The sequence below is a fragment of the Sciurus carolinensis genome, chromosome 2 (genome assembly GCF_902686445.1).
Source record: "Sciurus carolinensis chromosome 2, mSciCar1.2, whole genome shotgun sequence".
NCBI classification, from domain to species: Eukaryota; Metazoa; Chordata; class Mammalia; order Rodentia; family Sciuridae; genus Sciurus; species Sciurus carolinensis.
The window spans coordinates 108,033,081-108,105,169 of NC_062214.1; the positions used below are offsets into that span (position 1 = coordinate 108,033,081).

Here is a 72,089-nt window from a genome sequence, read left to right on the forward strand (position 1 = left end):
TCATTTTATGAGTGAGGCTAGCTTGGTTAGATGATTCACTGGTGATACATAGCTAGTGGCTCCCAGGAACAGAACACCATCTCCCAACTCCAGGGTCACTACTCTGTTTACCACATCTTACCTCCTTGGAGATTCATGTGGGTAGTGGACTCTCTTGAGCCTGGGGCAGGACTATTCTCCTGAGCATTCCCTTTCTACTCTCAGATCCCCTGGCTGGCATTTGCCCTCCTCCAGCTCCCACTCAGGGATTACTTTAATGATGCTAAAACTCACGAGGCTCAGGCAAAGTCTCTGCTATTGTGAAAGCCAGAGTAAGCCACCCAGTACAGGCCCTGGCTGACCAGGTGGCCTCTTGGTAACAAAGTTTCTTCCTGTTTATCAAATGAGCTACTCACCTCCAGTGAGACATGGCAGCTAAGGAAGCAAGCTGTCTCCACATTATCACAGGGATGTTGGCTCAAGCTGATCAAACTATAGTTCAACTACAAGAAGTTCTTACTTCTAGAAGTAAGGACTATCAACTGGCATTGTGGGGCATGTCTGTAATCCCAGCAACTCGGGAGGCTGAAACAGTAGGATAGAAAGTTGGAGACCAAGTGGATGATACATGGGGTGTGGCAGGTGGATTGTTAAGAGAATAATGGAGAAACTGGATTGTGTAGAGGGAAATGAGGCAGGAGCGGGTGGGGGAAGGAAAGATAGTGGACTGAAACAGACATCATTACCCTATGTACATGTATGATTACACAAATGGTGTGAATCTACAGCATGTACAACCATAGAAATAAAAAGTTGTACCCCATTTGTGTACAATGAATCAAAATGCAGTCTGTAAAAATAAAAATTTTTAAAAATGAGATAAAAGAGGGTAGAATGGAAAATGTACATGAGCAACACACTTAGGGTAAATATTATCTTATAAAATTTTTGTTTTAATTATTAAAAAAAAAAAAAATTTGAGACCAGCCTCAGCAACTTAACTAGGCCCTAAGCAACTTAGGAAGACTTTGTCTAAAAAAAGGGCTGGAGGTGTGAATCAATGGCTAAGTGTCCTTTGGTTAAGTCTCCAGTACCAAAAAAAAAAAAAAAGTAAGGACTATCAATGATAGGTAGGAGAAAGATGTGAGTGAGTGGTGGGAACATGAGGTTAAGGGAATAATTCTATAAACTGGGCCTACTGTGCAACCCCAACATGTTTTCTTTTGAAAAGCAATTTATCTGAGTCCTGCCTGGCTTAAATCAATATCATATGCTACATTCCTCAGCAAACAATCTGTTATCTGTTGGAGAAACGCAGACCTGAAAGGGTCCTCCCTGCCAAGTTACCCTGAAGTAGGGGGATTTTGTGACCCTTACACAGACCAGATTCCAGAACTCAGGTGGCTACAGATAATTCCCCTTAACCAAAAAATCTGTAAGAACAAGTTCCAGTTAGAACTGGTCAGTGTGGGTCAAAGTGACCCAGAGTTGCCTTAGATCTTTACCATGTGCAGTGGGTAGTTGGAAGTCTGATGCAATACTGCTGTCAGTCAAAAGTCAAGAGGTCCTGGAAAGGACCCTGAAAATTTCTCTGGGACCCCAATAAAACTGGAGGGAAGGAGGAGTCCACAATCCTTTCCCTCTCTGAGAGGACAGTCTCTCTTCCTCAAGAGCATCCCCCTATTTCTTTTTTCCTATCCTTATAATAAATTCATGCCTTCTACTCTGAGCAACATGTCTGAAATCTTTCCAGCTTAATTGCAAGAATGGGTAATGGAGAACCTTTGCAGCTGCCTTGGCTCCATGGTGGACCCTTGCTTTATACATCACCACTTTCACTGAGGACACAGGTATGTGGAGTAGAATATCATGTTAGGGAGGAAACAGGTCAGTTTCAAGTTCCTGGTGGTGAAAGTGGACTGTGAGATTGTTTGACCAAATGGTTGTTTCTCTCCATAAAATACAGAATTTGTTTCTTGTCCTCTGTAGTCATACTATGAAGAGAATAGCAAATTACCTCTTCTAAAGCTTTCCTCCCATCTCTAATCCTTTTGATCACAGAATGCTAAGAAGATCCCCCATGACCAAGCAGTCCATTTCAAAGAACTATGTTTTACTAAAGCTGCGATAAATCCAACAAAGACATGATGTCACTAAGGTAACATACATAACTTTAAGGTCATAAACTGATCAATACTTTACAGATGTAAATAACTGGAATCTTCCACACAATTTATTCTCTCCAATTAAACAACATCAATAGCCTGCTTTTATACCTCTATAATGATTAGTTTGGCAGTAATTGACACAAAATATAATCACATCAAATTCTAAAGGCAGGTAACTCAGAGCTGGGATGGCAGATTTCTCCAGAATGTCCTTGGGACCTCAGACTCCTTTTCAGTCACTGCTTTACCAAACCTACAGAATAGTTGTTCTTATGGTTCAAAGTTGTAACTATTGTAACCTCATTACAGGCAATAGGCTGCAAGAAGACAGAAAGAGTGGGAGTGGAAAGAAAGGGGTACAAAATGTAGGTGCCAACTATTCTTAAGTTCCCAAATGTCATTTCTACTGCATATCCATTGGCCAAAATATTTTGCTACAGCCATACTTAATTTCAAGTAAGATCAAGAATATGTTCTTTATTCTAGGTACTATGTGATCAGGTAGAAGTGAGGGGTTCTAGCATCATGGGAAAAAGGAAAACACATTCAGAAATAACTCGCAGACTAGGCCAATCACTCATACCTAACTGCATAAAACCCTTCCGAAAGATAGAAACTCTGATCACAAAGGATCAAAGAAATAAGATGAAATGAGAACTACATGGTAAGTTAAAACAGTATAAGAAATGACCATGAATAACACTTGAAAGCATAGAGGAGACACATATGTACGACTGGCAAAATAACCCTAAGTTCTGAAAAAGAAGTGGAAGGTCATTTTTTATAAGATAGGAGTCAGAGACAATATCCATCAGATATACTGGGACAAATAAAGAGTTTACATGAGCAACAACTAAAATCATACTGCTTTTTCACTTCTCATTAAGACAAAAAACTTTTAACAAAGAAAATAGTTTATCTTCACCTGTCTTATTTCTTCATGTGCTTCCAATTCCTGAAAGGCATATCAACTAATTTTATTCCTTCTGTCAGTATTTCAAGAATATATATTGGGGGGCTGGGGAGATAGCTCAGTCGGTAGAGTGCTTGCCTTGTAAGCACAAGGCCCTGGGTTCAAACCCCAGCACCCAAAAAAAAAAAAAAAAAAAAAAAAAAAAAAGAATATATATTGTATTTGACTTTTCTATGTACCTCTAAAAATATAATCACTTTTATTTGGGAAACACTTCTGTTTTGTTATAGGTTTTTTTTTTTTTTATTTTTTTAGTTGTAGATGGATAAAATAACTTTATTTTTATGTGGTGCTGAGAATCCAGTGCCTCACCTGGCAGGTGAGTGCTCTACCACTGAGCCACAACCCCAGCCCCAGCCCCAGGTTTTTATTTACGATGTTAACACATGCATATGTTAAGAAAATGCTTAGTACTCTCTTCTAAGAAATCCCAATGCACACAACTTGGGGTAAATTTATGTAATCCTCTCAATAATTAATTTAAAATCTAGACACAAGCTTAGATTCTTGTGTCTAAGCTTGTTAGACAGAATGTGACTAAGATTGTTCAGGAGAGATAATGTTTAGTATGTTTCAGGAAAAGATAAAGATAGGATTTAGTGTTGTTTTAAATTTACAAGTTCAGAAGGACTTAACCATAGATATGAATACAAATGAGGAAAAGTTATCAAATGGAAAAAAAATAGAATTCTCAAATTTGATGCCAACAGTAGTGTTAGAATTTTGTATTATGAAACTTGAGACATGGTTGAAAGCCAGGGCTAGGGCCCACATATATCCAAGTTGAAGGGTTATGGAAAATAATATTCCTACAAGACAGCTCCCCAAAAAATATGGAGGGACAGTGTGGCCTGGGGAGGAGGGAGGGAAATTAGCCAAACATTAAACCTCTCCCAATACAGCCTTTCCCAATAACAATGGGCCTTAAGGGGGAAAAGCAAACTTTCATTCCTTGCTGGGTTCAATTCCCAGGAAGCGAACATTTACCCCATCCCAACCCCAGTGAATCTTGAAGGAAAGGGGCGGATACTGAATGCTGTACTCTGGATTTTGACCTTTCCCCATTGCAAATTAGTCCTAATTGGAGGCTCAGTAAATATGCAAACTCTGAGAAACAATGGATCCCAGAGAAAGAAAAGCAATGGACAAGATTTGAGTACTCATCCCTTGGTATCTGGACTCCTATATCTCTCCAGATAACAATGTTTCAACCTTTTTACAGCTACCTTCCTAAATTAAAGTTTTAACCTGCACAACTAGCCCCTGACTGTCCAAACTGCACATCCACAGTCTACAATGAAACTATAAAACCCAGACTCCTTCTGTAACCCAGGGCCATCTCCATACCCAGAAAATGGGCCCTCCTGTGAGTGATGGATGGGTCTCGCTGCAGAATAAAGGAAAGCTTGCTGACCCAAGGTTTGCTTCCCGTCTCCTGCCTCCATCATTTGTGGGCCATGAGCTTACACAAATGATCCAAGTACTTTAAAAAGGGTGCATTTTCTTTAGATAACATGCATCTCCAGGACGAACAGTGCTAACAAAATGAAAAGTTTTCAAAAATAATGTCCTTTATGTTTCCAAAATGTAATAATCCCACCAGATTCTATTTAGCATGATCCTGTGAGTAAAGAGAAGTTGCCTTCTTGAAATTATTACATTTCAATACTTATTAAAAAAACAAAGAGAAGCTAGACGTGGTAGCACACCCCTATAATCTCAGTTACTTGGAAGACTGAGTCAGAAGGATTGCTTGAGCCCAGAATTTCCAGGCTATCCTGGGAAATACAGTGAAACTGTGTCTCAAAAAAGACACAAATAACTGATGCAGAGGTTACAGCATGTGCCATGTGGAAGATTGGGAAGCACTAGCCTGGAAAATCAAGAAAGTCATGTTCCATTTTGGGTGAGGCCCCCCCATTTAGTCACCCTGGCAAGATATCCTTTCAAGGTCTTCATTTTCTCGTAAAAAAAATAGTAAAGGAGTTGGATTTGATGTTTTCTAATGTCCTTTCCATAACAGTGGTTTTAAGTTACCGTGAAGGCTCATCTCATGGCCTATATTAATAAATTCTGATGTATTTATTATCAGAAGATATTCACACATAAGAATGCATTAAAATGTTTTATTCCATATGTTTCAAGTGAAAAACAAATTCAGAACTCAACTATAGCAGTCTGATTTTTTTAATCAATGTATCAAAAAAATCAGTATAATCTGATACCACTGTTTATCGATGATGAATTCTGCTTCCTCAGATGTTGAAGTATAACATCAGAGAAGCACGCCAAGGCAAGCATATATAAAGCAGATTTTATTTGAAAGTAGTAAATACAGACTTCTTCCAAGAGGGAGAAGGGGGCCGGCCATGACTGATGTTCTAGAATCCCAAGAAGTGAGTGCGTCCTGCATCTTTTGTAGATTAGGGTCTCTTTTGTTCTCTCCCCGCATGTCATTCCTTCCTGCCCAAGTGACTAGGCCCAGGAGATGCCTGGACATGCCAGGAGATGCAAAAAAGGTGAGAAGCAGATGGCAGGGGGAAGGGTCACAGGGAGGATTCAGGCACGTAAGGGCCCAAGGGACATTAATTAGCAATTTCTTGTCTGCAGCTTTTTTGGGAAGGGGTAGTTAGGCAGGTAACCTTGGTGATCAAAACTGGAGACACTGACATTCCAGTCTCCCAGGGGTGGTCACCAACTTCCCAGGCCTTCATTCCTCAATTCGACCAGATTTCTTAATCTATATTAACTGCCTGTCCTCAATTCTGGCTTCATAATCAGAATCAGAATCATAAAACTTAGCATTCACAGTATTGAACCTAGAAAAAAATATTAAAATGTGAAAATCAAAAGGACATTTGAGAGAGAGAAGCTTCTTATGAAGAAGTTTGTTTTAATGACAATCACTCCATAACAACCTGTGAACTTAATGTGTGAACATATATAAGGGGGAAAAATTCAACCCAAATGTCAAAACACAGCATCAAAAGGATTCTGGATTTCCTAAAGACACATGTCGTGGAAGAGATGAACTATTCCCATTTCCCTATCCCTCAGACCCAAAGGGGAGTATTTAAATTATGCACATCTTTGGTAATATTTTATAGAAAATAAATACCTAGTTTACAAGGGAAATTTTAACTCAAATTTTCCTTTTCAATTTGTTTTTTATAGCAGACATGTTAATTTCATTTTGAACATGATATGCCAAATATCCTGAGCTTCCAGGAATGAAGTCATGTAACTCCCCAAGGAACTTCTTCATGGCATCAATTGATATATAACCTACAAAATAAGAAAATACATATATACATGTATTTGAAATCTTATATTATCTGCTTTTCACTGTCTTTATTAAAATTAAAATTTTTAAAAAGTGACTTGAGGAAAGAACTAAAAGGAAGAAATAGAGAAGATTCTCCACAAAATCTTATCATTATCAGAAATATTACCCCCACCTCAACCTCCTACCATCTTGGAGGGGTAGTACCAGGAATTGAACGCAGGAGCACTCGACCACTGAGTCACATACCCAGCCCCAATTTATATTTTATTCAGAGACAGGGTCTCAATGAATTGCTTTGTACTTCACTTTTGCTGAGGCTGGCTTTGAACTCCTGTCTCACTTACTGAGCCACTGGGATTATAGATTTACACCACGGCGCCCAGCTCTCCTACCATCTTTTAAAACATAGATACTTGATAAGTCACTTTGACTACTCACAGTGTCATGTACAGATTGGAACTGGAACATAAAAGCACCTACACCAAAATAACTGGGAATAACTGAGTTAGAGGATAATCACTTTCTAAGTGATTATTAACCAACAGCACAAGCAGCACATCTTCCCTGTTAGAGCAGGCAACTTTTCCTGCACTGCTAATATTGGGACAACATTCTTCAATGAAAATTTAATGGGAAAATTGATATTATTGCTCAGTCAACAAAAGTTACAGGTGTGAACAATTTGATGTCATAATCTGAAAAACATATGAGTATCAAAATCAACAAATAAATCCTGCCCAAACAAAGAGAGCTTAAGGACTCAATGATTTTAAACAAAAACTTGATAGCAATTGCTATTTGAATGATTATATGTTATGTATGATGCAAATTTTGTAATTTATACTAAAATCAAAATCTAACTTAAAAGTAAACACTTCAAAAAGTGAAAAAAATTCTGGTATGATTGAATTTAGAAAACCACTACAATTCAGATCAACAGGATATTTATATATTTTTTCGATTGTTTTTAATAACAACCATATGAAATTGTTGCTTTAAAATAATTTTTTAAAAATTTTCTATTTTTTAAAATTATTAAAAACCTCATTGAATTCTACCCAGATAAAAGCATACAAATATCTACTTCTAATGCACCAATTAAAAATGTAGAAGAAAATATCCACCTCACTCAAAACCATCCACATACCAGTGGCCACTTTTCAACTGGTTTCCTTAGTTCTATCCTCTCATCCACCTTCTCAAGTTCAACGTATGAGCTGTCTTTTCTTCATGTGTAACACTCAGGAAGGAGACCCATGAATATAATTCTGGGCATCTGTGAGTCTCTTTAAATTTTGTGTAAAGTTTGTGGTGTGTGTGTGTGTGTGTGTATGCGCTTATGTGTGCATGCTAAAGATAGGAGCCTATGTTTCATCAGACCCTGAAAGAAAATTATTATAGGGGTTGTCTACATAATTCCAAATTGGAACACTGGAGAGTGCAAACTGATACCAGGCATGCACAGATCACCAGACTGCAAATAAAACAAAACAAAAACCAAACCAAACAAACAAAAAACCCCCGATTCCTGAAAACAGGCATAAGTTGGGACTGTATTCGCCCTGCCTACAGACCACTGTTTTAGCACAGAAAATATTAGGCCTAGCCATGTAGGTTAATTTATTTAGTATGTAAACGATGTCTCTTCCATTACCACATACAATATGGAGCTCTACTTATTAGGCATTTGAAGTACAACAGCAGTTTTATTCTAAACACTATTTCCTTGTTTCTTTCCTAGCTTGGTTTACTCTAAGTTTTAAGTCACCTGTTACCATGTTGTTCACTGGATAATTCTGAAGAGGGAAGTACATTTGCTTTTCTACAACTGGAGTCCTTATAAAAATTTTTTCTGTGCTGTAAAATGAAACACACAGAAAGTCATATATATGACTTTTTAAAATATCCCTGAAAGCACAATCATTCAACAATTCTCTATAATTAAATAAAATACATGTATAGCTATGCAATCTTAAATATACCAAAAGAAAACATGGTAGACTCTATTTTAAATTATTACAGCACTTTTGTTATTTAGCATTCAAGTAATCTAGACTCTATTCACTAGTACTTTCATACTTCATAATACCAAATTTTAAAAAAAATGTCTGGGAAGATCATGAGGTACAATAAAATGCTTCAAATGATATTTCAGTTTAAAAAAATTAAATCTGGCTCAGGAGCCTGACGCAGGAGATTTCAGTTGTTCAAAGCCAGCCTCAGCAAATTAGCAAAACCTAAGCAACTAGCAAGACTCTGCCTCTAAATAAAAATACAAAAAAAAAGGGAAGAGGGCTGGGGATGTGGCTCAGTGATTAAATGCCCCTGGGTTCAATTTCCAGTACCAAAAAAAAAAATAAATAAAAATAAATAAATAAATAAATAAATAAATAAATAAATAAACCATGTTTAGAGTGGTTGTGTTGTATAATTAATTTTAATTTTTTAAAAGCTAAAATGTTTTCAACTAAAATATCTTTTTTTTTCTTTTTTTTTTTTTGAGGCTAGTCTAACCTCAAACTTTTAGGATCAAGTGATCCTCCTGCCTCAGTCTTCTAAGCCTCTAGGACTACTGGTACACACCAGCATATATGCTATTTCCTAACTGTACAAATAACAGCATTTATCATACTTAGACTCTATATATCCAATAGATAACAAATGAAATGAAATTGAGGTTTTGTTTTAATGAAAATTAAAACCTCAATAATTAAGAATAATTAATAAATGGAGCTAGCCCTAAATTTACTAATTAAATTTATTTCCACAAAATCTAAAATTATATTAAGTAATAGTAAAGGCATTATTTTCACTTTTTTTAAATTTAGAATTCACTTAAATTCTTCCAATAGAAACTATGCATCACTTAGATGAGATCCTGCCAATAAAGCAAAATTGTGTTCTCAGAAAAGTCCGAGACTAAATCTCCGTGTATACAAAAGTAGAAATGTAAATTGGGTTTAACCTCTATTGAAGGCAATTTGGTAAGAACTATCAAAAACACAAATGTACATGCCTTTTGACCTAGTAATTTCCCTTCTAAGAAATTATCCTATAGATACTTGCACACATGCATAATGACTTTACAAGATAATTTGCCAAAGCACTGTTTTTAATAGCAGATTAGAACTTACCTAGAAGTCTATTAAAATAGAAGACTAGTTGAAGTATAGTGAAATCATATAATGAATTATTACACTGTACAAAGTGAAAAAAATTTTTATGCTGTAATATGGAATCATCTCCAACATATATTATTGAATGAAAAAAATGTAGGTGCAAAACAGTGTTTACAGAGAAAAAAAGAGAAAAAAGAAAAATTTAGATGAATTTGTGTGTGTGTACATGTGTGTGTGTGTGTGTGTGTGTGTGTGTGTATCTAACATTGATTGCTTCTCTAGAAGTCAGTATACTTCCCTAGTATCCCTTTTTACATGATCTTGGATTTCAAACCATGTAAATATATTACCCACTAAAAAAGAAAAAGAATATTAATAAGTAGATATACATAGCTAAGGAAATTATTTTTAAAAGGAATAATGAGTCTTAGTTTTGCTTCATCAAGTATCAAAATACAAAAATGAAGTTATCTAATTTAGCACATATTTTATTAATGGAATGAAACACAGTCTAAATATACATCTTCATGCCTCTCGGTATAGCTCAATGGTAGAGCACTTGCCTAACTTATGTAAGTCCGTGGGTTTAATTCCCAATACCACAAAAAATAAAATAAATAAATAAATTAGATCTTTATATTAAAAAAAAAAAAAAGACAAAAGGAAATCATACTTAAGTAGGAAATAGATTAAAAAAAAAAAAAACTGGAGGAGGCCAGACCTGGTAGCTCATGCCTATAATCCCAGCTACTCAGGCGATAGCTGAGACAGGAAGATCACAATTGGAGAAAAATTTATTTGCAAAACAAACATAAAATTTGATCTTCATCTTATACCATAAACCAAAATAAATATCTGCAGACTTTAAAACCTATTCAATCTCTGAATTGAAAAGGTTTTTCTGAATGTAGTAGCAACAGAAGATAGGAAAAGTAATTAATGATATAAAAACTAAAAATGAGCATTTTCCAAAAAAGTACAAGTCAGACAACAAACCGAAGATACAATTTGTCCAGTTGGCAAAAGAATAATATAGCTATTATAAAAGATGTAAGCTGGGAGCGGTGGCACATGCCTATAATCCCAGCAGCTCAGAAGGCTGAGGCAGGAGGATTGAGAGTTCAAAGCCAGCCTCAGCAAAAGTGAGGCACTATGCAACTCATTGAAAACCTGTCTATAAATAAAATACAAAATGGGACTGGGTATGTGGCTCAGTGGTTGAGTGCCCCTGAGTTCAATCCTCAGTACCAAAGAAAGAAAGAAAGAAAGAAAGAAAGAAAGAAAGAAAGAAAGAAAGAAAGACAAGTTGATAAGAAAAACAGTAATATCCTCAATAGAAAAATGGAGAAAGGATAAAAATAAGCCACACAAAAGGAAATACAAAATGCTAAAAAACAAATTACAAAGAGATTCAAACTAATTAGTAATCAAAGAAAGATGTGAATTAAAACAAGATGTCATTTTTCATTTGTTAAATTAGCTCAAGGCTTCTTATTGACACTCAATACTGATAAAGATGTGGTTAGACCAACAATGGTGATAGTTTAAATTGTACTTTTGTGGAAGCAACTGGCAATATTCATCATGGTCTTTAAAAATAATTATATCTCAGGCAGGCATAGTGGTGCATGCTTGTATTCCGAGCAACTTGGGAGGCTGAGGCAGGAAGATCACAAGTTTAAGGCCAGCCTCAGACCCTGTCTCAAAATAAAAAATAAAAAGGGATGGGGATGTAGCTCAGTGGTATAGCACTCCTGGGTTAAATCCCCAGTACCAAAAAACCATAAAAATTAAAAATAAAAATATTCATATCTCTATATCATAAATTTCATATGTAAGAATTTACAAGAAGAAATTTATCTAAAAAGTAAAGCAAAACTTATTACAGCCTTATTTAAATTAAAAATAATTATATATATTTGTGGTATACAAATTGACAAAGCAAGATTTACTTTTCAAAAGATGTTTGTGAAGTCATAAAAGACATATTGTGAATAATTAAAGTAAATAACAAAGAGATGGTTAAACAATATGAAATACCATATGCAGCCACAACAAAATCATAATATCAAATAAGGATATTCAACATGGGAACTTCCTATAGAATATTAAATGTAAAGTCAAGAGACAAGCTACATATGCATCCAGAATGACTTCAATTCTGTTAACTGTGTATATTTGTCTAAAATTGGCAAGAAAGGTACTAATAAATGGTGGCATTGTTTGTAATTCAACTTTTCTCTATTCTTTTCCATATTTCCTATTTTGACAAATTATATGCATTACATTTATAATAACAAAACAACTAAAAAAAACAGTAAATAAAAGCTCATGCAATTTTCAGATTTGGGAAACATTTTGGGAAGGGAAAACAGCATTGTGGTTTAGATTATGGACTCTGGATCAGCTAGGCTTGGTCTCCCTTTCAGTTGCACTCCTTGAATAAAATAGGAACAATTAGCTCAATGCATTTCCTCAATTGTAAAATGGGGCTAATAGTGTTTATGTCACTCATAAAGTTGTGAGAATCAAAATTCTGTGATCTGCATAGCTCACCAGTACCTTGTACTTAGCAAATGTTAAATAAGAGTTTACCATTTAGTATAGTAAGTGTTCAATATTACTAATAGTATTCCAATAAAATAAATGCTTCACAGTAGGCGCAGGGTATATTTTATTTATGTTCATACTGCACCCTCTGGTGGTTCCACAAAGAAAAGGCTCTAGGCAGACACCTAAGATACATTCATGTCCTTTGTTCATTTTTGTTATTGAATTGGACATATTTTTCCCAGATTTATAAGCCCTCTCTGCATATTAAGGAAATTAACCCTAATGGAAAAAAGCTTAAAATTGAAAAAATATATAAATTAAGCCATTAAGTTGCACGTAAAGAAACTACTATTTGATCGTTTTTATTTCAGAAGATATCAGATTTTTGAATAAATAATATTCCCCATGAATATTTGAAAAAACACAGAATTGGAAAACATTGAATTAGGACTAGATCATGAATAAGTCTGCATTGATGGGGTCTCTCAGATTTGTCCTAGATTGATTGTCTTAATGTGTGTTTGATTGTCTAATTTTTTTTTTTCTAGTACTGGGGATTGAACCAGGGCCTTGTGCTTGCAAGCACTCTACCAACTGAGCTATATTCCCAGTCCCTTAAATTTGATTTCTTAAGCCAAAGTCACCACTTTATAAACAATTTGGAAAGGGGTGGGGAATCACTCACAACTTTCAAAGTGCTGCTAATGTTTAGTGTATTTTCATTTAAATAATAATGTAACTGCAGGACATGGTGGTGTATACATAATCCCAGCTAAAATAGGAAGGCTGAGGAAGCTGAGGTAGGAGAATTGTGAGTTCAAGGCCAACCTGAGCAATTTAGGAAGACCCTATCTCAATATAAAATATAAAAATTGCTGGGGAAGTAGCTTACATCAACTGCATAGCATACATGATGCCCAGGGTTCCAGTCCTAGTACCTCAAAGATAATATTAATGTAAATTATAATAACTTCCATAAAATCTTTGTTTCCTTTCTGCAAGAATAGTATAGCAGAGTAGTTAAATTCAGGGGTTGTGGAATCAGACTGACCCAGTGCAAATCCTACTTCTACCCTACTAAATAAAAGTTTGTATACTTTGGGGCAAATTACCTAATCTTTTTAATCCTAAATCTCCTTTTTGTAAATGGGAATGGTGGTAATAATATCAAACTCATAGGAAGACTGTAAAAATTAAATAAAATAGGTATACAATTAGTGCTTAAAGACTGAACGGAGTTGAAGTACATAAATTCAATACCTTTTGGATAATTCTTTTTTGTGCTCTATTGCTAGTTCACTGCTTTTTATTTTATTTGATGCTATATCATCAGGCTGTGGATAGCAAAGAAATCATATTTTTAAAATTCAGCACACCAATGATCCAACCAATTCTTTTTTTAAAAAAAAAAAGGGGAAAAAATCAATTATATATATATTTATGTACATATATATATACACACATACATCTATATGTACTCTTGAATACACACACACACACAGATATATTTCAAGAGTCATAAAATATTTATACTTTTAGGTCCATTCAATCTAATTTGGCAGGGAAATTTAACAAAATTTTGTACACACAAGTAACTATATATTTAGAGATACAAGAAAACCAGAATTTTTAAAATGCTAGCTATAGTTTATTAAATGAGTAAAACTTTTTATTTTCTTTTTAAATTTTGAAATTTTCTCTAATATGGTCTTATTAGTTTTTAGTCATAAAAATAAGGAAATAGGGGCTGCGGTTGTGGCTCAGTGGTAGAGGGCTTGCCTAGCATGTGTGAAGCACTGGGTTCCATTCTCAGCACCACATATAAATAAATAAAATAAAGGTCTATCAACATCTAAAAAGAAATTTTAAAAATAAGGAAATAAAAGTGTTACTAATTTTTCTTAAAATCGTGACTTAATCCTAGACTTCCTGTGAGCTATAAACCAAAAGAAGAATGCTGAACAAATTATGTTTCCACTTCAAAGTGACAGTAAAGTATTCAGCTTTGAGGTTGTAAAAGAACTAAAATTATATTATATATATATGTTATATAAGGTTTTCCAAAAGATTTTGTGAAAGTGACTCAGACACTGATATCTATTATATAACATATTTACCTAATATGTCATTAGGAAATTTCTATATTTAGGTCATAAATCTACTCCAAACAATAATACTACTCTCCAAATTACTTTCCAGATTTATCCTTGTTGTTTCTATTTGATAAAGTACCTTTTACTTACATGTTCTCTGATTACATCATTTTAATTAGCAATATTGATCAATATTTTCAAAGAATTGACAAAATCCTCTATAATAATTTCTAGTCAATAGTCAATGCAAGCATGTTATATTATGTTTTTAGCAATAAAAACATTGGATTGGGTTGGAGCTAAGAAAATTTAGTTCCACTTTGCTAACATATGATTATGTGAAAAAACAGGTCTTTTTCTTCTGTTTATCTTAGTTTTCTTATTTGTAAAACTAAACAATTAAATTAATGATCTTTAAGTTCATTTTAAACTTTCTGGGTCTGTTATGCAATAATTTGTCAACTAATAACCATTCCATCCTCACTTATCTCCTTGGAAACACTGTGACAAAAGATTAGGCATTTTCATCTTTCGTACAACATACTATTACTTCCTAGCCAAGGAGACTGAAAGAACTATTATTTTCAGATGACACTTTGAGAAAAAAACAAATTAATAAAAGGAATACAAAATATATGTCAACTGCTTGACTTTGGACTTATTGTAAAGATTTATTCCTAACTTTTTATTGTGAAAAAATTTAAACTTACCAAAAACTTTAAAAAATAATATAATAAATAAAACATACCTTTCATTTAGATTTACATTTTTGCCACACTGAGTACCCTCTCTTTTTTATATTTTAGCTGGACCATTTGAAAACATTGGTAGATATCATGACATTTACATTCCTTAGGACCTAAAATTAATTTTCTTTTAAAATGCTTTATTTTATTTTTGTAATATTATCATACTTAAGAAAATTAATATTAATTCAATATCACTTATTATTTAGCCCATCAATAAATTTTTCCAATTTTTCTCAAGATGCCTTTTACAACTTTTCTGTTGTTTTTTAAAATACAAAATCCAATCAAGGTTTATATATCACATTTGGTTGTTAGGTCAATCTAGAACAGTCTTCTTGTCTTTTTTGTTTTTCATGACTGTGTAAAGAGTCCAGGACAATTCATTGACTTGTGGGACAGTCTATATTCTGGATTTGTCTGATTAACCCTGAATTAGATTCAGTTTAAACACTTTGAAAAAGAACGCTACATAGCTAATGTTGTATATTTATATTACACTAGATCGAACACAATGAGAGGTAATTCCAATATCGGTGATGCTAAATTTGATCACTTAAGGTGTTATCTTCCAGATCTGTCCATTGAAAAGATTCATCACTTGCCTTTGTAATTAATAGGTAATCTGTGGATGACAATTTGAGAACATACTTTTAGCATCATTTAATGACCCTTGCAGCTTGGGGCTGTAAAATGAAGATTTTTCCATTCTGTCATCCCTCCTATATTTATTAGCTATTATTATTCTGTAATGGAAATTTTCCTTATCCTATCCTTTCTTTCCTTCCCTTTTCCTCCCTTCCCTTCCTTTTATCCTTTTCTTTTTCTCTTTCTGCTTTTGGAGTATCATTATGGACTAATGGATTCTTTTTTAACTAAATGTATCATAATCTATTATTGTCATTATTCTTTTTGATACTCAGATTATCCAAATTTAGCAACTGCATAAAGATTTTGAAGTCAAAAGCACAGGTCAATTTAGGGCAGGATGGCAAAAATTAAAAAGCAGGATTATGCACATTTATTTAAGAGCAGTACTCAAAACATTTAATAAATGATACAACACAGCAATTAATCATTCACAATCAATACTAGTAGTGAAGAACTGGTAAATAGTATACACGTACTATTCTCTTGATATTACTAATTGAAGAAAAATTTCAAACTTCTTAGGTGAATAGTTTAATTTCTACAAAATACCTTAAGTTTAACAATGTGCTATAATAAAAAAAAGTCAAACCACATAATATTTAATCAAACCTTTTAATTCCCTAATCTGGCTCATTAGTGCTAACATATCACAAGTAAACATTTTTAAGATTACATTGCTTTCAGAAATTTTTGATATGCAGATTCTAATCAACTACTTTAATATATCTTACCTTTTCTATCAGAAAATGCTGGTCTTGTTCCCAAATAAAACTACCAATTTTTCTTCTTATTTCTGTGGTGAGAAAAACAAGTCCAATACTATGTTTTCAAATGACTTCTGAATTTTGCATGAAGTCTGAAATTTTTAGGTCAGACTTATTTCATTGGAATCAAACTCACCTAAAATACTTACATTGTGATTCATATTGAATCAGATCATTAAGGAGCAGCTCAGAAATGTGCATTTCTAACAAATTCCCCAAATGATTTCAATATTTTGAGAATCATTGTTGTAGATTTTTTTTCTACTAGAATATATTTCTTCATTAGATGTTAGCATCTCTATCAGGTCAAACATTATTAAAGAGGATAACTGTCTAGTCAAAATTAAAAGTATAAAATTGCTGAGTTTTTAGAACAGAGATTCTAAGAATTAATTTATTAAAGGAAAAGATAAAAATATATCTAATAGGCAGAAATTTACAGTATTCAATATGTCAAAGGACCCTGTCATCATCCTAACTCTGATCTCAAAAGCTTCCACGGTAGCCCACTGGAGAACTCAAAAAGGTAGACCTTTGTTGTCCGGTATGGTATCAACTTGCTAAATATAGGAAATGAGTACTTAAATTTATGTGACTAGAACAAATTGAGATGTGCTGTAAATATAAAGTAACACTGGATTTTGAAGATTAAATTTCTGAAGTATCAAAAAAAAGAATAAATTGTCAATAATTTTATATTGATTATATATTGAGACAACAACATTTTGGATATATTAGGTTAAATAAAATATATTCTTTTTTTTTTTTTTTTTTTTTTTTGCGGTCCTGGGGATCGAACTCAGGGGCTTGTGCTTGCAAGGAGGCAAGCACTCTACCAGCTGAGCTATCTCCCCAGCCCAAAATATATTCTTAAAATTAATTTCACCTATTTATTTTTATTCTTTTAAATGTGGCTACTAGAAAACTTAAAATTTATACATGGTTCACATTCACATCTCACACTTCTACTAGATCATACTCTACTAAGCAGATAAATATGTATACTTTTTATTTTTTTAAAGTGGAACTTTTTTTAAAACAGATTTTTAAAAATTTTGTCACTGGGTTTGTGGCTCAGTGGTACAGCACTTGCCTAGCATGTGTGAGACACTGGGTTTGATTATCAGCACCAAATAAATAAATAAATAAAGTCCATCTACAACTGAAAATATTTTTTTTAATTTAAAAACATGTTAATATAAGATGCTAATCTCAAAGAGAATATAAACAGAATAGTTTATATCAAATTAGACAGTCATTCTACAATATAAATTCTTTGATGGTTGGCATTCACTAATTGGCACAAATAGTTTTTGAATAAGTCTATTGAGTCATTATTTGCATAACCATTTATAGTTATGATTAGGTCTAAATAGGACACCAAGTATAGGAGAAATCAATCTTTGGAATTTCTAAATGCTGTTCTATGAAAATGTCTCATCAACTTTTTTGATTTGCTTTGCTTTTTTGTTTTTTAATATTTTAGTTGTAGATGGACATAATAACTTTATTTATTACTTTTTTAATGTGGTACTGAGGATTGAACCCAGCACCTCACACGTATTAGACAAGCACTGTTCCACCAAACCACAACCCCATCCTTGCTTTTGTTTTAGTACTGTCCTCATTGGAAATTTGCACCCAGTTTTCAATTTGTCTTTCTGGTGATGGACACATATCTACTGGGTTATATACAGGTCAAGAGTTGGTGATAATTTAAGACCTACAAAAAATGGGATATTAAAGTTAACTGAAAAAAGAATTAAAAAGGGTGTTCTGAGCAGGAAAACCTGAAAGAACCAATTTCAGAAGTACATTATTTATTTGCCCTTCCTACTCCATAGGGTATTGAAACAATTGATGTGAAAGTATTTCCAAAAAAGTATAAAGAAAAATACAAATATGAGTTTATTATCATAACCAATCTTTTAAAAATTCAGAAACATAATGAAAAGATTCAAAACGATCAAAGAACACATTATCAAATGCTTACCACATCATATACCTTAATATATTATCTCATTTTATCCTCAAAACAACTTGGGAAAAATTTAATAACTTGATAAGGATCACAAAACTAGTAAACATTGGATTCTAGTCAATGAGCACTTTGAGAACAATACCTATATCTGTCTTATTCACCACGGAATCCCTTGTTCCTTCCTGCATTGGAACGTGGCATATAGGAGATGATCAATGAATGTATGAAAATAAATGAAGCCAGGAAAGATACTTAAGGCAATCTCATCTGAAATCCATGGTTTTTCCATTTATATTAAGTGATACAAAACAAAAATGTCTGACTGAGAACAAAGATATGTTGGATTTGGTTGTCCAGTAGGAATTAGCTGCACGTGGTCAACAGAGATAGGTTAAATGATCATTGCTGACCTTTTTGCAGGCATGCAGGAGGAAGAATGAAATGACCCAAAGCCACCGAGTTTTTAATTTCAGCATTGGCTACTGCAGAGAGATAGTAGGCATGAAAAACTGTAGCATTATCTTCTATGTAATCAAGACTTTCATATATTCTAAGAGAAAAAAGGAAATCATTTAGGTTATGAAATAAACAAGAATGTATTCAACCTTTCAAAAAGAAAGAATAAAACAGGAGACTGACATTTTTTTTCTCCTGACAAGGAAGAAAAACATCATATTACTTATTTAGGGGTCTACATCTAAGCAAATCTCAGCTTTAGACGAGATAAATGATTATATGAATTTAGAAACTTGAACTAAAACGATACTGTTTAACTGGACATCAACAGTGGATGGAAACTCAGCAGCCTACAAATTTTACCCATAGCCTTTGTTGTTTAGAGATTAATTAATTCCGAGGTAGGGTGTGGGCATGCAGTTAGGAGAGGCTTCACATATAGAAAGCAACATCCTTCCTAGGTCTGTAAAAAGGTGGAGATAAGAGGAAGGGCATTAAAGGAAAAAAAAAAAAAAAAAAAAAAAAAGACATACACAAGGCACAATGGCAGTTCAGATTGGATTTATGGAAGGGTATGAGAAGAAGTGGAAAATAAACGAGGTGGGCTCTAGCCAAAATCTAAATCTGTAGGTAATCAGGAGGGTAGAAGGGGAATAGAGGTGGGGAGACCCGCGAGCATATCTCTGCTTCACAAAAATAACGTGGCAGCAACGTGAAAGATCTTGGAGGCCAGATCCCAAGCAGAGTAAGTTCTTGGAAAGCTACTGTGACGGTCCAGGCAAATGGATCAGGTAATCGAGGAGCTCCAAAGATAATGGCTTTGAGGATGAAAAACAATTGCAGGATGGGATGCGTGGTATTTGGCCACTGAGCAATCTACTGGTTATTCAAAAGAGGTTGCATGAGTTTCAGGTCTGCAGAATACGGGTTGGGGGTAATCAGATTTGGTTTGGACTTATTGAATACAGGGAGTGGAGGGTTCAAGGTGGCACGAGTTGTGGGAGAGACAGCTGGAAACACACCACTGGAATTCGGGAAGATTCGAGGACCTGTATTAGGTTCACACTGTGGCGAAAAGGACTGAAGAAAGACTACCCCCGACCCCCGACATCTAGAACTAAAAATGTTTCCAGTCTCCCTCTATCATCAATATTGATTAGTGGGTTGCAACTTCGATCCCCGACTCCAGGCTCGTCATGACACACGAGGCACCGCCAGGTGGCTCTCAGGTACCTCAGCGTGTCTGGGTGCGAGGCGTCACAGCTGAACAAGAAATCAGCGGCCTGCGAGTCGCTGACTGTCCCCCCTTCGGCCACTGTGGAGGCAAGAGCACAGGGTGAGCCCAGGAGGCACGCTAGGACCGAGGCATCAGAAAGAGAGGTACTCCTCTCCCTGCCTCATGCACCTCTTGTGCCCATCTTCCTACCCCAGAACTGCCTCAGCTCTCGGCTGACGCTACCGCTGAACCAACCGCGCTGCCCTTGAAACATGGCGCCACCTCACCCTCGAGGACCCGGGGGGGGGGGGGGGGGGAGCTGAGATCGCTGATTGGTCCCAGGTTCGAAGCCGAGCTCGATGATTGGTTCCCAAGAACAAAGGGCGGGACAGGCCTGAGGTGAGCGCAGTCAGTACACTACAGCTGAGATACTGGAGGAGGAGGAGGAACGTAGCTGTCCCTGGTGAGTTTTAAACACTAAATGTTGACCAAGTATTCGTATAAGCACAGGCTCAAGTTCTGAAGCATCCATTATTATTTTGAAACAAAACTTTATCATCTGATCTATAATTGTTTCACTTTGAATCTCTAAAAGATGAAGACTTAAAAAAAAAAAAAAAAAGCCATAATACTATAACCACTACTTTTATTTTCAGGGCTGAGGACCGAACTCAGAGCCTTGTGCGTGCTAGGCATGCGCTCTGCCCCTGAGCTAAATCCCCAACCCCACCACTACTTTAAAAAAAAAAAAAATTCTTTAATATAGTCAAATAGCTCCAGTGTTCAAATTTCCAGGCTTCTGAAAATATGGTGTTTTTCCACTTACAGTTAGTTCTCCCTCCACCCTTTATGTCACTTTCGGTTTTCTGATGTTGGGTCCCTTTAATAAAAATTTTTCAAAATAGTTCATATAAAATTATCCTGAAATCTCTTTTCATCTTTTTTAATGTCTGCAGGTTCTGTAGGTATGATTTTTTGTTCTTTTTTTATGTTAGTTGCGTCTTCGTTTTATTTCAAAGTCACATCAAAGGTTTGTCAATTTTATTAGTTTTTTCTAAGAACAAGAAATTGGAAATGATAATTATATAGAACAAACTTCTGGTTTGATTGACACTTCTTACATATTTTTTTCTATGTCAATTTCAGTTCTATATAATTATCATTTACTTTCCTTGATTTTAAATTACTGTTCTTTTTCCAATTTCTTGAAATAGATGGTTTTTATCCTTTGTTTTTCTAATATGTGCATGTAAGACTACAAATTTCCTCTTAAACTATAAATGTGAACCACATATTTTTGAGGTGTCATCTCTTGTTTTGCTCAGTTCAAAGTATTTTCAGATTTCCATTATGAATTTTTTTTGACTCACGGTTATTTGAAATATTTTAAAATTTCCAAATTCATTTTCTAGTTATATTGTTGTTGATTTATGACTTAACTGCATTAAAATTTTAAAAAAATATGGTCTGTGTATGGTGGGTTATTATTTTGTTTGATGTTGTTTTTCAGTACTGGGGATTTGTACCCAGGGCTTCAAATATGATAAGCAAGTACCCTACCACTGAGCTACATCTGCAGCTCTTTTTATTTTTTGTTTTGAGGCAGGATCTCACTAAGTTACCCAAACTTCCCTCAAATTTACAATCCTGCTTCATCCTCCCAAGTAGCTGGAATTACAGGTGTGTGCTTCAGTGCCAGGTTTAGTTCTGTGTGAATTAATCCTTTGAAATTTGTTTACATTTTCTTTATAATTATATGATCAGTGCCCTGTGTATGTTTAGAAAGAACCTTCTGAAGTTGTTAGATGTTCTAGAGTGTTGATTATAATGTTCTATGTATGCCTGTTGGGTCAAGTTTGTTAATTTTATTGTCTGATTTTTTGTTAATTACTGAGAAATCCATGCAAAAATCTTGTACTTCAGTGTGGATTTATCAATTTCTTCTTGTACTGTCTGTAAATTTTTGCCTTATGTATTTTGAAGTTATGTTGTTAGGTACATGCAAATATATACTTATTATTTTTTAATGTGTTGAACAATTAAGCACTTAAATGTGAAGGGCACACTTTAAAACATGTAGAATGGAATAGGGGAGATCTTTCTGGCCCCAGGTTAGAGGAGAATTTTTAAAACAAGACACAAAAAGTATTAACCATAAGAGAAAAGATGCATAATGGAAGTCACCATAATTACATAAAGATACATAATGAAGTCACCATAATTAATGAATATATAAGCCAATAAATGGAGGAAGATACCTGCAGTGCAAAGAATTAGTATCCGGAATATGTAAAAAACACTATGATATTCAAAAAGAAAGATTAACAACCCAGTAGAAAAATGGGCAAACACCTGAAAAAATGCTCAAACCACAATGCTATTTAGGGAAGTGTGTTCTATAACCACGATGAGATAATTACCCACCTTTTTAGTAAAAACTGAATTGGCAAAGACATAGATTCCTAGAAATTCCCACTGCTAGTGAAAATGTAAATCAGCACAATCACTTTAACAATTCAACATTACTTACTGATATATTCACCCTATGATCCAGCCTTCATCAGATGTATACCTAGAGAAACTCTTGCACTAATGCTCATATATACCAGTACTCATATACCAGAATATTTATGGCAACTGTAACAAAAGGAAAAAATGGAAACAACTACTTATCCATCAACAGTAGATTAGATATTTAAATTGCTGCATTTTCATACAGTGAAATAGAGTAGTCCCCCCTTATCAACAAGGAAATACTTTCCAACATCACCATTGGATACCCGAAAATCATAGATAGTACTGAACCCTATGTATACTGTTTTTTCTATACATACATGCCTATGGTATAGTTTAATTTATAAATTAGGCAAGGTAAGTGATTAACAACAACCAATAATAAAATAGAATAATTATAAAAACATACTGTAATTAAATTATATGAACTGGTATGGGGTGGGTAAGTGTATACAGTATGGATATTCGGCTCTGACAGAAAAGGAGGGCACAAGATTCATCACTATTCAGCTGCAACTTTACACTTAAGAATTGCTATGTAGCCACATCAATGTTTATAGCAGCTCAATTCACAATAGCCAAGCTTTGGAACAACCTAGGTACCCTTCAACAGATGAATGGATAAAGAAAATGTGGAATATGCACACAATGGAATATTACCCAGCCATAAAGAAGAATGAATGTAGGCCGAGTGTTCTGATGTTGATGCTAACTCACAACAAAGGAGGGTAGGGAGGGGGGAAAGTTTATTGGATTAGACAAAGGGTAATGAAGGGAAGGAAGGAGGGATGGGAATAGGAAAAACAGTAGAATGAATGAGACATAACTTTCCTATGCTCATAAATGAATACACAACCAGGGTAACTCCACATTATGTACAACCACAAGAATGGGATCCTAATTGGAATGGGTTGTACTCCATGCATGTATAATATGTCAGAATACACTCTACCGTTATGTATAGCTTTAAAAAAACAAATAAAAATTAAACAGTATTGCATATGTCTGCTATTTTCCTTTAATATTTTCAGACCACAGTTGATCATGGGTAACTAAAACCTTGGGATGTGAAACCATGAATGAGAGGTGGGGGGCTACTATGCAACATAATTTCAAGTGTCATAAAAGTCAAGGAAGACATACAGCTTGATTCCATTCATTTTCAAGTTCAAAAAAGAGGCGAAATGAAACAATATTTTAAAGGCTATCTGCACATTAAGTATAGAAAAAATTCAATAGTGTGGTTGTTAGATAAAAATATACCTGCAAATTATTTTTATTTAATTTTTTGTGGTGCTGGGGATTGAAAGGGCCCTGGACATGCTAAGCAGGTGTTCTGCCACTGAGCTACGTTCTATGAATTGTTCTGTTTTGTTTTTGTTTTTGTTTTGTTAGAACAACTCAGCAAAATAAAATTCTGGTTTATTGTTGGACAACATTGTTTCACACACACATCAAACAGGCCAAAAGAATAAACAGCAACTTCATAGACAAAAAAAGGGAAAAACCAGAAACCTTCTCGTTGTTGGCCTTTTTAACCATCTTGTACAAACCAACTACTTAGAGTAACAGCTAAAGTACATACACACAAAAAATTTACTAGAATGCCCTGAATAAGATTTTTTTGTTGGTTTTGCTTTTTTTACTAGATTTTTTTTCTCTCCTTTAAGATTATAATGAACTTGTTTTTAAAAACAAAAAACAAAAAAAACCTGACACAAAACAGTGGATACCTCAGGGCTAAAAAAAGCATAAAGGGGCCTTCAAAGGTTTTGTTACTGTTCTTTTTCCATCATCAGTTATTGAATATATTTGTATTAATTTCTAAAAGCTGTACACATATACATCAACTGCACTCTTCAGTATGTATTTTAAATTGTAATTTTTTAAGATAAGAAAATACAGCAACTTTGGAGGATTTTATCTAAAGTGGTTAAATATTTGACCTTAAATAAACCATTATTACCTATTTGGAAAATTAATTTATTCAGAGCCTCTCTTTCCCTGGAATTATCTAGTAATGCACTTTCATTGGCTTTTTCTTCTTCTGTATCTCAACTATGTTATGCAACTGTACATTATTACTATTTTCCTAAAAGCCCAGTTATTTCAAGAAAAGTGTGAAGCATTCTCTCTCTCTCTCTCTTTTTTGCGTTGCTAGGGATCAAACCCAGGACCTGTGCTAGTAAGGCAAGCACTTTACCAACTGAGCTATCTCACCAGCCCCTCTTTTTTTTTTTTTTTTAATCTTTATTTTATTGTTGTTTATTTTTTCTTTTTATGTGTTGCTGAGAATCCAATCCAGTGCCTCACACATGGTAGGAAATCGAACTACCACTGAGCCACAACCATAGGCCCATGCCATTCTCTTTTGAAGTTATCATTGCGCTCAGCCTCATCTCTTGTAGTCTGAGACAGAATATATTACATAGCCCTAGTTATGCTTCTTGTGAGTACTATCAAAAGTAAAACAAAGGACTGTATAGAGGGAAAAGAGGGGTGGGAGGGGTGGGGGGGAAGGGGAAAAATAACAGAATGAATCAAACAACATTACCCTATGTAAATTTATGATTACACAAATGGTATGCCTTTACGCCATGTACAGAGAAACAACATGTATCCCATTTGTTTACAATTTAAAAAAAAAAAAAAAAAGGTAAAACAGGGTCTATTTCCAGCAAGGAAGTCCCATATTGGTGTTTTATGCCTTTAGTTATATTCTGGGTTCTTTGTAAAGGGATTGTTCAAATTATTCAGTACAGAATAACCAATCATCTAGAAAACTGTGGGAAAATAAATTTGGGTCATCTATATTAAGACAAATGCTAAAGAGCTGAGGCTGTATGTCAGAAAATATTGAGGTAAATACCTACAAATAGTGGAAAATATTTGTATGCCTACAGTCTGTCATTATTCCCCTAGTAATTTGAGAAAAAAAAAATCTTTTTTTTTTTTTTCTTTAAAACAAACCAGGGGACTGGGGTTGTGGCTCAGTGGTAGAACGCTTGCCTGGCATGTGTAAGGCCCTGGGTTCTATCCTTAGTGCCACATATAAATAAATAAATATTCTTTGACAACTAAAAATATTTTTTAAATAAGTTTTATTGTGGTATAATTCCTATCATAAAATTTTCTCATTGTAAGTATGTTTGTTAATTTCTGGTTAATATCATTATGCAACCATTATCATATAAATATTCATTTCTCAGAAGTTATTTTCCAAATTTTATTCATCCTTTACTATCTCCAACTTACTCAACTTTTCCATGGAATTTTTTTCTGTTCTATATAATTACGACAGAATTATAAAAATTATGAGTGTAATTCAGTCCCCCGTGTTTCCCCTTCCCCTCCCTCCTACCTCATTCCCTTCCCTCTACTCTACTGATCTTTTCTGCTATTTACTTACAGTTTTTTTTTATTTAGTGTCTCATAGATGTACATAATGGTAAGAGTCACTGTGATATATTCTTTTCTAAACTCTGTAGCACTTGTCTGTCTTCAAAACAGACTTTAGATATCCATTATTAGAATTCTAAGAAGTAGCACTAGACCCTCTATGTCCCCCAAACTCTGTCGTGGTACTTGAAATTCTTTACCAAGAGCCTAAAATTCTGCCATTAAAAATACTTATTCAATATGGACTATATGTTAGTTACTAGTATTGGGTCAATGTTCAATTTTCTGAATTTGATAATTTAGTACTGCGATTATGTAAGAGAATACCTGGTTCTTAGGAGATACTCGCTGGTGTATTTAGGAATAAGAATTACAGTATTTGCAATTTAATCTTAATAATTGATGAGTCTAGATGGAAAATATATGGGAATATATTATTCACATTTGCAACTTTCTTTTAAATTTGAATGTGTTTGTGTGTGTGGTGTGTGCTAGAAATTAAAACCAGGGCCTCACACATGTTAGGTAAGTGCTCTATCACTAACGTATATCCCCAACCCTAAATTTGAATTATTTTTAAAATAAAAAGATTTTTAAAATAAAACATATTATTTTAGCTCAGTGGTTTTCTGCCCTAGCTACACATTAGAATCACCTGGGAGCTTTTAGAAACTATAACTGCCTCACTGGGTGTGGTGGCACATGCCTGTAATCCCAGTGACTTGGGAGGCTACAACAGGAGGATTGCAAGTTCAAAGCCAACTTTAACAATTTAGCTAGATTCAGTCTCAGGCCGGGGATATGGCTCAGTGGTAAATCTCCCCTGGGTTCAATCAATCCACACTACCGAAAAAAAATTTTTTTAATGTATGCATGTTATATATAACAATGCTTTATAAATATTATCTATAATATTATTTTTCCCATTAGACAAATAGAACTGCCAGCTTTTGCCTTGCCCCCCAATAAAAAAAAATCTCATTATAATTTTAGAGGGATGATGATACAGGTCCTGAGAAGTCTCCCCAAAACTTTCAGCTGTAGAGGATAAAACAAATTTAAATGGGGATTTCTAAGGAAAGAAAAATAAGGACATTTCATTAAGAGTACTACTGAGATCAATGATACTAAGAACTTTAGACTTGGAAGGAACAAAGTTGAAGGATGAGTATATTGGAGACCAAGATAAAAAGTACTGGTATTAAAATTATAGGCAAGACTGATGAAAAATGATGTAGTCAAAAGCAGATGGAAATACTGAAATATATTTCAACACAGAAAAACAAATGTTTCTCATACATACATAAAACAGGAAAAGGGACTGAAAGGAAGGAAACAAATCAAATTTACTAGACTAAAAACTATGTTGAGAGAATTTAATAAAGTTTATAAACAGATCATTTCCTTCTTTTTTCTTTAAGTCTCTGGAGCAAGTTTTTAAGATTACAGAAAAATTTCTAGAAAGGAAATGAAATGAAAAATTTTTATTAAAAGATAATTGGAAGAATAAGAGGCACATTGTGAAAATTAATATACTTAGAGTCATTATGCTGGAAAATAATGATAGCATGATAGAATTTCTGGGCATATTTGAAAAGGGTTACTAAGCATCACAAACTCAAGTTGCATTTTGCTCCAGTACCAATAGCATGGTGATCACTAGAAGAGAGTGACTTTTGTATTATAGAAGATTCCAGTAAAGTAGAAGGTCATCTTGAAAGACGCTGGTAAAATCCATTTAGGACACTGAGAATGGAATTCAGTTTGTGAACCCTACTTTTCATTATTACAGAGTTCCCCATAAATTGGGAAGAGAATCCAGTGAGACTGGTTAACTATTTCAATAGTTCTTTAATATGCTCTGAATTTATACAATAGTATGACTAATTCTGTGGATGTAAGATATGCAATGGTTCTTTATTCTCTCCACCATCATTAAGACAGGGGCAAAAGTAGGGATAAAGTTTCTCTGTGAAAATGCTACTGAAGGTGTAAATATGGGTCGAGGTCTTAGCATTGTAGAAGGACACCTGCCCTCCCTCGTAATCTAGATAAATGCCCACCTTGTTGAGATTGTCACTAAGTTTCAGACTGCAAGAAGGCAAATCCAAAGCCTTTAGATCGGTTTGATTCCTTAGTCTCAAAAGCCAGAATCCTTGCTCAGGAGTTAGAGGACAGCTGCCCTTCCGAATGATGGATTCTCTTGCGACTCCAACTGTCCATTTTGTCTTCTTTGCCACTTCTACTTCCCAGTACCACTTTCCAGTTGTAAAGCCTTTTGAGCCAAGTACAGCCACACTTGAGTCAAATCTCTCTGGATCATCAGGCATTACCTGCTTAATGTCACCATGCCACACACTGGTCCTGTTTTTGGATAGCACCAGATTTGGGTGAGCTGTTTTAGGGTCCAGAGTTAATGGAGATAGGCCTAGTAAGAAAATAAAACAAAGCAGGGTATGGGGAAAAAGGGAGTGAATGCAAATTCCCATAGTAAAAGACAGTGTTTACATAGACACCAGAATTTTATTTCCCCATATCCATAAACTCCTAGGCAGGAAATTTTTTCATACTCCTTATTGTTTGGGTATCTTATTGCTATTTCTATACATTTTTATATTTAGGGTAAAAATCAAGCTTTACTCTGAAGTAATTTATGCTTTACTATAGGAAACAATACAAATAATGTAAATCTGTACTAATAAATGCAAAAACTTCAAATGTCAAGTGGGTAAAATTTTGATACAGTTGTCGTAGGAAAGCTTTGTAAGGAGAATAAGTATTTCAATTGTGATACAATGTACATGAAATGTATGTAGGACATTTTGAGTAAGCAAAGGCAGAAAAAAAGGGGGTTAAATACAGTTGCTCATGTAACAGAGAAGGTAAGAACTTATCTGTAAGTGAGAGATAGGTAAAACTGAGTTGTCAACAAGTTTAGAGGTCAATGGTGGAAAATTTATATTTGACTTAACATATAATGAAACATCTGATATCTGGAATGGTTTATGCCACTGCTACTCAGAATGTGGGCCACAATTGTGTGGTTACTAGTCTGAGACAAAGTAATACATGTATTGAGAGTGAGTTTTTAGAAACTTTCATTAGCAAGCTGACAGTAATTTTATGTCAGCTGAACCTAGTTATTACAAAATTGATCTTCTACTTTGTAATCTTTTTTAATTTCACTATTTTAAGTAGTTAATTTATATTGTATCCTATAGAAATATCACTCCATGAGAGATTGAGATTTTTAAAATGTATGAAAGGTAAAAAAGTTAATCTCATAGTAGTGTTGAATAATGGTCACTAGAGACTAGGTAGAGTAAGGCTGGATAACAAGTACCAAAGTACCATTAGAGAGGAGGAATTCATCCTACTGTTCTACAGCATGGTAGAGTAACTATAATCTACAACAATTTATTATATATTTCAAAATAACTAGAAGAGTTTGAAGGTTACTGCACAGAAATTATAAATGTCTGAGGAGAGAGAAATGCTAATTACCCTGATTTGATCATAAACATTGTATACATGTATTGAATTATCATACTGTACCTCCTACATATGTACAATTAAAATTAAATGTCAATTAAATTTTTAAAAATAATTTTTAAAAGCTAGCTTTTCATCACTGATGGCTTAACAAGCATTGGTTTAGACAAATCACAGGACAGCAGTTTTTATAAAAAAGAATTTCTAAATGAAGAGGGATTGGAAACAGACCAGTAAGAAAGTGACAAGAATTCTAGGTGTGTGACAATTGGACTTTGGCATGAAATTTGATAAAGAAAACATAATAGACATAGATATATTACGTACATATTTGTTGTTATTGGATTTGTTTGTCCTTAGAAGTGAGTCAGTTACTAAGTGCAACCCTCCCTTACCAAAAAAAACCCTGAGTCTTTTCCATTATCCCAAGGACTTCTCTCTCAGATAAGAGACTTTAAAAAGAGTTAAGAATCCTGAATTTTTTCCATACAGGCTTATTCCCCTCACACATCCACAAGCACTTTGGGTTATTAATCTTTCTAATATGAGGACTAGAATTTCTTTGGAAGTTACCAGAAAGACCTCTTACCAAACTTTAAAAATCCCCACCTGCTCATCACTAAGCCTCTGACATTTTCTGCTAGCTCAGCCTGCACTGACTCTGAAGACTGCTAGGAGTCAGCTAGTGTCCTCTTTCTTCCTCATGCTATATTCAGTCTAATAGCAAGTTCTGTCAGCTCCACCTTCAAAATATATTTTGAGCCTAAACACTTCTAACTACTTCCATAAACACACTAACCTAGAACTACTTCAATAGCTTTTTACTATTCTGGTTCCATTCTTGCCCATCTGCAACTTATGTTGCTCACAACATGAATGCCATTATATTTACCATACTCCTAGGCTTCCTGTCATACCTGAGATGAAATCCATAGTCCTTAAAAAGATGACAAAAGCCACATGATTTACTCACTTCTCCGTCTTCATCTCCACCATGTTCCCTCTCATTTACTATGATCCTACCACCCTTGCCTTTTGGCTGTTCTTGAATGTTTCAAATTCATTTCTACTTTAGGGTCTTTACACCTCCTTCCTTTGTCCCAGTATACTTTCTCCCTGCGTGGTTCACTTCACATTACTCAGCCCTCTGTTCACAAAAAGTCAATAAAACATTGATGATAATCTATCATAGGTGTTATGGTGGAGATAGGGGTGTTCCTTATAAATCTGTATAAACTTTTCTGTACATTTGGAAATGTTCACAATAAAATGTAGGGAGAAGGGGCTGGGGTTGTGGCTCAGTAGTAGAGCATTCACCTAGCATGCATGAGGCCCTGGGTTTGATCCTCACCAGCGCATAAAAATAAAAGTATTGTGTCCACCTACAACTAAAAACAAAAAATGTAGTGAGAAGGGAACCACCTTCCCAGAAATGTTTTCTCTGGCCATTCTAAAACTGGGCATTCATCTATCCATTATTGTTTGTGTGTTTATCCTGCTTTATATTTTCTCATGAAGAAGTTATTTATTGAGTGTACCCTGGTTTATTTTCTTCACAATGGTTATTACTGTGTGAAATTATTTACTTACTCATTGTCCATCTCTTTCACTAGAATTTAATCTCTGGGAAGGCAGAGACTCCATCTGTTCTACTTCTTCATTTACCTTTAAATTTTGGCACTGTTCTTAGGTGTTCAAGTAACTATTCGTCAAATGAATAAATAAACTTTGATCAAAATTCCATTTGGAACCTTGAAACCAAATGATTCTACCATGTCTTCATAGTCATCTAACATCCAGAATGTAAACCTGCCTCTGATGATTTATCTTCTCCTGTCTCTTCTCCCATTATGCAGTTCTTTGCTTCCCCTCCCTTCACTCACTTAGTACTCTTCTCCCTGCTCTCACCCAACCCTTTCTACTCTGCCTTTTGGAACCCTTTCCTTAACTAACTCTCTTATAAACTCGATTTATAGAATTCTCTCATTATCTCCTTGCTTTAACAGAAACTTGATGGTTCTTCCCCCCCCAAAAATAAGCTTCTAAAGCACTACTCATTCTCTAAATCAGGTGCCACAGATCCAGTAGCCACCATGGCCGCTTCTAGACCACTACTTTACTGTTCATCCTCATGTAAAAATCACTCTTCATTGTCTATTTTTACAACCCTCTGTTTGATGCTATTATAAACAAGCCTCCTGGAACCCCCTGACCTTTGGGTTAACTTGACTTCTCTACCCCAAATCCAACCTATTTTTCTTGTATATAGCCACCACTCTTCCACATTTAAAAGTCCTTGACTTAACTGCTAGTGACTCACTCCATTTCACATCAGCTGCCCATATCATTGATCAGATTCCATATTGTGTAGTCATTGGAATCATTTCCTTTCTAAATCTTAAACTCAGATATTCTATTATTTTATTTCTTGAGATTTCTCACTCTCATCTCTCCCTACAACCATCACTTAATTTCATGAACATCTCTAGCTCCTGCTTTCTCCTTAGCATCCTAAACTATGCTTTCTGGCATAAAATCCTCTTTTCAACAGTTCAGCTTTAGTGCCTTCATTGCCTATAACCTTAATACTTTTATCATCTTCAACTCTCCAACCCTGTATCTATCATGCCATTAAATTCACATCCCAGCTTCTGACTACTACAGGAGAAAAATCACAAAAGTATGCATACAGAAACTACTACAGATTCATTATTTTAACTCCAAGTTTGACCATCAGTACTGCCTAGAAATCCTTTATTTCCCAAATCAAATCCTCTCTGATTCTTTACAAAAGCAATTTCAAATCTTTAACTCCATCCTCGAACCTTCTATTCTGCCATTTATCCCCTCACTCCCAGGCACAGGGTTCATCTTCTGTTTCACAGAGGAAATAAAGTACATCTTAATAGAAATCCCTCGGTCTTTCTCACTCAGACTGAAAAGTCCCTTTGACAAAATTGTCTGCCTCTACCATCTTCATCTTTTCTCCTATCCCAGAGGAAACCGAGGAAAATCAATACCTCTCCCTGCCTTAACTCTCACTCAATATTCCTTATTTCCATCAATTATGTCCTTTCTTATAGCCTTGATTTCTGCCTTTCTACAAGGATACTTCCCCTCAACATGTTTTTAAAATACTCTTTGGAGCTGGGGAGGTAGCTCAGTGATAGAGTGTTTCTAAAGCATGTGAGGGCTGGGGATATAGCTCAGTTGGTAGAGTGCTTGTCTCACATGCACAAGGCCCTGGGTTCAATCCCCAGCACCACACACAAAAAAAAAATAAATAAATAAATAAATAAATAAAGCATGTGTGATACCCTGGGATCAATCCCAAGCATGCCGCTATACACACCACACACACACACATACACACACAAACTCCTTGACACTGCTATACTCACCTTCCCTTAATCAAATTTCTCATGAGTGATCTATTCAATTCACTACTATTTGTTTCCAAATCACTACTTAATACTTAATAACATAATTTCTACCCATTTCCACTCTTGAAATTGTCCATATCCAAGTCACCAATAGTTGATTGAAACATCTATTTTCTAATTACTTTCTTAATTATCTTCTTTGAATTTGACAGGAATTACCACTCACTTCTCCTTAACACTCTTTCCATAGATTCCATGTTAACTTTGTTTCCTGATTTTCCTCTTATTTCTCCTGCTAGAAATCCTCAGTCTCTTTGAGGGATTTCATTGCCCTTTATCTGTTACTGTTTTCTATAAAAATCCATTCTTGACTATATATTCTTGCTTTCCTTGTATAAAGTATATTTTACCAAGGCCTGACCACAGTTACCAGAGGGAAAATATTTCCCATTCTGTATAGAGGAAGAATATATAGACGAATAAAACATTATTAACAAAATTCTAATAAGCTGGGCATGATGACCCATGCTTGTAATCCCAGTCACTTGGTAGGCTGAGGAAGGAGAATTCCAAGTTTGAGGCCAGTCTCAGCAATTTAGTAAGTTCCTGTCTCAAAATAAAATTTAAAAGGGCGAGGCTCTGAGTTCCCTAGAAATAAATAAAGAAATAGTCATGCTTTAAATAAATCCCATTTTATTTTCTTAGATGAAAAAATAAAAATCAGTTTTCACTTTAAAAGATTGCTAAAAGTGAGGTTTGACTTCACAGGGCAAAGCATACAAGAAGAACTCACTGTGATATCAAGGCAGCTAGAATTTACTAGACAGAGTAACATAGAAGAGGGAACTGCACAGACTTTTGAACATCCCTCAAAGATACAACTGAGTACTGGTCTGCACATGCATGGGGTATATAATTCATTAGGGTCAGAGAAAGAACCTCTCAAAATCAGTAGACTGAACAATTTCTAAAGCTCACACAAGACTGAGAATGGTTTTCAATCTTGCAAGCCACAATGGGAAAATGTTATGTGAAGAGCAGACAGAGTACTTGGAGGAGAGTTACCTTAGAAAATGAGCTACATTAGCCCTAGATTAAAGGCTGTTCTCAAACCATTCTAACAAAGTTTAAATAAAGCCTTAAAAGGAACAAAATGATTTCATGTAACTTGACTGCATGCCAGAATTAAACCCAATATAACTTTAAAAACTTATATAAAATTCATAATATTTGGAATCCAAAGCATCCAGAAGAGACAAGACTTCCATTCAGCATAATTCCAAATAATTTATGTAGATGCTTCACCCTAAAGGAGGGGAAAGTCTAACTTTTCACTCCTTAAGTGTGGGCTACACATGGTGACTGCCTTCCATTGTATACAGTATAGAAAGAGGGGGAAAAAAGTAAGTTTACAGTGAAGAAATCTGGCAAACACTCACTCAGTCGTGTACAGTTATAAATCATGTTGACAGTGCGATGCTAGATATGAAGTGAGAAAAATGACACTTTTACTGTTGTTGTCTTTTTCTCAATAACTCAGAACCTGTCTGATTTTTCATGAGGAAAAGACTATCAAACAAATGCAATAGTGTGGCATCCTACAAAATATAATCCAGTACTCCTCAAAACTGTCAAAGTCAACAGAAACAAAGTCTGAGAAACCGTCACTGCCAAGAGAAGCCTAAAGAAACAAAATACCTAAGTATAATGTAGCATCTTAGATGAGAACCTAAAACAAAAATGACATTAGGTAAAAACTAAGGAAATCTAAAGGAATTGTGGATTTTAATTAGTAATAATGTATTGATTTTGGTTCATTAGTTATAAAATACATATCATTAAATGTAAGGGGTTAATAATACAGGAAAGAGGGAAGGAATATGTGAGAACTCTACTATCCTCTCAATTTTTTTCTGTAAAATTTACAAATCTAAAAGTGTTCTAAAACTAAACCCCATTAAAAAGAAAAATAATTAGTGGCCATGCAAAGCCACAGGAGAATATCACCCACAGTCAGGAGAAAAATCAAGCAATTAAAACAGGCCCAGAATTGTCAACAATGATAGAATTAGTAGACAAGGACATTAAAATGTTATAAATATCTTCTGTTTGCTTGAGAATGTAGAGGAAAGCATGAACATGGTGAGGAGAGGAAAAAGGAGGAATTAAAATACCCAAATGAAATTTCTAGCAATTACATGAAATATATATAAAATGGAAATATCCTTTTCAGTGTAAACTAATTAGACATAAGGAAGAAAGGACAAAAGAATTTGAATAGGAATAAAACCATTCAAAATGAAGTAGAAGAAGAAAAAGGCCTAAAAAATAATGAGCATTGATGACATGAGACAATCTGACAATATTAAATTTCTAATATAGGTAAAATTATAATCTCATTAGGAGAAAAGCGGTGTGGTAAAAAAATATCTGAAGAAGCTGGGCATGGTGTGCACCCATATTCCCAGCTATTTGGAAGGCTGAGCCAGGAGAATCATTTGATCCCAGGGGTTTGAGGCCAGCTGGGGCAACATAGTGAAGCCCCATTTCAAAAAAGGAGGAGGAAGAGAAAAAATAATAGTGGGCATTATTCAAATTTGATGAAAACTATAAACACATAGTTCCAAGAAGCTCAATGAACCACAAGCAGAATAAATACAAAGGAAATGACACCTTGAATAATCAAATTGGTGGAAGCAGGAAACAAAAATAAAATCATAAAAGTAGCAAAAAAAAAAAAAAGACACAGTACATACCAAAAAATGAAGATAAGAATGTCAACTAGACAAAAACAGAGTGACATCTTTAAAGTATTGAAAAATAAAATCATCAAATTCATTTCAGGGAAAATATTTTTATAAACTTACAGTAAAATAAGAACTTTTTCAGACAGAAGCTGAGGTAATTCAACTTTACAGTGCAGCATGCTTGCAGTATAAAAATTATTAATTTTTTTATGCTTGAATGTCTTCAAGCAGAAGTAAAAATGTATCAGATATAAATTTGTCTCTACACAAAGAAATGAAGAGTATCAGAAATTATAAATATGTAAACATAAAGACATTTCTTCATTTGTTTATCTTTTTAAAATATAATTGGGGCTGAAGGTATAGCCCAGTTAAAGTACTTCCCTAGCATGCCCAAAGTTCTGAGTTTGATCCCCAGTGCTACAAAAAAGAAAAAAAAAAAAAAAGTTGACTGTTCAGTTAAAAAATAATGTCAATGTAGGTGGAATCTGGAACATATAGAAAGAAAATGTATGAAAATAATAGCAGAAAGGATGAAGAATATAGAAGTAGAATGCAATGCATGTAAAAGAATGTTGTTAAATTTTTATACTATATGTGAATGTATTATTCAAAGATATAATGGAATAAGTTAAAGATGTAAAAATTCTAAAGAGATTTAAAGTATATTTAAAAACAAAGAAGTACAAATAATAAATCAATAAGGTGATGAAAAGGAAAAATAAAAGGGACTCCATCCCAAAGAAGGCAGGTCTAGAGAAGAAAAGAACAAAGATAGGTGATATGAATAAAAAACAAACATCAAGATGATAGATTCCAACCAAAATCATATTGATGACATCAAATGTAAATAGTCAAAACACTTTAATTAAAAGAGAGAGATTGTCAAATTGAATTTAAAAAGCAAATTTAACTACATGCAGCTACATAAAACATAATTAAGAATGTAAAAAAATAAGTTAAATGTAAGGATGGAAAAAGAAATAAAATAAATAAATCTAAATAAAAAACAAAAAAAGGGCTGGGGTTAAGCACCCCTGGTTAAGTGCATATATATATATATATATATATATGCACGAACATACTTAACCAAAAAGACACATGAATGACAAAGAAGTACATGAAAAGATGCTAAATAGGATTGCTCATTAGAGATATACACATTTAAAACACAAGGAAATGCTATTGTACTTCCAATAAAATAGTTAAAATGAAAAGATTGACAAGTTTTGGCAAGCATGTAGAGAAACTGGAACTGTCATCTATTGCAAGTGGTAATATGAAATGGTGCTCTCATTTTAGAAAAAAATGTTTAATAGCTTCTTATAAAATTAAACATACACCTAACACACACCCAGCAATCCCACAACAAGATATTTACCCTAAATAAATTAAAATACAAAGATTTGTAAACATATATTCACACATAGTAACCCCAAATTAGAAACTACTCAAATCTCCATCAATTAATGAATAAATAAGCAAATTGTGATGTATCCATAAAACACAATTAGAGACACATGTAAGAACAAAAGTAAATGTCAGAAAGCATTATGCTAAGTGCAAAAAATCAGATACATAAGTGATTTCACTTACATGAAAATTTTAAAAAGATACATTTTAGGTGAATAAAGCAGGTGAGTGTTGGGGTTGGTGGTGTAAGGAAGAAATTGATTGCAAAATAGCATGTGGAAACTTTTTGGGGGGTGAGAGAAATTTTATAATATTTTGATTATGGTGATATTTACATAAGTGCATATGTTTGTCAAAACTCATCAAATTGTACTCTAGGTGTAATATAAGTAGAATTGGTGAACTTTCTCCATGTTAATTTTACTGCAATAGAGTTTTTTTGTTTTTTTGTTTTTTCAATGTCAATTACCTGGAAAAAAATAACAGGGATAGATTTGTGATTTTAATGAAATCAGTAACTAAAAACAATAATAATGAAGACTCTATATTAATTCTATTAAAACATTTAAAACTTCATTTCTGTAAAGATTTTTATTTGGAACATTATTTAATGTGCTCGAAATGCCATTTGTCTACTTTTATCCTGCTCAATCCTTTGGTATCTTCAGGAAAAATAAACCTAGTGTCCTCAGACACATTTATTAAAATTATTTGCTTTCTTCTGAAGCACTGAAGATCTCTATACAATCTTCTAAAATGTTATACTCTATATTATGAACATCAAACACAAGAGGACTTTTGAAGACCGTATGTATATACAACAAATATGTAAAGAAACCTCCTCCTTTAGAGCAAAGAAACCCTGATTTAGCAAAACAGGATAAAATTTTGTCTCTTGACACATTTGATAGACCGCTCGTCTATTTACCAGTTCAAAATCATATATTTTTATATCATAGCAACAGAAGAAATCCAGTCAATACCTGCTAGCCTCCTCTTGGCTAAATTCCACCCTTCCTTCTGTCTCAGATTAAAGAACTAATTACAACCAAAGAGATTCCACAGTTGAAATGTAGATTAGGAACCCTAGGAACCAATGGTTCCTATCCACTGATACCTGGGGAAAGAGTGGACTGCATTTCCTTCCACATCATATACTGGAGAGGACCTTTGAAATGGCCTGGGTTCAGCTTTCTGGAGATAAGTTCTCTTGGGGCCAGCGCCCTCGTTCCTTGCTCCAAACTGCAAAGGATATAAATAATTTGTTCTCAGACACTCTCTAAAGACTAAAGAAAGGTAGAAAGAGTACCATAGGGAAACACTCACCTATCCAAGAGATTTGTGATGTCCTAAAAGAAGAAAAGATAAAGAGAAGTTCATCAACTTTTGAAGTTCATCACCTTTTTGAAGTTCATCACCTTCAAAAATTTCTCTGATGATTCTGACTACCACCAAAATTCTATCATCAATATAGGGATCCCCAACTCATCTCCAGCAATTTCTTTCATCCTCCAATGCTTTTTCTGATCTGCATTCCCAATTTGACCCAGGATGAACTGCCCTTTCCTTGCTCTAATTTTCTAGAATTCCCTTTTGTGGGGAAAAGAAAGGAACCAATAGCACAATAATTAAGGGATAGGGTATTTTTTGCTGATACTTCCAAATAGTGTCAGAAAAAAAAGCACAGTAGATATTCCAGTCCCAAAGACACTTTTCCTTACTCTGACTAATTAAGCTTTTGAGTACTGAGGTGATGACCCATATCATTTTACAGATATAACTGCAGGTAGCAAGGTTTGGTAAATAACTTTTTGGATAGGTCAGTTTATTGTGGCTCAGAGTCAAAGATTGAACAGAGGCTACAACATTCTTATTTTTTGAGAAATAAAGCATCAAAATTCTTTATGGAAATATCAACATGAAGTGTTATTAATTGGATTTTGTTACCTTGTTTTGGAGCATGAAAGTAAAACTTTCTGCTGAGCATAAAGCAAAAGTAGCCTCCTGCTTTTCTCCCAGAGAATCTTAAAAGCACTACAGCAGTCCATTTTGTTTTGTTTTGTTTTCCCTTGACTGTGAAAGCCACTACTACATCCTTCACAACGTCTTCCACCCTCTTAAATGTGCCCATAATCAGGTTGGTATGGAGTCTCACTTTAAGGAAATCGAAGGAGTTCCGCTGTTCCAGCCGTGTCTGAATGCTCACCAACATATCTTTAGCAAGAAGACACTGCTCCTGAAGCTGGTTCAGATTCAACTCCATCTCCTCATTCAAGGCTTTCCCCTCTTCTCGGAGGTCACTTAGAATGTCCTTTTCTTTGCTGTGCAGGAACTGATGCAGCTTTAGAAACTCCAAGGACACATGTTGCTGCAGATGTATCTTGTTTTCCTGGAAACCTCCATTATCATCACCACGGTTATTACTGAGACTAGCACTTGGGGATGGGGACCCTCGCTAACACTAGCACAACTTGGGAAATACCACTGCAGGAAAATGCACATAAATGATTGCTGAGAATCAACAGTTCAGCCCTACTAGAAGGAGCCTTTTAGGAGACTTACTCCTTTTTTTTCCCAGCTAGTTTAATAGCTCAGGATGAAATAACCAAAAGTGGTCTCTAGGTTCTTGTTGCGGTGATGGGGATGATGAATATTTGGGAATTAATCAAACATTATAGAATGAATAAGAATACCTCCTATATTGGTAAACCAATATCTACCAAGTAGTACTATTAGTCTGGGACCCATAAGAAGCCTGTAAGAACTGTCCTCATCTAGATACCAGAACTGGGGAGATGCCACTCCTGCTGCCAAGACAATATAGAAGAAACAGGATATAAGCAGTGTCTGAAGCACTGAAATTAATAACCACTACACTTGTACTTCTTTTGTTGGGTGATCTCAACATCTTCACAGATGACAACCATCTGACATATTGGTTTCTCAGTTCCTCACCCTCCTCATTTCTAATGATTTACGGCTTTATCCACTTATTCCCATAGTCACACCTAGAATTTTTTTTATCCCCAGAAATTGTACTGTCTCCAAAATAACTTTTTATACTCCAAACTCACTTACTCAGATATCCCTATTGCAACAGTTAGTGGATCTCATTGAAACTTTGTATTCATCAACACCTCCATTACTGTTCATAAACTTCTATCCTCTTGTGCCTTCTTATCCAACTTAGACTCTCTGACCTACCATTATTGCACTCTTTTTTGTGGCACTGGGAATTGAACCCAAGTGTACTCTACCATCAAGCTATGTCCCCAACCCTTTTTAATATATTTGAGACAAGTCTTAGTAAGTTGCTGAGACTGGCCGCAAACTTGGAATCCTGCCTCAACCTCCTGATTAATTGGGATTAGAGGAGCATGCCACTGCATCTGGCTATCATTATTGCACTCTTAAAATAGTTTTAACTCCCTTTCTCTTTTAGCTCATACTTTTCCAAGTTTCCCTTTTACCTTCCTCATCACCTTTTTCAGTCTTACTTATTGATTCCACTTCCTCTAACCAAGTCTAAATATTAGAATTACTTGATATTTTGTCCAAAGTTCATTTACCTTCCCATTCTACACTTCCTTTCTAGGCAACCTACTTTCCCATCCATGGCCTTAAATGCTGATATCTAATGCTGACATCTTATCCCCAACACAAACCAACTTCTGAGCTCTATATTCCTATATCCAACTGCCTATTTGATATCTCCATTCACCCTCACATCTAATCAATCACCACAGGTACTTCTGTCCCCAAATAAACATACTCAAGCTATTTGTTTCTCTGCATCTGCACCGCCTTTCTAGTCCAAGTCACTTCCATCATTCTCTGGGACCACAGCCTTCTTCTAACCATTGTCTTTGCCACTGCCCCTTTCCAATCCATTCTCCATGCAGCTCTCAGAGATGTTTCAAAATAAGATGGAACCATGTCCTGTTTAAAAGCCTTTAATGTTCTCTAATTATTCACAAGATGAAGTTCAAAATGCTTAACATTATCTACACAAGGACCTACATGATTGGGTCCATATCTGCCTCTTCAAATATCATCTTGCTTAGTATGCTCCAGCATTTTTTTTTATACCCCAGAGCTGGGGATTGAACCCAGGGCCTCACATATGCTAAGCAAGTGCTGTACTGCTGAGCTATAGCCCCAGCCCTAGGATGTTCCAGTTTTATTGTCCTTTATTCCATTTAACATAGCAACTACCTTCCCATATCAGGAATATTCCATACATTCTTTCCTCTTCCTAGAACCTTCTACTTTCAGACACTAAGTGTCAGAGAAGGCTCCCCTCATAGAATAATTAACGAAGAAACAGAATTCCCAACTTAGCCCCCTATCCAAGGGAAGAATTTGCCAAATCTCCAGTCATTAATGTCATCCTAGAACTCCTGTGAAGTTGAAAGTATAGGCAATAACTTTAGTTGGGGGACAGCCAAGAAGACCAAATCAGTTGGGAAACATGAGACATGAAAGAAATTGGCTCAGAAGTTCCTGGTTATAAACCCAGACGAAAGAAAAGGTTTTCTTTTGATATAACAATTTTCAGTGAATTTTCCTAGTAAATGCCATATTTTACCATAGATTAAAGAGACAGACCATGCAGAGCTCAACCCCACAATAATCACCTTGCTACCAAAACATCAAAAGGATCAGCATATTAGGAGAAAAGTCAATCTGCTCTGTTCATCAACTATTGGAAAACCATTCAGTTAATGTATTTCTTTCCACCCCACAGTGTCAGTTTTCCAACTTTATACCCTGGATGCCATTTGGTGTATTGATAAGTGCACCTTTGCACTTATGTAGCTGAAGTTATATATTCCAGATCTCTCATAACCCTCTACCCTGCTCCTCACCTTGTAAGCAGCAATAGCATCCTTCTGCATGGCCTTCAGAGACTGAAGCTCCTTCAGGGTTGTTTCCAGTTGACCTTGATGGATGGCAAGCTCATCCTAGGAACACCAAACAGAATTAACTTATACCAGCTTGAGAGATGAAAGGCCATAAGAGTGCTCACTTCGGCAGCACATATACTAAAATTGGAACAATACAGAGATTATCATGGCCCTTGTGCAAGGATGACACACAAATTTGTGAAGCATTCTATATTTTGGGCAGACTTTAGAAGGTTATTTCACAATTGTCTATTATAGAAAGAAAGAAAGAAAGAAAGAAAGAAAGAAAGAAAGAAAGAAAGAAAGAAAGAAAAAAAGAAAGGCCATAAGAATATTGCCAAAGCCTCACGGTGCTGAGGAAAAGCAACCTCTTGCTGCAAATCTCTTTCCATTCACCTGTATTATAGTTCCTGTCTCTTTCAAGAATTGTGGATAAAATTCCAAGTAGCAGAAAACCTTAGTTTAGCTAGTCATGGGAGTTTGAAGTAGGTAATAGAACTCTACATTTTTCATTTACACTGTTCTCACCATCTATATTTTTACTTACATTGTTAGAACACTTGTTTATTCCTTCTGCCCATCCAAAGCCAAATTATTTCCCAATTCAAGTCCTATCCTTTTATTTCACAGTACATCCCCTATTTCAACTTTCTATAATCCTTTCAGAAATTCTAAACACTTAAGAATTACAAATGTGGAACTGGGGATGGGGCTGGTGATGTGGCTTAGTGATAAAGCACTTGTCTAGCATGTGTGAGGCCCTGAGTTCAATCCCCAGCACCTCCAAAGGAAAAAAAAAAAAAAAAGAATTACAAATGTGACAAAATTTAACCTCAATAGTAGACTATCTTATATTTCTTCTGTTGTTATATTCATTTTGAAATTGATCAAATTTCAAACCTTCTATAAGAGTAGTACCTTATATATACACATTCTATACAGTATGTGACTGAGGCAGTCAGTCAGAAGTCCTCCACTGTTCCTTTCCTATAAAAGCAGTAACTTTACAGAAAGAACTTTTCAAGATATGAAAAGTTCTCATTATTATTTAAATAAAGAAATGAAGTTGGAAGAGAGCAGCAGCCCTACAAAAGATTTTTCCTAGCTTTTTCTAAGAGATTGCTCAAGGCCCAGGCTCACGCACCGTAAAGTAACGGACAGCATCAGAGATTTGTAGGAACTCCTTAGACTGCTCCGGAGACAACCGTGCATCCTTGCATTGAAAGCAGACCAATTTCCCATCTGGCTTACTGAACAGCTTCAGGTTCTCTCCATGCTCTGGGCACTGTGGATGGCCCTTGAGTAGTGGAAGCTTCTTAATCTTTTCTACCAACTTCTCCAGCACAAGGTTAAATGTACAGTTGCTATATTGACATAGCATCTTACACTCAGGACAGAATGTTTCCTTTGCTTGCAGCTTCCAAAAGTTTTGGATACAGACTTGGCAGAAGTTGTGGCCACAGCTTAGCATCAATGGATCACGGAACCAATCGTTACACAGTGGACAGTGTAGCTCCATCGTAATGTCTTGTATCACCACTTTAGAGGGTAGGTGGGTGATTGAATCATGCACTTCAACATAGTTGCCTGGATCAATGTTAGAAGAAGGTCTGGAGGATACCTTTGGAAAAGAACAGTTTAAATGAGTTTCTCTTTCTTGTTGCTCACTTCAGCACTCCAGGATGGTGGACTCCATTCCAAAAGGAGCTAAGAATTGTTACAACTAGAGTAAAAGCACCACAATCTGTCCTTTGAGAAATTATCTAACAAACTCAATGTTTTCTAACATATTTTATAGCACTGTTTAACCCATTTTGTCCCATCATCCTCAGATATGGAACACCTACGAAAACTTAAGTATAGTGTAATACACAATATAATTATATAACATATAATTTAAATATAGTAAATAATACACAATATGATCATTACAATAAGAATACAATTATAATTATTACAATAAAATAATATTAATATTATAACATGTATAAGCTCTAGATTGTGATTTCCAATGTATTTTAATGCACCTGTGTCAATTTTGTTGAAATATTTACTTGGGACTTAATTAAGTTTTAATAGAGAAACAAGGGAGAGGAAGAAAGAGTACTCAATTAAAGAAATGTGTTTCCTTATACATTCCCTTGTATTTCGTTATACATCCCTCTGTCAACTTCTATTAGTTATTCCCCTTAGTTTTGTTTTCTAGAAATCACATAGAAAGAATTGGAAGGTCAATTTGATTCCTCAGTCAATGGCATGATATCATCAATCCAGGCCCTCCCACACTTCTTTTTTAAAACACAATACATAAATATAAGTACAGAAAAATGCAAACCCATAAATGTATAGATTATTGACTTTTTGCAAAATGAACACGTCTCTGTAACCATTATATAGATTAAGAAATAGAACATTATCAGTATCACAAAAGCTCCTATATACTCTCCTATTCACCTTCTCCTCCTCACCAAGGTTAACACCTTTCCAGACTTCCAATGTTAACCATTAATTTTGCCTTGTACTTGACATAAATGCAACCACAGATTACGTACTTTTTTGTTTCTGGATTCTTTTGCTCAGCATTACATTTGTGAGATTTATTCCCATTATATATAATTTTAACTCATTCTCATTGCTGTATAGTATTCCACTGTAATGAATATGCCATAATTTACTTCTCCATTCTGTTGTTGATGAGACTTGGAGTAGTTACCAGTTTGGGGCTAATATAGAAAGTGTTGTTAATAACAATCTTGTTCATGCACTTTGATGAATATCTGTATATATTTCTCCTGAGTGTATTCCTGGGAGTAATTTATAGGATTGGCATATGTTCAGCTTAGTAAATATTGAAACTGTTATAGATAATATTCATTTTAGCTATGAATGTTACTTTACTCTCTTTGCTGATAACTGTATGTTGAGTCTATTTTCCTGTGTTTATTGTCCATTTGAATTCTGCTCTTTTTATGAAGTACCTGTTAAAGGACCTATTTTATTGTCAAGCTATCTTTTTATTTATTCACAGAAATTCTTCGCAGTTCTAGATTTGAATTCTTTCTCAAATGCATGAAATGCTGATATCTATTTCCACTCTGAGTTGCTTTTCTGCTTTGTTAATTATACCTTTTATTGAACAAAGTTCTTAATTCTCTTAAAACTTTATTTTTTAAGTGTAACACAATTACAGAAAGCAATATAAAAGATATACATAACTTATTGAACTATTAATAGAAAATATGAAAGGAGAAAGAATCTTGCTGACTAATAGCCAAGCATGATGATGTATGCCTATAATCCCAGCAACTCAGGAGGTTGAGGCAGGAGGATTGCGAGTTCAAGGCCAACCTGAGCAATTTAGAAGGCCATACACAATTTAGCAAGACCCTGTCTCAAAATAAAAAGGTCTGGGAATGTAGCTCAGTGGTAGAGGGCTCCACAAAATTAAGGAACTAGACTGATGAAGAAAAAAAGAGAATCCAATCACAAAATCTAAAATGATTTTGCTTACAAACCTTACAGAAATAAAAAAGGATTATTAGAGTTATTATGAACAGTTGTATACCAACGAGTTAAATAACGTAGATAAATGGAAAAGTTTCTGGAAACACAGCAACTACCAGGACTGACTCAATAAGAAAGAAAATCTCAACAGACTAGAAGTAAAGAGATTGGATCAGTAATTTAAAAAAAAAATCTTCCAACAACAAAAGTAGTCCAGGATCAGAATGGCTTCACTGATAAATCCTACTAAACATTTAATAATTTAATACTGATCCATTTCAGACTCTTCTAAAAAATAGGAGGGAGTACTTCCTAACTTGTTCTATGAGACTAGCATTATCCTGATACTAAAACTAGTTAATTTTCACCACAAGATGACAAACTAGTTTTCTTTTCACAAAAGTGTGAACAGATAACTCATAGAATGAGATAATTTTTTTTGTAAATCCTATACCTGATAAAGATCTAGTATCCAAAGAGTTGAAAACAGGCATTCAAACAAAAACCTCTATACAAATGTTAATATCACTGGTTATAAGAGCCACAAGTAGAAGCAATACAATGTCTATCAACTGATGAATGAACCAAAAAAAATATTAAAATGTGGCATATCCATTCAATGGATGATTATTCCATCATAAAAAGGAATGAAGTATCTCAACACCGATGAACATCGAAACCACTATGCTAAATAGAAGAAGTCAGACATAAAAGGTCGTGTGGTATGATTCCATTTATATGAAATATTCAGCATAGGTAAATCCATAGACAGAAAACTTAGTGGTTGCTTTCCACTGTGGGGAAGGTGAAATGAGGAGTGACTACTTAATGGATATAGGGTGACAAATGTGTTTTGAAACTAGATAGAGGTGATAGTTGTACAGCACTAGGAATTTACTAAATTCCACTGAATTATATACTATAAAATTATTGATTTTATGCTATATGAATGTTATCATAGTTTTAAAAAAATTGAAGCCATTTGATTTGCTGGTAAATGAATGGAGTTAGAGAATACCATGCTAAGTGAAGTAAGCCAAATCCCAAAACCAAAGGCTGATGTGCAGAAACTAATTCACAATAAGGGAGTTGGGGGATAGGGAAGAATAGAGTTACTTTATGTTAGGTAGAGGGGAGTGAAGGGAGGGAAGGTATATGGGGGAAGGAATGATAGTAGAATGAAACAGACATCATTACTTCATGTACATGTATGACTGCATGACTGATGTGATCCTGCAATATGTACAATCAGAAAAATGAGAGATTACACTCTATTTATGTATGATCTATCAAAATGTATAAATGCATTCTACTGTCATGTACAACTAATTAGAACAAATAAAATAATTTTAAAAAATTGAAGCCATTTAATTCAGAGCCAGAATGTTATTCTGAACAATATCCTGCTTTATAGAATGCTCTTATAGAGCCTTCCAGGACATGTTACTGTTTGATGACTATGCCCCAGAAATGGTTTCGATCTCAATATCTAGGGATCTGATGATGTAAGTAGACATTCAGAGATGCCAGCTCTGTTCTAGTGCCCATACTTTCTGGGGCACAGAAATGAAGAGCATCAGATCTCTGCCTGTGAGACCTTCACTACTTTTGTGTATCAGAGCAAAACATAACTAGAGGTCCCTAGTGCTCTGTGCTTTTCACTTCCCTATCCTGTCACCCTGCCCTGTACTACATAAGCTTATGTGTAGAAAACCCAGCCCACACAACCAAGCTTTGTGTACACACACACACACACACACACACACACACACACACACATCCTTGGGTCTTACCAGGTGTACATACTGGCAGTTACATGACCTAGGGGGTGGTGACTAGTACTGGGAGAAGAGCGATGGAGGCCCTAGCATCAGGCTAAAAATCTTTTGGGCAGAATATTATAAGGTCCTAGATACCTGGAATATGATCTAGAAAATCATAGAAACATAGCTGAAGGAGAACCTGAGTGGAAGCCTCAAAGCCTGTGTCCAGGGAAGGGTGGGTCACTTCCCAGTTCTCAGGGTGGTACTAGCCTCTGTCCCATCCCACTCACCCTTATCCTAACCTATCTAGGACAGGTTGAGTCTGTCTCTCTTCTGGAACCATCAGGAAGAGGATGGTCTTAAATCAAATCTGTTTTATCTCATGGACTACCCCTTTACCAGAACTGAATTCCTGAATTCCTGGCATCTCAGGGATCCTGGTTTAGCTGTATGGAAGAAATTGTATCACCACTGACTACCCAAATTCTATGATTCTAGGCTCTGCTTCTTACTAAGTTCTCTGCCACAATTCCTGGAATGACCCTTTCCATCCTAAGATTTTCAAATGCCAGAATTCACTGCTCTTAACTTTTACTAAATGCTAAAGGTGACAGGCTGTGATCTAAAATGCTGAGATTAGGCTTTCTCAAAGTAAGAGAATAATTTTTATGATGTAGATTAGTAGGTTCCATAATAGTTGGGTTCCCAACTCTTGACCAGGGAGTATGGTCAAGAGAAACATCTAGAAGGGAGAACTAAAAGGGGACTTGAAGATCAAATCTTGGGCAGGCAAAAGCAAGGAAGATTTATACAGGGGAAAAAATAAATGTTAAATGTACATATACTAATTTTCAATTTGTATATCTTCTCTGTATAAAGGATGAAAAACTTAAGTACTGACAGAAAATTTATTCTGGGGCAAAATCCCTGAGGATTGGTCTATGGGTTACTGGAGCTCATAGAAGGATGAACTAACTCTGACACTCAATTCATTGGTAGAACCAAGGGAATTCAAGAAATTCTAACCTGAAGGTCAGAGCTATCCCCATCTGCTATACATCTCCTTGAAAATTTAACCAAAACTACTCTACTCCTCATTCCTGACTCTACATTCCCAGATGGAGTTTACATTTGCCTCTACTTATGCAGAGATGCAGAGTAAAGTCAGCTAGTAGGTAGAGACAAGAATTATGTGGGGAGTGACTGTTACATTAACCACTGCACTGTCCTTTGATTCTTCTAGGATTCCTAAGCCTAGCAAGATTCCTTGTCATTGTAGGGGCCCAAAACATGTGTTGGAAGAATAAACATTTATTCTCTTTGTTAGATATGGAAAATGACAAACCCCAAAATAGTGTGACCTGGGAAAAGGGAGTGAGGGAGAAGGCAACACATTGATCCTTTCCCAATACATTCTTTCCCAGTGGTGACACAAGCCCCCAGGAGGAGTTATCCCTCAAGCCTAGAGTGACAGTCTCTGGGAGGAGGCCAAAGCATTAATCCTTCCCAAAACAGTTCCTTTGCCAGATACTGACTGTTGACCCCAGACCCTCCATCTGACCCAGTAAAGACAGATCTCAAACTCCTGACTGCCCATCCTGACTTGTTCATTAATTAAGTCACCTCTCAGTTTAACCTATATAAGCACAGATTCCTCCTTTGACCAGGGGCTCATTTTCCACCAGGAAAGTCGGTCCATTAGATGTGTGATTTCATTGCTGAATAAAGGCTGCGCTGATCCATGGTTTGCACTCAGCTCGGTCCTTTTGTGCTAACACTCATAATAAGTGAGGTTTTCTCTTTGCTTAAGGTAGCTTGTCTAAATCTCTGCCCTTTTAATAGACCATGTACCTCAGCACTCTGTGGTAGAGTTTGCTAAACACTCATTTAATGAAACTTTAATCTTCATCTTTCTTGACTTATTTAGTCTATCCTTTGGCCCTTTATGATGTGATACTGTCCTGTTCTCCATCCTTTGACCACTCCTCTGCCTTGGCTAGTTTCCCTTTCTCTTCTCATTCTAAGTGTGAATGATGGCCATGGTCTATCTTCAGCCCTCTTCTAGCTCTCCACTTTCTTCTTACCAAATTAGCCATTCATTACATGATTTCATATACAACCTCTATGTAAATAACTATCAAATCTGAATCTCTGAGCCCATGATTGGGTCCTTCAAAACCAACATTACTGAAACAGAAATCATATTTCCCCCCAAGTCAGTTCCTTCTGTTGCTTTTCTTTTTATTCTTTCTTAGCTTTCTTTTTTAAATATTGTCTCAATATGTTGCCCATGCTGGTCTTAAATGTGTGGGCTCAAGTGATCCTCTAGTCCCAGACTCCCAAAGTAGTTGGGCTTGTGCCACCACACCCAGCTCTCTTCCTTCTTTTGACTTCCCTATATCTATTAATTGCACAAGTCTTCCAGTTTCGAAATCTGAATAATCTTTATTTTATTATCTTCTTCCTGCCCTGTCATCTAATCAGTTGCAAGTTCTAGTTAATAATGATTACTAACCCTCCAATATCTTCTGTTGTTCTTTGTAGCCTAGTGAAATAAGTTTTTGTGAGTTTTTTTAAAAGACCCCAGAATTCAGAATTCTCTTCAATATATTGAAAATTCATATTTCTAGTCTTATTTTCCATGGTTCTGTTATATATTGAAAATTTTTCACTTACTGCCCTTTTACATATAAATAATTCATTTAAATTTCATTAACCAAAGGTAACAAAATATTCAAAAACAGAGTACTTCATTTTTTGTTCCAGGCTGAATGAGAAATTGTATGAAAGTGAAGAGAACAAAATCTGTTTATTCTTCATCCTCTCAATATGTATCAAAAGACCAAACCCAGGAAAAAATATGCCCATTGGAGAACATGCAAGCTCAAAAAAATTGCATTTTTACTTGGGAGGCTAAGGTAGGAGGATCACAAGTTCAAGATCAGCCTGAGCAACTTAGAAGCTGTCTCAAAAATTTAAAAAGAGATGGGGATGTAGCTCAGCAACAAAGCACTTGTCTAGCACACACAAGGCCCTGGGTAGAATTTCCATTACAGAAAAAAAAATATGCATTGTAAGCCAGTCAGAGCTGTCTTGAAACTTTAAAAATAGATGTATTCTGAATAATATAAAACTTGTGGGAGAACATATACAGATGGGAATGATCTAGAAGAAAGGGTACCTACCAGAACTGGTTTGTGCTGGTAAATCCAGCTGCTGCTGCTTCTTCTTCTTCTTCTTCTTCTTCTTCTTCTTCTTCTTCTTCTTTTTAATATTTTTAGTTGTAGATGGACACAATACCTTTGTTTTATTTATTTATTTTTATGTGGTGCTGAGGATCTAACCCAGTATCTCACATGTGCTAGGCAAGTGCTCTACCACTGAGTCACAACCCCAGCCCCCTAGCTTTCTTTGAAGGTGAATACAATTTAGGAATTTTATTCAATGTGTTTTTAAAATATATTTGAAGTAGATAATAGTGGCCAAGGCTGGGTCAAAGGGGATTGGGGAGTGATGATAATGGGCTTGGGATTTCTTTTGGGGATTGTGAAAATGTTTTGAAATTAGATAGTGGTGATGGTTATATAATTTTGAGAATATGCCAAGAACTACTGAATTGTACATTTTAAAAGACTGAAATTATGATATAAAAATATATTTAATGCTATCAGTTGTTGATACAATATGATTGGTTGGGGGTTTTATGGTTAATTCATCTTGCCAGTGGAGGTTTCTCCAGTTAACTTGTCTCTCAAGAATACATCCTCAGGCTGGGGTTGTGGCTCAGTGGTAGAGTGCTTGCCTAGCACACATGAGGCACTGGGTTAGATTCTCAGCACTACTTGAAAATAAAATATATTGTGTCCATCTACAACTAAAAATATTAAAAAAAAAAAAAAAGAATACATCCTCTAGCTGGGTGTGATGGCACATACCTGTAATCCCAGCAACTAGGGAGGCTAAGGCAAAATATCTCAAGTTCAAAGTCAGCCTTAGCAACTTAGCAAGATCCTAATCAAATGGTTTCCCTGGGTTCAATCCTTGGTAGCCACCACCAGAAAAAAAAAAAAAAAGAAAAAGGAAAAACCCACATCCTCTGCTATAAAACAAGACATTGATCATATAATATTTAGTGAGCATTCACTGTGCAAAATTATTTATGGACATTATCTCATTTAATCTTTATAAAAGCCCTATGAGATACATATTATTGCCCCACTTTTAAGGAAACTAAAGCTTAAAGAGTTTAAGTAATTTGACAAAATCACAGTCATTAAGTGGTGGAACCCATATTTGAATTCTTTATCTGCCCCCAAAACCTTTTATCTTAATCACTAAGTCAGCAGAAGGCCAATCAATATACTTTATGAAACTGAATTTATTAAGTAGATCAAAATAAGTGAGGCAAAATACTTGGAACAACTTTCTACTGCACTAAAGGGAGGTAAAAAAAAAATGAAATTTCAGTACCTGGAAATCTCTTAGGAAATCACATTCCCTGCCAGACCTCCCTTTAGGAAAGTATAGCCTTAAGTCAGAAGGAGAGAAACTCAAGTCAGGGAACAATTCTCATCTTTATAAACCTCTGACTGGCAGGAATCATTTCCTAAGAAAGCGCATCCACTTACTGCACACATTCTCAGAACAGAGAAAAAACAAGGAATAGAGAACTATGATGTTATTAGAAATTTGCAGAAGAAACTCAGATAGAGCATTAATTTCAGGATATAAAAGAACCCAGGGCTGGGGAGATAGCTCAGTCGGTAGAGTGCTTGCGCTGCAAGCACAAGTCCCTGAGTTCGATCCCCAACACCGCAAAAAAAAAAAAAGAAGAAGAAGAACCCAAAAAATTTAACACCAAAAAAACCAAATAACCCAATCAATAAATGGGCAAAAGAACTGAACAGACACTTCACAGAAGAAATACGAATGGTCAACAAATATATGAAAAAAATGTTCAACATCACTAGCAATTTGAGAAATGAAAATTAAAACTAAACTGATATTTCATCTCACTCCAATCAGAATGGCAATTATCAAGAATACAAGCAACAATAAATGTTGGTGAGGATGTGGGGGAAAAGGTATACTCATACGTTGCCAGTAGGCTAAAATTGGTGCAACCACTCAGGAAAGCAGTATGGAGATTCCTCAAAAAAGTTGGAATGGAACCACCATTTGACCTAGCTATCCCACTCCTCAGTTTATACCCAAAGGACTTAAAATCAGCATACTACAGTGACACTGCAGTCACATCAATGTTTATAGTAACTCAGTTCACAATAGCTAAACTATGGAACCAACCTAGATGCTCTTTAACAGATGAATGAATAAAGAAAATGTGGTACATATACACAATGGAATATTACTCAGTCATAAAGAAAAATGAAATTAATGGCATTTGCTGGCAAATGGATGGAATTGGAGGCTATTATGCTAAGTGAAATAAGTCAATCCCAAAAAACCAAAGACCAGGGGAAGGGAGGGAGGATAGGAATGGAAAAGACAGTAGAATGAATCAATCATAACTTTTCCTATGTTCATATATGAATACATGACCAGTGTAACTCCTTATCATGTACAACCACATGAATGGGAAGTTATACTCCATGTATGTATGATATGTCAAAATACATTCTACTGTCATGTATAACTAAAAAGAACAAATAAAAGAATTATTTTTTTTAAAAAAAGAAGAAATTTCCAGGAACAGTTTTTCTCCCAAAGATTTTGTTTTCCTGAGAAGTTTTTGGATTGCAAATTTTTGAAATTAAGGTTAATAAAATATTTAAGGAGCATTCTTTATTTACTTTCCAGCCTTTATTCCTCCAAAGTAATTTTTTAAAACTTTAATGGGCAAATTTCTGAAGAATTAACCTAAGAGCAGAGAAATACAATTCATCTAGAGATAAGCTCTATGGCACAACCAACTCCCACTCAAGAGCAAGACACACCCTTGTTTCATGAGTTTTGCCTTTTTCACACAAGAAGGAAAGAAAGATTCTGAACGTGTTGATTTTTCAGTTTCTGAGAGTTTAAAAAGATGTTAGGTCATTTAGTTCACAACTTTCAGCCTCTGAACATTTGAAACGAAACACTCACTATCACAGGACGAAATTTTCTTATTATTAGAGAAAAGTATCTATTTTTGCTGACTTGGCCTTAAAGGGATGAGAGTATAATAAGTAGAGGCAATAGTGTTTATTTTTTTCCTTTAGAAATTATAAACAAAATGCTTATAGCCCTGTTTCCTTCAACATCTAAGAACTAAGTAGAGTAAAAACAAACCTAAAGTTCCTGTGATAGAGAAAAACAAACCTAAAGTTCCTGAGATAGAGAAAATTAGAACCTGATTTTTTTTTTTTCTTTGTACTGGGGATCAAACTCAAGGGTGCTTTACCACTAAGCTACATTCCCAGTCCTTTTTATTTTTTTATTTCGAGACAGGGTCTCATTAAAAGTCTCTTTAAGTTGCTGAGGGTCTCACTAAACTGCAAGGCTGGACTTGAATTTGCGATCCTTCTGCCTCAGTCTCCCAAGTTGCTGGGATTACAGGAGTATGCCACTGCACCAGAAAGAACCTTATCTTAATAATTAATGTATATATAATGAAATTCAACATCATAAGAAGAGGAAACTGGTGGAAATGATAACTCATGTTTTAAGATTTCTTATCAATTTTAGTGAGTTTTTTCAGCTTTCTTGTGGTAAATAAACTTTCCCTTTTGTCTAACAATGAAAAGAACACTAAGTTCAGAAGAATATAACTTCCTTATTTTAGCTCTGAAGGGATTATTTCCCACATTTTTATTGGAGCATTATAATTGTACATGATGATGGGATTTGTTGTCACATATTCATACATTCATAAAATATAACAATATAATTTGGCTGGGATTATGGGTCCAAAAAGAACAACTATTTGAGGAATTAAGATCTCATCTTGCTGTGTGGCCGAGTTTTCTTACTGCTTGCTCTTCTTACTTTAATTATTTCTATGACTGCCTCATTGCTTAACTCATTTAGATCTTCCCAGACTTATCTGAAAGACAGGATCTCACCACATTGTCCAGACTGGCCTTGAATTTGCAATCCTCCTGCCTGCCTTGGCCTCCTGAGTAGCTGGGATTACAGGCATGAGCCACCAAAAAGCTACATTCTTATATGGTATTAGGAAAAAGGTCACCAGTAATGAATTTGGTACCTTGTTTTTTGTTTTCTTTCTTTATTGTTTATTTAAATGTAAATAAATAAGAAAATGAGCAGTACTTAATTCAAAGCCTTTCACATTATTTATGAAAAAATTCAAGAGTAGTATGTACCTGTAATCTCAGGGACTTAGGAGATTGAGGCAGAAGAATCACAAGTTCAAAACCAGCGTCAGCAATTTAGTGAAGCCCTGAGCAACTTGAAGAAGAAGAGAAGAATGAGAAAAGACAAAAACTTGTGAGAAAAAAACAACAAGAAGCACAGGGTGAAAAGGCCAGCAGATACATAGAAAATGTTTTAAAACCTCACCAGGAAATGAGATTGAAAAAACTGGAAGAGCGTTTTTATCAGATGACGGGTGAAACCTGGAAGTTAACTAGTGGTCACAAACTTGGGGGTGATGAAGAAATAGTGCTTGAAAATGCAAGCCAGACATCTTTTGAAACAACCAACAGAGAAGCTGCAAAGAAACGGAATTTGGCTAAACCTCTATCCGAAGTTTCGCCATCTGCTGAACAGCCCTCACCAGAAGCAGGTTCCTGATTTACCTGAAGAACCTTCTGAAACAACTGAAGAAGTAGTTACTGTTGCTCTCCAATGTCTACGTGGGAAAGTCCTGAGGAGAAGGTTTTTTAAGTCTTGGAGTTCACAGGTCTTATTCGACTGGATAATGAAAATTGGGTACCATACATCCCTATATGGCCTTTCCACATCCTTTCCCAGAAGGCCACTTGAAGTGGCGCAAGATCAGTCACTGGCAGATATAGGAATAACTGTGGATACTGTACTTAATGTGGAAGAGAAAGAGCAGAGCAACCAGTAAAGAAATGAGAACTACCTGTTCTACTTAAAATCAGTTATGCCATGACCTTACAGGACAATAAAGGATTCACATTAAAAATATATATATAATTTGACCAATATCACTCCCCAGCATTTCCCTGTTCCTTCCCACCTCCCACCCCTTGTCCCTTTCCTCTACTCATCTCCCTTAGATTTTCTTGAGAGCCACCCCCACTGTCTTTTTCCTTTTTCTCTCTAGTTTCCACATATGAGAGAAAACCTATGACCCTTGACCTTCTGAGTTTGACTTATTTCTCTTAACATGATGGTCTCTAGTTCATCCATTTTCCTGCAAAAGTCATAATTTCACTTTTATTTATGACTGAATAAAACTCCATTGTGTGTGTATGTGCATATATATATATATATCACATTTCCTTTATCCTTCATCCACTGAGGGACACCTAGGCTGGTTCCATAATTTGGTTAATGTAAATTGTGCTGCTACAAATATGAGTATGCATGTATCACTGTAGTATGATGACCTTAATTCTTCTGAAGGGATCTTAAAACAAGAAATTCAATTAAAAAATGTTTAACTCCTGCAAGAGTCAGCTCTGCTTTAAATATAAAATGTCAAATATGATAGTATAACAATAAAAACATATTTAATAATTTTAATCAAAAATTAATAAGGTGCTTACATTAGTAAAGAGAGTAGTTTTGTACAGCACTTTAATTTTTCTCAAAAAGCTGTGGTGGATTTCACTACTTTCTTACCAGCCTCTTTAATCTAAATTCTCAGTTTTTCCAAGAACTTCAGAGAATATAGAAACTACAAGTTGCCCTAAGTTAAATATTTCCCTATATTTTCTTTCATGGTCTAAAATCCATATCCCATTCCATGATCTTGTTTTCCACGTAATACCCAGAAAACCAGCTGTGTTGGAAGAATAACTCACCTCCATGAAGCTTGATTATCAGGTCACCAGGGAGCAGAAGCAGGACACTTGGATCAGCTCAGCAGGACCAGGATGGCTGCAGACCAGAAGTCTGGGACCTGTTTACTAGGAATAGGCTCAGAGCCCATGAAGGGAAGAGGAAAAGTTCAAGAGCTAGAGAGAAGGCACAGGCCAGTGTGAGGTCTGGCAGATTCCGTGACAGTTTGTCAGTTGCTTTGATCATCATCTGCTTAAAAGAAAGAGAAACCCTGATTGGAATGACCTACCACCAACCCACCTTTTTTCTTTCTTTCTTTCTTTCTTTCTTTCTTTTCTTTCTTTCTTTCTTTCTTTCTTTCTTTCTTTCTTTCTTTCTTTCTTTCTTTCTTTCTTTCTTTCTTTCTTTCTTTCCCTCCCTCCCTCCCTCCCTCCCTCCCTTTCTTTCTTTCTTTCTTTCTTTCTTTCTTTTCTTTCTTCCTTTCTTTTTGTGATTGTGATTTGAAGTGATCCCATCACAGACAGCATAAGGCACCAATCAAAAGGCTTTAACTGGGAGTTTTCACCTCTGCCATTCCACTGAAACAGCCCTGAGAAAGTAGCAAAGGTCAAGGAAGCAGGATGAAAAACATTTCATACAGCTTTTTCAGCAGTTTTAGCTCACAGAGATTCATACCTTGACTGTGAGCTGGTTGACCTATAAGGAGCCATCACAGAGCTAACAAGTTTTTTTAAAGTAATTTCTCTAAGTCAGTATTTTCTTAAATGCCTATCTCCTGTCCGTCTGTCCAGCCTTAATACCCATAACTCTTGCCTTGGAGTTTGGGATTGTCCAAATATGATATGCTCCTATGGTTTTGCACATGCTGTCCCTTCTGCCAGGGGGCTTTCCTTCATCCAAGAAAGTTCTTAAGAAGTCAGAATTATTTCCTCTTTTATGCTTTGGCAACACCTTGAAGATATTTCTATCATAACTTTTATTACACTGCATTATTTCTTTCATTAGAACTATTTGTTTTCCTATCTCTTCTCCAAGAAACTATGCACTTCTTGGAGAAAAGGACGATTTTATTAATCTTAGCTAAAAGAGGCCTAGCGCACTATAAAAACTTAATAAATGTTAGCTAAATGAATGAGTGAATTAATAAAGGGCAGCACCTGGCACCTTTTTTTTTTTTTTTTTTTTCTTTCAGTGCTAGGGATTGAACCCAGGGCCTTGCACATACTCAGCAAGTGCTCTACTACTGAGCTACATCCCCAGCCTTCTTTTGAGCTTGGATAATAGAATAACTACTGTTTCTGTGGCTTGTGCTTCTCCAGAAGAAAGGAAGACAAGCCAAATGGTGTGGATGATTGGTTATTTCTGTCCTGTCACACCACAATGACAGCCCCTCTACCTTCATTTTAGAGGGTCGGTGATGCTGGCTCCAGGCCTTCATCATACCATTCCACAGGAGAAGGGAATATAAGCCATAGGATTTATTTTGCCTGCTGAAAGCTAACAGGGAACAGAAGGACTCATGTCAAATGCCACCCTGATTAATGGCCCCATAAAATGAGAGCTAATCCATCAGAGCTATCTGTACATAGCCCCTGAACAAAACAAAAAAAGATTTTCTCAAAGTCGAGAATCTACCTGCATGATGATATGAAACTGAACCGTGAAACTGAAGAGGAAAGAAAAAGAAAGCGCAAGTTTTACTTCTGAAATAAGTTATGTACTAACAAATGTACAAAACTGTTAACAATAAGCCTGGCAGAATAGGCTGTTTTCCTAACTTGAATACTGTCCTGTAGGACCCAACCCTGCCTACTAGTCTAAGCCAAAGGCAGCCAGAGAGTACTAGAGGAGCCTAGGTTTGTAAGGTGACAGGACTCAAAGGCAAAGTCCGGTGCCACCCGAAGACATGTCTTACTGCTAAATATCCATGAGGCTGCAAGAAAGCTGGAGGAAGTCAGTAGGTAAGAAGGACTAGAGGTGCATGTGCCCTGTGGGAGTGCCACTTCTTCTGCCTGCTCACACTGCAGGGAAACTACTGCAGTAGTTAGAGACAACTAGGGGGCTAATAATGTCATGCAAACCCCATCTACTTTATTAACACTCATTGACTTCTTCCAGTATGCATACTTTAATAATGAGAACTAATTGATGTAGTAAGGAAGACCCCAAAAGATTATCCTGCTTAACAATTTTAGGTTCTTGGAGAATAACCTGTTTCTCAACATTCGCAGCAGAAATGAATTCAGTGTGGAACAAGCAATAGAAAGATCAGTCTTTGCTGAAAGATGGGTACAATTCCTCCACTTTGTCTCTCTTATCCCCATTCTTGAACTAGATAGAATCCAGACTTGTTGCAGCTTGAGATTTTTTACTTATTCTCTGCTGTGCAGCCCCAGTGAACATTGTGAAAAGACAAACAAAAACTACCAGATTATTTCACCGTGTGACTAACCCAGTCTAAAGCTAGATCAGGTGTCAAGTTGATAATCCCATTTTCATTCTGGCCAGATAAGCTTCCACTTTTCCAAGAAAAGTATCTAAAAGCGAAATTATAACTGCCCCAGCTGCCCTTCTGGATTTATACTGTTGCCACTTCACACTAAAACCATTTCCCAAAAGTTGCCACAGTTTAAAAGGTTTTCAGATGTGCTGAAATGAAACTGTTGAACATCCATCAAAATGACAAGAGACCACCAGTGTGGTACCAAATTCCTCAGACGGAGGTTAATCCTGTTTAATACACTTCATAAAATACACATCTATTCTGAGAGGAAAATCAACACCTGAATCTTTCCTAATTCCACCTCCATGTTACATCCCAACACAATTTTCAAAGAGTTTCTTCAGCCTTCATGAATCCTTGAGAATCTTTCCCTACAGGCTTTCACCAGAATCTTTTATGGCTCCTTAGCATCTGTAGAATAAGACTAAGCTCCATAACAATGTGCCGTGCTCTACAGATGATATGGTACTAATTTACTCTTCTATCTTTAGTTCTCACTTCTTCACAGAGTCACATAAAAGTCACACCGAATTATTCATGTAATGTGCCCAGTTGTTCTTACAGTCTACTGGGATCCTGTTCTTGTCTAGGTGTTTACCTTAACTGCCCGTGATGTATGAAGTGCCCAGCAGTGTGTCTGGAACAGAGTTGTCACTTTATAAAGAGCAGGTATTAAAAACATCTTGCCTCAATTCTTAAGAGGGGCAATGTAATCGTGTTCTCACTAAAACAAACCCTTGATTCCTGCCTAATGTTTATATTCAAGTTCCTACCAAATTTCCTTCCTGATGAACTGCACAAGACAATGAAGTAACCAAATCCAGTGTCTCCAAACAAATCTATAGTGATAGTAATCAGAATAATGTTTGCCTATGGGGAATGATGGGAGTATGAAGGAATTCTTTAGGGTGAAGGAATTGTATATTTTGATTGGGATGTTGGTCATTTGCCCAGATTGATCTAATTATACACTTAAGATCAGTGCATTTCTTTGTCTGTAAAAGTTTACCTTGGATTTTTAAAAAGTCAGAATCCCTTTTATTTTTTTCCCCTAAAGCAGAGACCAAAAACTCAAATGTTTATAGGAGCTCGGCAGGTAAGTTAAATGTGTGAGTAGCATATAATAGGGAGGACTAAGAATTGCCAGAAAACTGGAGAGAGTATCTTCATCATGATGATATGAATGATGGGTCTGCTGGTGCATGCCTATAATCCCAGCAACTCCAGAGGTTGAGGCAGGAAGATTGCAAGTTTGAGGTCAGTCCAAACAACCTAGCAAGACACTGTTTCAAAATAAAAAATAATTTTTTAAAAAGGACTTGGGGTGTTGCTTAGTGGTAAAATGTTCAATCCTCAATACTGAAAAAAAAATCACATGGATAATACATGCAAAAATAAAACCTATATTTAATAGACACCTCAGGTGTTTTTTTTTAATAATTTTTCATTAATCTACTACTCATTTATTAAAGGAACATTACTCTTAATCTGTTTCCCTGGAATACATGGGTATGTATTGATTCTGAAAACAGCCCATCTGATTTCCTTTTTTTTTTTTTATTATTATTGTATCCAAATGGGATACATGTTGTTTCTCTATTTGTACATGGAGTCAAGGCATATCATTTGTGTAATCATACGTTTACATAGGGCAATGATGTTTGATTCATTATTTTTTCCCTTCCCCCCCACCCCTCCCACCCCTCTTTTCCCTCTATACAGTCCTTCTTTCCTTCATTCTTACCACACTCCTTATCCCTAACCCTAAACCTAACCCTAAACCTAATGCTAACCCTTCCCACCCCCCAATATATGTCCTCATCCGCTTATCAGCGAGATCATTTGTCCTTTAGTTTTTTGAGATTGGCTTATCTCACTTAGCATGATATTCTCCAATTTCATCTATTTGCCTGCAAATGCCATAATTTTATCATTCTTCATTGCAGAGTAATATTCCATTGTATATATATGCCACAGTTTCTTTATCCATTCATCAACTGATGGGCATCTAGGTTGGTTCCACAATCTGGCTATGGTGAATTGAGCATCAATGAACATTGATGTGGCTGTATCTCTGTAGTATGCTGATTTTAAGTCCTTTGGGTATAGGCCAAGGAGTGGGATAGCTGGGTCAAATGGCGTTTCCATTCCAAGTTTTCTAAGGAATCTCCATACTGCTTTCCAGAGTGGCTGCACTAATTTGCAACCCCACCAGCAATGTAGGAGTGTACCTTTTTCCCCACATCCTCGCCAACACCTGTTGTTGCTTGTATTCTTGATAATCGCCATTCTAATTGGGGTGAGATGAAATCTTAGGGTAGTTTTGATTTGCATTTCCCTTATTACTAGGGATGTTGAACATTTTTTCATATATCTGTTGATTGCTTGTACATCTTCTTCTGTGAAGTGTCTGTTTATTTCCTTAGCCCATTTGTTGATTGGATTATTTGTATTCTTCGTGTAGAATTTTTTGAGTTCTTTATAGATTCTGGAAATTAGCGCTCTATCTGAAGTATGGTTGGCAAAGATATTCTCCCACTCTGTAGGCTCTCTCTTCACATTGCTGATAGTTTCCTTTGCTGAGAGAAAGCTTTTTAGTTTGAATCTATCCCAGTTGTTGATTACCTCAGGTGTTTTGATCAATATTCAAATTTATGACACACTGCACTATGTCAGCAAATAATAGTCTCCAAAGTGGCATGCACAAGATGAATATTAAAATGTGAGAAAATAATATTTAGAAATGTTTTGGGTTTTTTTTTTAATTCTCATATTCTTTTTCTTTCTCATTTCATTTTCAAACCACTCAAGCTGGGGATATAGGTCAGTGGTAGAGCACTTGGGTAGCCTGTGTGAAGCCCTGGGTTCCCAATTCCAGTGCCAATAAATAAGTAAATATGTATGCCATATTTATATTGTGTATCCTGTACAAAGTCAAGCAACCAATGTCCAGGGTATAGACAATATTCCAAAGAATACAGTGGATAGACAGACATGATGCAGGGATGGGTGCTGCTTCAGGTACAACTGTGCCTCCACAGGGTAGATAACACCCCTGCAATCACTGGAAGAAATTGCTGTACGTGTCATTCTCAGGCAGAGGGGGAAAGCATTTCAGAAGTTATATCCTCTCCCATTATAAAATGCAGACTGATTTATGAGTTCTATGAGATTCTCTGCAAAAGAAAAATGATCAGGGTGCTTTCCAAGGCCTGTGTCCCAGGGAGGATGTTGTTTTGTTCACAGAGAAGCATGCCAATTTGATTAACTGAAAAATGTGTTGGAAGACAAGCATGCGTGCCAAGGTGAAAGAGGTAGCCCCTCTGCCCCAGCAGGTCAGAGAGCACAGAACCACAATTCTAGGTTCTAATAGTCTGGCCTTGCAGGTCATTTGACATGGTGCATGTCTGCGTATTCCCTTAAATGTACTGATAAGGAGAGGTGATCGGAAAGAACTGACTTCTTTCTATACCAATGGAATCAGGAAACCCAAGGGTAACACCCCAGTCTATTAACTAAAAGATTCCATTGCTCTAAATGAGAGCCAGTATAATGCTTAATTTTATGTGTCAACCTAATAAACCCAGTATAATGGTTGCTTAAGCAACAGTGAAATTTATTTCTCTCTTAAGCAAAAACCCAAAATGCCAGGGTCCAGCCCTAGCAGTGGTTGGGGGTCCTAGGTGGATGGGCGGTGTCAGCACAGTGGAGAAACAGCAGACAGAGACACCAAGTGTTCTGAGGCTGAATCTCTATCTTTATTTTTCTGTCAGCTTTTTTTTTTTTTTTTTTTTTTTTGCAGTGCTGGGGATCGAACCCAGGGCCTTGTGCTTGCAAGGAAAGCACTCTACCAACTGAGCTATCTCCCCAGTCCCTTCCAGCCTTTTAATATATTTTTCTTTAGTAATGATTATATCATTTTATGGTTAGTTTAAAATAAGAAAAACCTTAAAAAGTACAATCTATGCTTCTTCTCAAAGTACACATTCCCTCTGTATGACAGCCCAGACCAAAACAATCTAGATTAAAACAACCTTGTCTCCAGCTAAATTGAGGGCACCATGATCTGCTGACCTTCAACCTCCAGAACAAACACGTCACTAGATTTTCTGAGAAACCACCTGCACCATGAACTCCAGTGTTTAACCGTGAAAAGCTTTTACTATTATTAACAAAGGGCAAAGAAATCAACTTATAGTTAATATTTAGTCTATTCTATTTCACATAATGGCGGACTACAATCTTATTTTGATTCTCAAAGAATTAGACTAAACATAGGAAAAACACAAATTATATTTATGACCTAAATATTTTTATTAAGTAAAGAATCTCTAGAATCAACTGTTAAAACTAGGAAAGCAACAAAGGCTAAACACTACATCCAAGCTCAGAGGAATGCCTCTTTATCCATCTATATTTAGAAATTATTATACTAAAGCAATCACAGGCTCCTTTTAACTCGAGCATAGCTACAATTGTTTATTTTTATATATTTTATATATACATTACTACTAAATTTTTATTGTGTACTATTTTGTGTCCCAATACAGTAAAACCTTCCCAATGTTTTTCCAATAAGTTTCTAATGATGTATTGATCATTAATATTAAAAAACAACTAAACATGGAGACATGCCATGCCTATGGCCCCCAAGAGGGAGGATGATCAACAGAACCATGTCAAGTGTCAGAGTGGTAGGAAATAGATGTGACACCAAAACCGTTTTGTGTCTCTGGTTTGCAATGTGGTTGGTCTCCCAAATTCTTTCTCGTCTACTTGTTCCACCATCTCTAGGATGTTGCATTTATGTGGCACCATATGCCCCCATATGGTCAATTAAAAATTGATAATTATGAGAAAACAAGGGGTATGAGTCCATTTTCTGTTACTAATAACACAATATCACAGAGTGGCTACATTATAAAGAAAAAAAGGTTTAGGGTTGGGTGTGTAGCTCAGTGGTACTAGGTGTCCTTAGCATGCTCAAGGCCTTGGGTTCAATTCCCAATACCAAAAAAAGAAAAATAAAACAGTTTATTTTGACTCACAGATGACAGTTCTGGAAGTGCCAGGTGAAGGGGGCCACATCTGATAATGATCATCTTACTGGCAGAGTCCCAACATAGTGCAGGGCTTCACATAGCAAGAGACAGGGAGCATGCACGCATGTGTATATGTGTGTGTGGCCAGTTTTTCTTCCTCTGATAAAGCCATCAGGATTCAATCATGGCCTTGTCTAATCCTAAGGACTTTATCTAATCCTAATCACTTTTCAAAGGCCCTACCTCCAAAAACCATAGTTGTTGGATTAAATTTTCATCCTCTTAATACCTCATAGTGGGGATTAAATTTCACGATGTGAAGCCTTGGGGGACACACAAGGCAACACTGCATTGAGGACAACTATCAGCATCTGGCCCACTATGACAACAAAAGTCCAGTTGTGAAGTATAAAACCAAAGGAAAGAAAAAGTCTCAGAGCATATAAGAAATCAGAGGTGTTTTATATACTCCAGATCGTAATTTGTTAAATTGCTAAAATAGAACCAGGCACTGTGGTGTACACCTGTAATACCAGTGACTCAGGAGGCTGAGGCAGGAGGATTGAAAGTTCAAGGCCAGCCTCAGCAATTTAGCAAGGACCTAAGCAATTAGGTGAGCCTCTGTCTCAAAATAAAAAATAAAAAGGCTGAGGCTGTAGCTCAGTCATAAAACACCCCTGAGTTCAATCCCCAGTTCCAATTAAGTAACTAAAATAGCATGGGGGCTGTGATTGTGGCTCAGTAGTAGAGCACTTGCCTAGCACGGGTGAGGCACTGGATTCGATCCTCAGCACCACATAAAATAAATAAAATAAAGGTATTGTGTCCATCTACAACTAAAACATTTAAATAAAATAAAATAGCATGGATACTAACAACCTATAGTTTCTGCACAGTGACATTGAAATCCAGTCAGAGGGTCTGTCCTGAGCAACAAGGCACATACCATATATAAATAAAGTGTTAATGATGGGGGATAATTTTTTTTAAACACACTGGGCAAATTTTAGTATATTGAAGGGACATACACAGAAAGTGATGTGGTTATTTTGTTGTTGTTGCTGTTGTTGTTTGTACTGGAAATCAAACCCAGATCTTGACCAATGCTGGCAAGTGCTCTAGCACAGAGTTACATCCCTCAGTCCTATGACCACATTCACAGTGATGTCTGCTCAGTTCAATCTCTGAGTACCCATTCATGCAAATTCAGCACTGGATATAACCAGGTACTATGTGACTTCTCCCAAGGATCTATGATGGGAACTGTTAGTTACATACACATCTCTGTCACTCCTCACTGCTCAACACATAAGCTGCCAGTTTGGACTTGACGCTTCCCTTTTATTCAATAATCACAACAAAGTCATAGTATTAGTTCAATCACTACAGGTCTAGAGGTTCACAGGTGAGGTCAACTACTTCACTTTCCCCAAGTTCTATCATTAATGCTGCATCTAAGGGTTTGCATCCATGACAGAAGTTACCTCTTACCTCTTTTTTTTTTTTTTTTTTGGGTTTGTTTTTGTTTTTGTTTTGTTTTGTTTTGTTTTGTTTGTAGTGGGGATTGAACCTAGGGGAGTCCCCAGTCATTTTATTTTTCATTTTAAGAAAGGATCTCACTAAGTTGCTGAGGCTAGTCTTGAACTTCTGGTCCTCCTGCCTCAGTTCAGTGTAGCCTCCTTCAGATGTAAGGAATTCTCAGGCTTGTCTGGGATTCACCATGTTACCAGAGCATAAATACTTTAGGGGACAGGGGTACTAGGAATTTAACCCAGGGGCACTCAACTACTAAGCTACACTCCCAGCCTTTTTAAATTTTTATTTTGAGGAATTGTCTCATTAAATTGCTAAGGCTGGCCTCTAACCTCCAATCCTGCCTCAGCCTCCCAAATAGGAATTACAGACTGGGATTAAGGTTAGAATTAGAGACGTGTACCATGGCACCAGCCTTTTAAAATTTATTTCGAGACAGGGTCTTGCTAAATTATCCATGCTGGCCTAGAATTTGAGATTCTCCTGCCTCAACCTCTGGAGTAGCTGGGATCACAGGCGTGAGGCCTGCTGCCAGACTGAATTATATGTATGCTGTAAATGTGTTAATTGCACGTACAGAAGTGCAAATTGACAGAAATGTTACACAATATCCTGACATGATCTGCATTTAGAGTAAGCCCTGGAACCTAATGGGGAAGTGAAAACCCAAGAGAAAAATGGATGGAGCTCAAACCAGAGGTAGGTGCAGCACCCTGAGCTCCATCATAAGCACCGACCTATTTACGGAGGAAATACAACGTATATCCTGAGTTACCTGCCTCGGAATGGATCAACACCCTCAACTATGTTTCGTGATCGCCCAACCCCTCCTCCTCTTTCCTACTCTTCCCTTCCATGCACCCGGCGGTCCATCAATGACTTAGATATTTTGTCCTGCCCAGCCTAGTCCTGCCCAGACTTATCCAGGCAGCAATTCAGCGATAAGAGAACAAAAATCGTGCGCTCCAGCAGCAGCGCACTACTTCGCCGGCTCTCGGCTACTACTTAGAACCTGGGTGCCAGGCTACAATAGGCGGGGAAAGGGGAATGTGCTGGGTTGTTGGGGCCATAGGCCAGGGGGAACCGTTGAATAGCTAAGAGAGGGAAAGGAAGGGTGCGGCGCGGGACAGCATACTGTCGGTGGACGCGTCCAATGAGCAGAGCCAGTCACCAAGTAGGCGGTGTGGTGCAACAACTGGATGGCGAAAAGCATTGCCCTCCCCCACTTTTAATCTTCCATTGTTTCTCCATTGACCAATCGAAACACAGGCCAGGGTGGCTCGTCATCAACCTCTGGGCAAAAAGGGCTGCTTCAGATTAGAGAATGGGACTTCCCCACACTTAGTTTCCTTTTTCTCCAAAGGCTAGGCTTTCCGAGAAAAATGAAGGGAAGGGAGGGATTGGTACCGCCTGCTGCCCTTCCCGCGTGATTACCTCAGAAACTTCCCACTCTCTAGAGGGCAATACGTATAGGGCATTTTGGAAATTAATAGGGCAATATTTGGATATTCCAATTATGAGGAGTATTTAGGGGCTGAGGGCCAGAAGTTCCAGCCTACGTTTGTGTGTGCGCACAAGTGCACAATACATTAAAAATCTGTTTATAATGTGGGCTCAAAATCACATGTAAAAAATGTGTTTTATTTTTCAGTTTTTATTTCTTGAATATCCACTGACCATCCCTTACTCCTGGCTCACGTACACGGAGTTTTTTCAGGAATGTAAGTACCAGGCGACTCAAAAGACATTATTTTGGGTTTTGGTTTGTTTGGGGAATTTTACCTAAAAAGTCTCATCACTTCAGAGAATTATGCCAGAACCATCAATACCATATCTGAATCTGAAGCACTGTTGGGGCTTTGACATTCTGAAGAAAGGAAGTAGCTTCAAGGTCTCTCAAACTTTCTCCTTTCCCTTCTCTTGATCTTTCTTCTCAAAAAAAAGGAAAATGTTTCCCTGAAGTTCCCTTATTCACCTAAAACCCAGATCCACCAAAGAGGAGCATAATTGTTTTCAATCTTTTTACTAAAACTTCACTAATCAAGGAAGACTAAACTCATTTCACAGAGGAAAAGATTAAAAATGAAACACTAAACCTAGAGTCCCAAGAATTTTGTCCCAGGCCTCCTTGTCTTTTCTTTTGGATCTGTTCGTCTTAAAATCATCTACTATTCTGAATTGCCTACATCACCCTCCATTTCCCTCTCTGCTATGAAGAAGGCAATTAAACCTCAACCATCTAGCTTTTCTTATGAGTTTTCATATTTTGTATAGCTCCCATGTACATTTACATGTCAATAAATTTGTTATGCTTTTCTCTTATTAACCTGACTTTTGCTGTAAAGGTGTCAGCCATGGATCTTTATGATGTGCAGCAAAGAGATCACTCCCTTTTCTGCTCTGGCACCACCAATACAGTCTACCTTCCATTCTTAAATGCCACTGTTCACAGAGATCCTGGGCCAGTTACAAGGGTCTAACACTTCTTGACAGCCACTGCAGCCAGGCAAGAGCAGTCATATGCTAAATTACATGACTTTTACATTCATATTAGTAAAAGAGTCAACAGAAAACACTTTTTACTTTAAAAAAGAAGGGTTTGAAAAGGGGGAGGGGAGGAAACAGGGTGTCATGGTGCATGTCTGTAATCCCAGCTACTTGAGAAGCTAAGACATGAGGAGCTCAAATTTAAACCCACCTGGGCAAAATAGCAAGACCATGCCTCAAAATTAATTATTAATTGAAACTTAAAAGGGGGAGGGTTGGGTCTGATTGAGTTGAAAACTCTAGTGTACACTGGGGTCCTGAGATTATGCCCACCTCATTCTGCTAAACTTGAATTTAGGTACTAAGTCTTTATCCTAGAAATATAGCAATAAGACTCTATTACACAAGTGACTACTGCACCATCACCAGTAAGAATCCTTTATTTTTATTTACAGGTAAGAAAACCACAGCCTTAAATAGCCAAAGATAGACTGTTGTGAATTACCAAAAGCAAGATCCTTTGCTTTGAGGCAGGACAAACACTAAGGTATGTTGTTATAGAGGTCCCTGTGGGAAAAGACTGTGTAGGAACTTCTGATATCATACCCTCACTCGGCTTCTTCCCATTCCCTGTCCTTCATCATCCACTACATTATTGTTTTTCTTCTCCCATAAAAGCCCTTCTTATTAAGTCACTGGCATCCAGGTCTGTGGCTCAGGTCCTGCTTCTGGAAGAATTTGACCTAAGACACTCACTCACTCTTTGGATCATGAAAATGTCCTGGATACTTGCAGATAGGTAAGGATACCTAGAAAACCACTTCGAATAACACTATGGCATTGTGTGGCATGTCTTTTGTTTTTTTCTAGAGTGAAAACAATAAAAAGAGGAAGTAGTCCATGAATGAAGCCTACCACAGTGATGTGCACGCTTCAATTGTGCCTGTGTGCTTACCAACAAGATATAACTATCACCTCAGTTTCTTAGGTCTTTTTAATCATCTATATTGTGGAGGAGGAAAGGTGAATAACTACATCCAGCTAATGAGAGATGTATAGAGTTTACTACGGGATTAGGACTTGATGATCAACTCTTACTTTTAATTATATTTACTAGTTTGTTTTTTTCTATTGACCCTTTTTTTGGCACTCCAAAATATCAAAATAGCTTCTATACATAAGGTTTCCAATTCAATACTCATAGATACTTTATTATTTCTTTTAAGATATGTATGTCCCAAGTGTTCGTCTACAATTTCTGAAATTTTTTCTAGACACCAGGGAAAAAAACATGCAGATAGTGCCCAAAGTATATGATTTACATTATTGTAACTTCCTAAGTGCATAAAGTATACAAGCATATCATTTTGAAAAAGAGAAAACAATTAGAAATTAGTCCAGTCCAAATAAAGCATCTTCAACCCTGAAAGAAAAAAAAAGGAAAAAATTTGTGAATGCGTTTACTTTATTTGGATTATAGATCTCACCACCAAATTTATCTAACTTCTGCTATGTAGATCACCTTTTTAGAAGAAGTGGCTACAGACAATTTTCAAAACCCACTACCAGGAACATATCCCAGTAGTTTATCCCATTGGTGCTCCCAAAACCTTGGAGGAAAGAATTCTGATATTAGAGTTTGGGTCCTGGCACTTAATAACCATATGACTGCAGATAATCCAACCTCTCTGATGTTCTCTCAAATTAACTGCTCTGTCGTAAATGTAGCAGGAGATTGAATGGGTACCCTGGGCAGTAAGGTTTCATTGAAAAGCTGGACTGCAGCTGAGGGTACCAAGAAATTCAAGTTCCTCTCTCTTTCATGCTTCTAGAGCTCCTTGTAATTACATCTATTACAGATCTTTACATGCAGTTAAAACAGTCTGTTTCCATTTCTTCCCTCAAGTGACCTGGGAGCTTCTAGAACGCAGAGTACCCACACACTGAGACTGAACAAGAGACTAAAAGAATACGTCATCTGCAGAACTGTGTCACCCCTGTCTTCTGGATGAAGAACAAAACAACTGCTATGTGTTTTGTTTTTTTCTTTTGAGACAGGGTCGTTCATTAAGTTGCTGAGACTGGCCTCAAACTTGCAATCTTCTTATCTTAGCCTCCTGAGTAGCTGGGTTTTATAGGCATACACCACCATGCCTGGTGTGAGAATAATTCATTTTTTAGGTGTTTCTCTATGCAGAAATACCCAATGTGGAAATGAAAGAAGAAAGATCAAACCCTTGCAGGTGGTGTGGGTAATCAGCTGCCTCTATCCTGCCACCTCACTGGCAGCTCCCCTGTTTTCCTGTTACAGGGTCAGTGATGCTGGCAGAGGGACACCTGGGACCACATGCCTTCCTCATGTTGTTCCACAGGAGAAAGGAATATGACCCAGGAATGTGACTCAAAGAATTCTTTACCTGCTGACATGCTACTTTAGTTAATGTCCTCCATACAGTGAGAATTATCATGTTAGAGTTGTCTCTAAATAGTCCCTAGGATAATAAACAAAAACATTTCTTAAAGTCAAAAACCCACCTCCATGATGCTGGTTAGTCCCATGATGTGGTTAGTTGTCTCGATCTATGAAAAAGAAAATGGGAAACATTAAGATGTACTTAAGATACTATGTACTAACAAATGTTCAAAACCATGTAGCCTTGAACACTTGTAGACTCGATCCTGCCTACTGGCCTCAGAGTCAAACCTAGCCAAAGAGTAAAGGAGTCCAGGTTTCTAGGTGTTAGGACAGTGGAACTTACAGGCAAAGACCTGTGCCTCCCAGAGATGTTCCTTGGTGCTAAGTGTCCATGAGGCTGGCAGGAAAGCTGGAGGAAGGCAGTAGTAGTAAGTACTGGGAGTGTGTGTGCACTGTGGGAGTTCTGCTGCCCTTCCTGCTCTCTGCAAGGACCTCACTGGCTCAGGGAGCATGCTATGCAGAGGTCTCTCAGAAGGTGCCACTCATCAGTGCTTTAGGAACATTCCCTGACAACCCCAGCATACAAATTTTTAAAATATTGAAACAGCTTTTAGCTGTGACTCTACTTAGATACAACTTTCAACAGCCAAGGAAAACACTTGAAAACTTACCCCACTTGACTATCTTGGGCTCCTTCAGAGTTTCATGTGTAACTCTGCAGGCATATTCATCTTTATCATTGGGGGTGAATTCCGTGTGGACCAAAAGATAGAAGGACCAGTCTTTGCTGAAAGACAGGTCTGATTGCTCTACTTTTTCTATTTTCTGTCCATTCTTCAATAGATCTATTTGAATCTGGGGTGGATGAAACCCAGATACGTAGCAATTCAGAAAGTTTGGTTTTCCATTTTCTGCTGGGTGCCGCGTATACACTTGGACTTTCGGAGAACCTGAGAAACATCAGGAAAAGACAAAAGAAATTTGTCAGAGTATTTTACTTGGAGCTAACTTGGACTCAAGTTAGGCACCAAGGGTTAACTTTGACCTATTTGTCCAGATTCCATTTGCACTCTGGTCAAATGAGTTTCTATGTCCAATAGGCTACTCTATTTCATGAAATAAACCACGACTTAGTATGTTTTCCACATAATTGTTCTCTACATGCCTTTTGGGTTTTTGTTTGTTGGTTTGTTTTTGTTTTATTTTCTAGCTGATTTCTATCAGTATTTTCAGTTACTGGAAACTGCTGAATTTTACAGAAACTTTATTTGGCAGGTCTCAAGAATCTTTAATGTCTTCTCAGCACCTATTGAATTTCTTAATACATCACTCAAGGTCCCAACCTACTTTTCAAACTTCATTTCTCATTTAACATCATCCGTAGTAGCTATATCAAATTGTTCATGTTGTATACTGCTTCAACTGCTTCCATTTTCTTTCTTATGTATACCCATTTCCTTTTTGCTTCCTGTTTCTGCCTACATCTATACCCATCTGACTTCCTAATGTATACTAAGGGTCTAACACAGTGTCTAGCACATAGCAATTGCTCTGTAAATGACAGAAGTTATTATTATTACCTCCTTGCTCAGGTTCCTATGCAAGTCAATCCAAGGTATGTTCCAAACAAACACAACCTGTTTATTCCTGCCCAGAGTTTATATGCCAAATCTCTATCTGATTTAATGAGATAGAAAGCAAAGAAACAAAACTTTAAATACCTAAGTCCCTAAGAAATTTAGCAAGACCTTTCTTCAAAATTTAAAAATACAAAGGACTGGTGATGTAACTTAGTGGTAAAGTGCTCTTGGGTTTAATTTCCAGTTTTTTAAAAAAAATTAAATGCCTACAGGAGTTGGAAAATACCTAAAATAATTGGGCTGGATAAATTACAACAAGGAAAGGAGTGGATTGTGATAAATGGAAGAGAACATATTCTCCGTTACAACCAAAAGAAGATGAAAGTTTATTGGTACTTTATAATTATACATAACAGAGATTCATTATGCTATATTGGTACATGCACATTACATAATTCGATCAATCTTGGGCAATCCCTATTGGGTTCCC

The 72,089-nt window shown here is 36.0% G+C and overlaps 3 protein-coding genes, 1 non-coding gene and 1 pseudogene across 4 annotated transcripts in view; 2 read left to right on the forward strand and 3 right to left on the reverse strand.

Moving 5' to 3' along the window:
- Positions 1–6,102: 6,102 nt before the first annotated feature.
- On the reverse strand, positions 6,103–20,259 carry Terb2 (telomere repeat binding bouquet formation protein 2). Its single transcript, XM_047533765.1, has 7 exons — positions 20,196–20,259; positions 20,003–20,084; positions 18,724–18,863; positions 16,300–16,361; positions 13,339–13,412; positions 8,175–8,263; positions 6,103–6,405 (listed from the first exon to the last, which is right to left on the reverse strand). The coding sequence occupies exons 1-7, from the start codon at positions 20,257–20,259 to the stop codon at positions 6,263–6,265; spliced, it is 654 nt and encodes a 217-aa protein (XP_047389721.1). The 3' UTR covers positions 6,103–6,262.
- A 7,522-nt stretch (positions 20,260–27,781) lies between these two features.
- Trim69 (tripartite motif containing 69) lies at positions 27,782–56,076 on the reverse strand. Its single transcript, XM_047539287.1, has 7 exons — positions 56,062–56,076; positions 42,985–43,461; positions 41,802–41,897; positions 39,089–39,322; positions 38,260–38,282; positions 38,051–38,175; positions 27,782–28,326 (listed from the first exon to the last, which is right to left on the reverse strand). The coding sequence occupies exons 1-7, from the start codon at positions 56,065–56,067 to the stop codon at positions 27,782–27,784; spliced, it is 1,506 nt and encodes a 501-aa protein (XP_047395243.1). The 5' UTR covers positions 56,068–56,076.
- Positions 41,955–42,058, forward strand: LOC124978350 (U6 spliceosomal RNA). Its single transcript, XR_007107385.1, has one exon. It is a non-coding gene; the product is annotated as a U6 spliceosomal RNA (small nuclear RNA).
- Positions 54,085–55,139, forward strand: LOC124977546 (UBX domain-containing protein 8-like; annotated as a pseudogene).
- An 11,951-nt stretch (positions 56,077–68,027) lies between the features above and the next one.
- B2m (beta-2-microglobulin) overlaps positions 68,028–72,089 on the reverse strand; it is a 7,964-nt gene continuing 3,902 nt past the window's right edge. The window contains exons 2-4 of the mRNA XM_047541395.1: positions 70,691–70,969; positions 70,139–70,183; positions 68,028–69,026 (exon numbers count right to left, since the gene is read on the reverse strand). Coding sequence (XP_047397351.1) covers positions 70,170–70,183; positions 70,691–70,969 — 293 coding nt within the window. The 3' untranslated portion in view covers positions 68,028–69,026; positions 70,139–70,169. The remainder of the gene's footprint in view (positions 69,027–70,138; positions 70,184–70,690; positions 70,970–72,089) is intronic.

Excerpts from the sequence above, each read along its gene's own strand:
- Trim69 (XM_047539287.1), bottom strand. Across the intron at positions 39,323-41,801 it reads ATGCTATTGCTGCTTACAAG|GAAAACAAGATACATCTGCA; the intron begins GTGAGGAGCAGG and ends GGAGGTTTCCAG. Across the intron at positions 28,327-38,050 it reads GCAGTCCACTCTTTCCCCAG|GCCTATCTCCATTAACTCTG; the intron begins GTATCAGTGGAT and ends TTTTCTTACTAG.
- Terb2 (XM_047533765.1), bottom strand. The coding sequence starts at position 20,259 with ATGTTTCAAGGGCAGCGCGGTTGGTTCAGCGGTAGCGTCAGCCGAGAG. Across the intron at positions 16,362-18,723 it reads TCCTGCATGCCTGCAAAAAG|AAATAAGAAGAAAAATTGGT; the intron begins GTCAGCAATGAT and ends TTCTCACCACAG. Across the intron at positions 13,413-16,299 it reads AGCATTTTCTGATAGAAAAG|CCTGATGATATAGCATCAAA; the intron begins GTAAGATATATT and ends TGCTATCCACAG.